We start from the raw sequence: 62,177 nt of genomic DNA on the forward strand, positions 1-62,177 counted from the left end.
TCCAAAGTTTTATGTCATGAAATAGTAATAAAGGCCTTGACTGGCTGGAAATCACAGATTTCTCTGGGCTGAGTGAGGATTCTAATTTTCCCCTTTGCTCTAATTATTTTCCAATCAGCTTATTGTGAACATTTTTAAACAAAGGAAAAAGTTGAAAGAGTACATAAGTCCATCTTATGTACATTGTTCCTGAAAATAGAAACATGCACTCCTATTTTATGAGATTGACATAACCTCAACACCAAAACCAGACAAGGGCAGTTCATAAAAGGAAAAGCCACTTTTTATCAGGATAACCAGCAGAGCATCAAAAATGTCTTTATTCTACACCCATCCTTAATCACATTTGGTTGAATATAGAATTCTATGCTGAAAACCACTTTTCCCTCATAAATTTAAAGGCATTTCTCTATTGTCTTTTAATGTCCAGTGTCACAATTAAAAAGTCTAAATCCATTCTTGCTCTTGATTTTTTTTTTTTAAAGGAAATCTGTAGAAATCCTCTCTGGAAATTCACAGGATCTTCCCCTGTTCCCACTGCTCTGAAATTTCATATTAAATGCTTTTTTATCAAGATGTTGACTTTCCTTGTGCTGAGCAAGTTCTGGAAACGTTTACTAAATTATTTCTTTGATTATTTCCTCCTCTCCAATTTCTCTATTCTCTTTCTGGAATTCCTATTATTTGGATGTTGTATCTCCTGAACTGATAATCTAATTTTCTTATTATTTCTCTCCTAATTTCCTTTCTGTTTGTCTTTTTGCTTTATTTGGGGGAAGTGTTCTCACCTCTACCTTCCAAGATTTCTATAGAGTTGGTTTTTTAAATGTCTGCTATTACATTTTTAATTGCCTTTTAAATTAAAAGGAAATTTAATTAAAAATTTTTGTTCTTTGAATAGTCTTTTTTATATCATTCTCTTCTTGTTTCAGAAAGTATCTTTTAAAAAATATTTCTGAGTATATTAATGTCAGTTCTTTTGAAGACTTTTCATTATGATATTATTTCTAATAACAAAAAATGGAAAGTTATAAATCTTAATTCACAAGAGAATGGTTTAACAACTTGGAGCATAGTTATACAATTAGGCAATTAAAATAAATAAACTAGACCTACATGTTTGAATGTGGATAAATCTCAAAGACATAATGCTGGTGGGGGGTAGTAAGCTATAGAAATATTTTAACTCCATTTAAAATATATGTACATTTTAACAATATGCATAAACAATATTACACATTGTTTATGGGTCCATACATATGTAGCAAATGTTTAAAAACTATGCAAGGGAATAATAAACTCCAAATTCAGGAGAGTAGTTATATATGAGGAGGCAGGGAAACAGAATTAGGGTACACAGGAGACCTCAGCTGTTATTTTTTAATATTTTCTTTCTTAAGCTGAGTAGTGGATGAACAGATATTCTTTTTTTAGTTTTGATATTTTTAAAAAATTCATAATGTGTTTTATTTATATAAAAATAGTGAGGGGATTAGTTCAAAAACTAAACTTAAAGTTTATAGAAAGATCAAATTTTATTTAAAATAGAAATAGGGAACCTGGAAAGTGAGGTCTCTGCTTAGAAATGTTAGAAAAAAAAAAAAAAAAAAAAAAAACAAGGACAGCAGAGAATATATCAACAAAACCCTAGCTGTCATTTACAAGATGTAAGTATAATAAATAACCTAGTTTTGCTTAATTTCAACGAAAAAGGAACTTTTGGTTCAGTGCCCTGAACATGATTTTAGGAAAAATAATCAAGAAAGAATTGCAAGAGAGGGGAAATTGTGCAAGCAGAGGGAATATTTCTTAGTACACTAAAATGATTTCCCTTATTATAATCCCTAAAGAGTGGATATATGAACCTAATTTAGAATTGATATGTGCAGTACTTTTCATCTGCCTTGGGGATGGTTCAGGTGACCCCCAGGAAGGATGGGTAGGGAAAGAAGGAGACAGAGAGGGGGAGTTTGGGATTGCATAGAAACGTGAGTGTTCTCCCAACCACGTGCCCTAGAATGTCCTGGTTACGTGCAACATCTGGTACTTCTTCCCACCAACAGATACTGTCAGGGTAAAATGAGCCAGTGTAGTCTGATCAGCATGGCCTTACTCGCTTCTCCCATCAGCATCCCCACATGGAAGTGCCCCCAGAATGAAAGATGACAGAATCCACTCTCCTAGTGACGTTTCTAATCTCGCTATTCATGATCATCACTGTGGTCATCACTGCGGCCCCCTGTTCTCTCTGCTGCTCTCCCCGCCCCTTTGTACCACACTACACAGGGTGGAGATGGTCCCAAGAAGGAACTAGAGCAAGATAGTCAACAGCACTAAGCAGATTATTTTAACAACAAATGAATTACCCTACCTCTTCCCATTCCCCAGAGGCACATACTTGCAACAGTACTACTAGCACTTGCTTCCAGTATTTATCACCACATTTCTAAATAAAATAATTAAACTGCTATTTCGTAACTTGCCAATTTTAGAAACTATTTATTGACTTCCTATAATCAAAGGTAAGTATTCAGCCCTCTTGCACAAATCCTACCATGTTGCAACCACCCATTTCTCCTTTACTTCACCATGTCTTCTCAATATAGCATAGCAACATTTTGGTTAAATCGGTATTTAAATTATTAGGACAACGAAATGCTTCCAAACAAGCTAAGAAAAATACTGAGGACAAGGTGAAAATGGGATGAACAACTTGGATTTCTGGTTAAATATGGTGACTTGAACACAGGTATTTAATTCTGTGCCCTCCTCAACTCCTCTTAAAATGATAGAACTACAATACAGAAATGGTATGAACCACAAGTACAAATAGGAGCAGAGAAAAGAAAGCAAAGCAATGTTGAATGATGGAGGAATAGCTGATTTGGCAGAGAGGAAAATGCAAAAACAAAGATGCTTCTTGTGGGATACTGATGAGAGCATACGTTCATTCACTCATTCATTCATTTAATAAGTGCTGAGTGCCTAATACGTCCTAAGCAATGTTCTAGTCACTGGAGAGAGAGTAGTGAACAAAAAAGACAAAAATGCCTTCCTTTATAGAACTATACTTCAGTTGAAAAAGAGATATATAAAAAAACACATCAAATATATAGGGTGATTGGGGGGGAAACAAAGAATGAAAGTAAAATATGAAATGTCACGGAATGGAGCAGAAATGTTTTATGGGGTGGTCTGGAAAGGTCTTACTGAGATGTGTCTTTTAAGGAAAAACCTGAAAGAAGTGAAGGAGCTGATTCCTGGCCTAAGAGACTTCTAGGCTTCCATTAGTGAACAGCTAATACAAATGCCCACCTGCAGTGGAGGTATGCATGGTTTTAGTTCATTGAACAGTAAAGAGGCCAGTGTGACTGGAATGGAGTGAGCGAGTCTGATAGGACTGGGATATGAATAAGAAAGACAACACTTGTGGACACCTCAAGATGGAAGCAGAGGAATTTCCACTTCCAATGTGGCCAAGTAATCTCCTATAGGACTGACATTCCTATATATAATAACTGTAAATTCTGGGGAAAATAAATTTCTTTTTTTCTTGGAAAAACAGCTACCTGAAGGCACAGAAGAGAAAAAACAAAACAAAAACAAAAAACAAAAGAGAAAAAGACAAAAACAAAAACAAAAAACAGCACTACCCGACACTTGGAAAAAGCCTAACATTAGTTAACACTTGGGGGAAGAGAAATGGGTGAGTTTCTGTTTTCACAGCTTTTAGTCTAAAGGCAGGCCGCCTAAAGCTTAATAGAAAATCCTCCTTCTTTCTGGCCAGAGAACAACCACCAGTTGGAAAGTGATGGGTAAATCTCAGAAACAAAAGAGTGTCATAAAGAGGGAGCCTTAAATTCTGCATATAAACTCCTCCCAAATCCCTGGATGATCCCTGAATTGCACATACAAGAGGCAGATTTAAACAACCTGGCTATAGATGAAAAGCTAAACTGAGCTTTGAGATTCAGTCTGCATTTGCACCCAATAAGTTAATTGCCTGCTTAAAAATAACTCGATACTTTTTCAGAGGACTATAACAGAATCCAGAATCTCTACAACATAATATTCACCATGTTCAAGATTCAATCCCACATTGTTTGACAAACACAAAAACAGATAAATGGGACCCATTCTCAAAAAGAAAAAAAAGAAAAAATACAATCAACACAGCCCAACTCTAAGATGACTTATAGGTTGTAATTAGTAGAAAAAAAATCTCAAAATTTATTGTAACCATGCTTGATGACATAAAAAATTGTTTGTAATAATAAACAGATAGGTAATCTCAGCAGATAATTAAAAACTATAAAAATAAATCAAGTAGAAGTTCTAAAATTGAAAAATACAATATCTGAAATTAAATATTAACAACACATAGATGACAAAGAGACAGTGAACTTGAAACTAGATGAATAGAAACTATCCAATCTGAAGGACACAGAACAAGATGAAAAAAAGAGAACCGAACCTCAGGGACTTGTAGGGAAATATCAAAATGTCTAACATACATTTAATCCGGGCTATAGAAAATGAGACGAATAATGGGGCAGAAAAATATTTGCCAAAAATGACTGAAATTTCCCAAAATCTGGCAAAAGTCATAAACTTAAAAATACAGAAAGCCCAGCAAACCCCAAGCAGGATAAAAATGAAGAAAACTATACCTAGCTAAATCATTATCAAATTGCTGAACACCAAAGATAAAGAGAAAATCTTCACAGCAACCCAAGAAAAATGACAGATTACATACAGGGGATTCTCAATTCAAATGACCAGGGACTTCTCATCAGATACTATGGAGGGCAGGAAACATTTTCAATATTCTGAAAGAAAAAAAAAAATCAATATCTGTCAACCCAGAATTCTATATGCAATGAAAAGAGTCTTCAAAAATTGAGACAAAATAAAGTCCCTTTTAGATAAAAGAAAACAAAGAATTCATTGCCAAAAGACCTACGCTACAAAATAGTATATAAAGTGCTTTGGGTTGAAGGGAAATGATAGCAGATGGAAACATGGATCTGCAATTAAAAACTCTAGACACTGAGGCTCAGGTACAGTTTCTGGTTGACGATATATCTATGTGCTGGAAAGATGGCACATCCCTGAGGACATGGACGCTTCACATTTGGGAGCCGGCCAGACCTCACCCTGTGCCTCTCCACTTGGCTGGGCCTGGTTTGTATCCTTTATGATAAACTATAATCATAAGTATAGCCCTTTCCTGAGTTTTGTGAGTTATTCCAGTGAGTTATTATACCTGAAGGGGTCGTGGAAACCCCCAAATGTGTGGCCAGTTCATCAGAAGTGAGCATAACCTGAGGACCCCCAAGCTTGTGGCTGGTGTTTTCAGAGGGTAGTGGTGATCCCAGAATTTGTAGCCAGTCAGAAGTGTGGGTGATTTGGGAATCCCTAAAGCTGCAGCTGGTGATTAAAGTGAGGTCTGTCTTGTGGGGGATTGTCCCTTTATCATGTGAAATTTGATTGAACTCCAGTGGTTAGTGTCAGAATTGTATTGTATACGGGTACATGATTTCTTTAGAATTCATCCAGCTATTTAAAGCAAAATTTATAACATTGTCAGGTGGGGCTATGGATAGCACCTAAGGTGACCATACCATGATTGAGATCTAAAAAAACACCTGGGAGAGAGACGAGGCCCTTGAACACCATCCCTGAAATACCCCTTTGGGGCACCAGGGAAATGTCCACTTGGGGACAAAGAGGGGAGCTGTGATTGCTGATTGGATGGGAATGGGAGGGGGGAGTGAGGGAGGTGGGGCTTTAACCAGGAAAAGGCACTGAGAATGAGGGGAAACAGACCTTTGACAGAAGAAAGGGAAGGGAAAAGTACTCGGGACCACAAATGCAGACGAAAGGCCGTGGAGCTGCTGCTTCTTGCCCATGAGTTTAATGACAAGCTTCCTCCCCTTTGCATGCCAACTAAGCAGGGCATCCCCTGACTTCGCTGTCCAGCCAGGCCTGGAGTCTGCCCCAAACACAATCACACATATTCCCAGGCTTGAATTCCATCCAGAGACTAGTCATTTGGTGCAATTGCATGTGGTCTGAAAAACAAACTCCCACCCACACATGTCATACTTGGGGAGACTGCAATCTCTATGATCACGTCTCCAAGGATTAAGGCCCATTCTGACCACAGGATTCCTTCTAAAGGCACGACCGACCCACAGAAGTGGGCACAATTCCACCATGTAATTTTCGTCTGGGAAGTGAAATACCTCTGTCATTACATCATTGTCCTTAGCACAGCGATCCCTTGAAACAATAAAGCCTAACCAAGATCCCTTTTCAAAGCCAATTATTGAAATAACCTTCTTTTAATATTCTCTCCCATCTCCCATGACCTTGCACAGCTTGCACACTATTTCTTGTTATATCCTCAAAACAACGCATTGAGGTGTATATTATTATTCCTGCTTCCTGCTCCAGCCCAAACTTTCTGCTTTTCCTTTTCCTCTTATAGTGAAAGATTAACATTGGGCAGCCCAGCCAAATTAGTCTGAGTGATTGGTTCCCGGTGACAACCCTTACCCTCCTCCCCTGACCCACAGGCCTGACACAAAGAGACTGTCGGAAACTCCTGACAGCTGCCAAGTGGGTAGCAACAGTGTCCTGGAGAGGAATTTTAAGCTCACAACAGAGCATTTCTCATCTCGTCTTTTATGGGATTGGGGTTGGGGAGGGGTTGGTGACCAGCCAAAGACGGCGGCAGAATGATGAACTCATGCAAGCCCACAGCACTAATTGACATGGTGGTGGAAATGGGGACACGCTTTGGTGCCAATCAGAATGTGCCTGGTTCCACATTCCAGTTAAAAATAGTGATGGCTTAGGAGCAGGCACGGTGGTCAAAAAGAAATTTTACTTTATCTGTAATATTCTAATTTTTGGAAGAAAGCAGAACCATGCATTCATTATAAAATTATTTTATCTTTAAAATTCAGAAGAAAATGGCCATTGCTGCTACTCTGAGAGCACTCGGGTTCCGAGGTGGGATGGGGAGGGGTGGGGGGAAGATTTCTAACTTCTGCTGTAATTACCTCAGAGACACATCCTTCACGTCCATTCAGATCAGCCAACATTTTGATCTCCCACTACTGCGAAGCATAGGGCTTCACTGCCTGCTAGGTACTAGGCATGTGGGACCCTCTGGCAGAAGGTGATGAGTCTCAAATCACCTACACCCGTGACTGGCTGGCGCGAGTTGGGGCAACAGACAGACAAGCAACTAACCGTAAGCAGAGACAGAGGGGGCAGGTCCTAGGTCGGTGATAACATCAGAGTTGGCCCTGAAGAACTGGTGGGATTTTGATATGTAAGGGAAGGGGCGGTGCAGGGGTGGGAGAGTCTGGAAAGAGGGAACATCTTGAAAGAAAATTAGGATTAGATGAAAAAACTCAGGGTCATTTCCAATTCCACCCCTAAGGCCCCCCCATCACTGATTCCTGTCTTCGGGAATGTCTCACCTTTGCACCCCTCTTTACATCTCTACCACCACCACCCCTCCATTCTGGGGGTATCTCAGCAGGACACGTGCGTGAAAGCTCAGTTCTTTTCACTAATGTTGATAGTCACAAAACTGCCTGGATGTCAGAGGGATTAAGGAATTTGCCCGATGATAAGGGAACCAGGTTGCTAACCTGGGTCTCCCCCGAACACCAGCTGTAAAATAAAATGAATGGTGTCTTGCTCAGGTACATACACCCCTGACTCAGATCAACCTGGTTTGAATCCTAGCTCTGACATTCACTGTGTGACCTTGAGCAAGGCACTTAACCTCTCTGTGCCTCCATTTCTATAGGTTCAAAATGGGACTAATAATTCTTACACCAAAGCTGTTGGGCAGATTAAAAAAGATAATGCCTGTAAAATGCTTAGTATAAGGCCTGGAACATAGAAAGTGTTTACATGTTTATTTGCTATTACCTCCTATCATTTTTATCATTATTATTACTGCATACTGTTTCTCATTCAATACCTGAATTTTAGAGTCTGGCTGAAGGCTTCAGGCCATGTCTGAGCCTTTTCTTTAATCCCGTTATCCTCCTCAGAAAAGCTGCTCTGACCCCATTTGCTGACTTCACAAGAATTCTCGGCTTGCTTGTGCCTTCGTTCGATACATGGTTTGGAATTCTTCTGTTAGCACAGCTGTTTCTGGAGTCTGGGAAAGTTCTGAGGACCCCAGGGGGGATACACATTAGAGGGGTCCAGCGTAGGGATATGTAAGCAGCCTCCATATCCTGTTCCCACATCCCCAAAGCACCCCATCCAGCAAACCACCATCCCTTCTCCTCCTGTGTGCTACCCTGGGCTGGTCCAGATGAGGAGCTTGTCTGAACCTCGGCTTGGGTGGGCTTTCTTTTGAGCTCACCTACAGCGGGACATGAAAGGTGGGTGCTCACCGAATCCTAGACCCTCCCAGCCTTACTCCTGAGGCCGGATCCCCTCCATCCCTGACCTGTTCAGGGACACAGTAGTGACCAAGACGAAGCTCAGGGTATCCTGGGACTTCCACCCACTGACCCCAGCTCTCCCCTCTGCAGGAACCCAGCCCCAGTCTTTCTTCCACGAAATCACGCGTCTTTCCCCACACTGCACATCTCCATTTCCAGAATCTTCAATGAAGCTCATCTGCCCCCATCCTCTTATTCTTCAGATGGGAAAGCCAAGAACCAAGGCTGGAGTCACACTGCTGGCCCTAGAACTCAGAACCAGCCTTTTCTCCTACACCAGTGGCTCCCAACTTCTCTGCACACTGGAATCACATAGGACCTTTCAAAAATTCCAAAGTCCCAGCTACATGCCAGACCAATAAAATCATACTCTCTGGGGTTGGGCAGGCATCAGTGGTTTTCTGGAAGTTCCCCCAAGCCATTCCAATGGGTAGCCAAGTTTGGAAGCTACTGCCCTCCCACCCCGGGGACTGGGGTCTGGGAAAGTTCTGAGGACTCCAGAGGGGATACATCACTAGAGTGGGTCTATTGCGCAGGCAGAGTAGGGAGCCCCAGCAATGGCCAGGCCCCATGCTAAGTGCTTTAAGTATTAACGATTCTTGCCTCAGTGATCCCTTTTTGATTTCTGATGTTCTGGACGTTAGGAGGAACGTCTTCATATCTTAGTGAAAAGCCGTTATGTATTTATCAGCTATTATAAAGTTATGTATACAGTGTGCTCACTAAAGTTGAAATAAAAGGCTCAGACAAATGTGCAAAACCACAATCAAAATTCTCTAACTACACACTAATATCTTAATTATGTTTATAAACAATAAAGGTGAATGTTGAAGCTAATTAAAGATGGGCTTGATTTTTTTTTTAATAAATAAAATTCCAGGAACTAGAAATACACGTTAAATCCCCTTTAAATTTTTCAATATATAATATCCAAATGTTTCTAATGGAGTTGAAATTTGCAAATTTTTCAATCCCCATTGAACAATCAGGTACACACTGTTTTACCATTTTTATTTATCTAACTAGTTGCGCCCTAATTCTCCCTGTGAAAAGAACCCAAGCAGTCAAACAAATGTTCTACATTCACTTGATTCAATGATGCATATGTAATTTTGGATATGTGTTGCTTTTAACAGAACTGGATGTCTTTGACTCGCAAATCTTTGAGTCAATGAGTCCAGTCATTTTAACTGTCCGGGTCGTAGACTTCTTTTGAGTGTTCGCTAAAAACATCGGCTCTTCCCCAGGAACAAGCACATACTCACATGAAAGCAATTTTGCACACAATTTCTTGGAGCACCTGGACTCCTAAAGCCCCCTGGACTCCTAGAGTCCAAAAAACGAGGAAACAAAAGCACAAAAGGCTAAGGTGACCTCAGCTGTCAGTTAATTACATTCTCAAAGTCCAGTCTCCCAACCCTATGGCCATTCAAGGAGAGACAAGCCGAGGGCTGCTTTGCCTGGTGCAAAGCCTGATTCTGCTGCCTATTGGCTGTGCAGTGTGCAAGTTATATATCACGCCATGGTTTCTTTATCTGAAGACGGGGACGATGAAAAGAGAAACATTTTCACTGGCCTCTGTAGGGACAGTTTCCAGGCTCTCGACAGAGGGCAGTTTCCAGGCTCTCGACATCACATGGGAAGGTGCTGGCTCGGGTAGATGGCCATCAACTCTGATCAGATGGCCATCAGCTATGATCAGATGGCCGTCAGCTGTAACTAGTTGGCCATTAGCCACCAATATAACGCCGTAGCTACACTAGCAACTGTGGATTGCGGCTAGCAAGTGGAATTAACAAGCGGATCGTGGATTGCGGGTCGTGTTGATCCTACTTCTTGTGTCTCACCCGGCCGCCAGCGAGACTGGGGAGCAGGGAGACCCCTCATTGGGGTACTGGCAGATGTTTGCTTTTGTGTCTCAAGCAGCCACCATCGGAATATAGTGGTATGACTCCCCTATCTATGGCTCCCTTGTTGCCCCTTTTTGGCCTCACCGTATTCCGTGTCCACCCCTGAGAGCGGGACCAGAGACCCTGCATTACAGCCTATCACCTTGTTAGTGTTACAGACGTGTTTGCTCTAATTATTTACAAGAAAGAGACACTCAGGGAGACAGGAAGCTGTCCTCTGTCACCAAGCCGCTAAGTGACGTGGCCCAAAGCCTGCAGTCTCAGGACACACCACCCTGCATCCCCACTTCCTCCCAGACTCTGTTTTCAAAGCCGTCACCAACCATGACTAGAGTAAGGGGCAGGAAGTCCAGGAGCTGCTCTCAGGCAGCAGCCTTCAAGTTTAACACTGCAAGCTCTCTCTTTCCTGTAGAGGAAGGACAAGCCACAAGAGCAGGAGAGAGAGCAAGGTCAGTGTTTTGGGGAAGGGCATGGAGAGACCCAGGTACAGTGAAGCCGACCTGGGAGAGGGGAGGGGCTGCTGCCCACCTGGCCTCTGCCTCCCCACCTTGGGTCATAGAAACAGCTGGGACAGCCACAGGGATGACAGCACAGGCCGCGGGAGGCAGCAGGGGCAGGCTGGGCTGACCACACTGCAGGGGGGCTTCCTGGGAGTGTCCAGGCACAGGAACCTTGGAGCAGCCCTGGGCTGAGAATTCTGGCAAGCCCCTCCCTCCCTGGAGCTGTGGGCTGGGCTGCTGTAACACTTTCAGTTTTGTTTCTGCAAGAACAGAAACTCAACAGGAAGACTCTGGAGACCAGAGCATGGAGGGAGCGTTGGAAGTGTGCAGGAACTGGTAAGGGATTGCTTCTCTGGCAGCTACCTGCCTAGGGAGAGGGGCAGACAGGATGTGGCTCTTTCTGACATGAGGAAGGGTCCTGGCATAAATATGACCGGGAGGGACAGTGTGGGTACTGTGGGGCCATAGGGAAGAAAGGCTTAAACTCAGGAGATCTCTGAGATGAGGAGATGAGAAGTGGGCAGCGTTACTGAACCCCGCTCTCCCATCCTCCCCCTCAGAGAGTCTAGACTTTCGAGGACAGTCCTGAAACCTAATAGCCAAGTTAATTGTGCATGGGCTACCCATATTTGTCAGACTTCAGGTCCTAATTTGGGGTTCTGATCAAATGGTCTTCACACCAATCTGGGACCATTCCCCACTCACCTTAAGAAGGAGACGTGGGGCGGGGTAAGGGGGACCGAGCCGGAGTCCAGGCCCACACCCCTAACTCAGGGGGACGTGGCTCATTTGAAGGGCCTCACTGTCGAAGCTCCCTACCTGTAGCAGGAACCAGGGGGCTTCCTTCCCAGAGAGCTTTGCTCCAGCCAGGTCCTCCTGGCTCTTGGGTGTATGGACCAGCCCAGGAGGAACAGCTGAGAGGACAAGGCAAAGAGAGGGGCAACAATAGAGGAAGGGAGAGCGGAGCAGCCTTGATGCCACCTGGCTCTCATTATCATTGGGGCCTTGAGGGCTACAAGCTCTGAGTTTCCTTTCTCCCAAGCTGCCACAAGCAAGAGCTGATTGAAATGAAAGGAGGCATTTCTTGGTGATAAGGAGTGTTAAGAAGCACGCTGCCCAGAAACTGAGAGGTTTAGAAGCTTGTGTTCTCTGGGGTCTCCAAGAAGGGACTCGGGGCCTCTCTGTGGGTTGCACAGGTGAGCCTGGAGGCAGGGAGTAGGCAGATGGACTCTCACTCCCCGAAATGTGGAGATTCTGAAAGTGGGCATTGCCCTTGCAGGAAGTGTGGGCGTGCCAGGGCTTGAGTCCCCACAGGCTGTGGGCCAAGCAGGGGAACACTTGAAAACAAGACAAAATATTGGAGAGAATTTGATATTTGCTATTCCATGTTTTAAACAGCTTTACCGAGGTATAATTGACATAAGTTGCATTTATGGTACATTTTTAAAGAGCACCATTTTTAAAGAGCACCATTTGACATATGTATATACCCATGAAACCATCACCACAATCAAGATCATGAAACTATCCAGCACCCCCAAAAGTTTCCTAATGCCCCTTTGTAATCACTCCCTCCTGCTCCTTCTCGCCCACCCCGACTAGCCCGGGCAATATGATAACTTTCTAGAGCATGCTTACACTTATTTTATGATTTTGCATTTCTGACTTGAGACCAACATGGGGAAGGAAGACAGGTGGCGTCAACATCATATTTTCAGGGCTTGAGGCCTGAAAGATCTTAACCCAGCTGCCCTGGGTGTGAAATATGGCTCCATGTTTTATACCATGAAATAAACCTGTTTTTCTCCCCCCTTGATCCTGCAGCAAAAGAAGTGTGGCCACTGCCCATTTGAACCTCCATGAAGCCCACTGCGTGCTGTTCCTGGCGCTCTGTCCAGAGTGCAAGGAACCCGTCTCACAGGCGCAGATGGACGAGCACCGCAAGAACGGGCACCAGCAGGTGAGGAGGCCGAAGGAAGGACAGAAGTGGGAGCCCTGGGCGTCAAGGCAGAGTCCGGTCCTTGCTGCAGCAGCGGCTTGGCTGCCGTGGGCAAGTCATTTAGCCCTGGCATGCGTCGGCCCGCCTCTATGAAGTGGGCATAGTAATTCTGCCTTTCTCACACTAAACTGAGTCTACCCTCGGTTTTCCCATTCCCAACCCTTTCCCTACAGGCTCATGGGTTTGGCAGAGGCAAGGGGTCCCGGTTGCAGGGAAGGCTGAATGTTCTTTTGAGATTTGTAAAGAGGGAAAGCGGGAAATGAAAGCTCTAGAAGGCAGTCACAGCCAAGGTCAGTCCAAGTCTGACTTTTCTCACCTGCTCTTTCATGTCAGTCCCTCCTGGGACCGCTTGTCTATCTTTCTGGAGATCGTCAAACTCAGACATCCGTTTCAACTCAGCGGGTACCACAAACACTTTTTGAACACGGGGCTGGTGCCACAGGGAGACTGAGGTAACCGTCCCTGGCCCCTAGGAGCTCACAAACCCAATCCTGCAACACCTGAGCCAAGGCAGACGTGGAGGAAGGCTGCACGTGCTGGGTGGGACCCGCGTTTCTCTCTCTGTGTTTAGGTCGGGTGTGCGATGTGCCAACAGAGCATGCAGAAGCACTTGCTGGAGTTTCATGAGGTGAGAGTCAAGTGTGATTCACCCTTTACGGCCAAGCAGCCAACCTGGGAGGAGCGGGAGGGGAAAGAGCAGCCAATAATAAAGACTTGCACCTGACCTCTCTCCTCACCCAAGTAGGCTTGGCGAGCAATGGAGAACTAGCTGGCCATAGGGACACACAGCCTCCTATCCTCCAGGTGCTGGTCAGAAGTGCTTGCCGTGGGCCATGGGCCCACGACAGTCCCTATTCTGGCCCTTCCCATCTGCTTTCTTATTGGCTTTAATCCCCCAAGAAAATAAGCTCGTATCCCCAACCCGGCCGCAGTGGCTGCAGGCCCGAGACCATGCCCACCCTGCCTGCCTCCCTGCAGACCAAGGAATGCCAGGAGCGCCCTGTTGAGTGTAAGTTCTGTGAGGCAGCCGTGCGTCTCAGCAAGCTGGAGATCCACGAGCACCACTGTGGCAACCGGACAGAGCCCTGCCCGGACTGTGGCCAGCTCATCGTGTGCCAACTGCGGGCCCAGCACAGAGATGAGTGTCAGAGTGAGCAGGCCCAGCTCGGGAGAGGTGAGCAGTGCAGGCTGGGAGGGAAAGGGAAGCTTCCAGGAAAGGGAGCCTCTCTGGATGGGATGCAGGGAATGTAGGCAGGTGCTCTACAGGACATGGCATGTGTATATGACAGGTACAGAGGTCTCTAATTCACCCGGTTATTGTGGTTCTAGACTGCGTACTCGATTGGCCTTCTTGTGTGTCTGCCGTGAGCTTCAAAGGACTGGCCCAGGGAGACTGAGAGGCAGGGGGTGGGGTCCTGAAAGCCACGCAGATGGGTGCAGAGGCAATGGGGGCCCTGCCAAATAGGAGGCTTCCTTGGAACTCCTCCAGCATGATCCTAGCCTGGCAGAGATCCACCTGCATCCTCTTACACACGAGAAACCCATATACAACATGGAGCAGGGGCTTGCGAGAGGCAGAAATAAAGCTGGACACCCGAGTTTCCCAACACCAAATCTGGAGCTTTTTCCACCAGCAGCAGTGGACCAAAGAAAATGAGCTGTAGCTCCTGATCTTTGGGCCTACGTGGTGGCTCCCTGATACCATTTCGTGTTCTCTGGACCCAGCTACGTCTTTATGAGGTGCTTTAACAGAAGACAAGCCATCAACGTGACAGATCTTCTGTTGACTTCACTGGTGGTTTTAGTAACGTGGTAACACATGGAGAGCCTAAAACCTCTTGGACAGTGAATCTCTCCTGGTAAACAATCCACCCAAGGTCAACACTGGCAAAGGAAAACCTGGAATGCTTGACGTTTGTGTACATTTCCTTCATTCCAGCATGGCTGGGCTTTAACACAACCCACACAGCTTCACCAATAGAACACAACTTCAACAAGACAACACAGCACAACACAATCAACAACGATATGTACAACAACACCTAATTTGATCCCGGAGCTCAGAAATTGTTCAAGTGAAAGAACAGTCAGGTGGGACTGGATTGGCATCCGTGGTAATGGTTCCCTTCGTCTCCTTGGAAACCAGTCCTGTTCCAGGAAAATATGTCTTCATTCGGGTCATGTGCTTCCCTGTGTGAAACTCTGTGGCCATAAAGGAAGTGATGTGGGTGATTCGGCCAAGGGTAGCCTGTGTGGCTGAGGACAGTGGCAGTACAGGACACTCATGGCCAAGCCAGCCCAGGACAGTTCATAGTTATGACTACAGGCCATGTACACAGTTGTGGGACAGCTAGGCTAACTTGTCAAGGCCAATCATTTGTGGTGGTGTTTCTGTGTTTATTCAGGGAAGAAAATTTCAGCTCCTGAGAGCAGTACCTACTGTCATTATTGCCACCAAATGATCCCAGGAAATAAGTATTTACACCATAGGGTGAGTAGCAATTCGTCATTTTCTAATGGTGCACATAGCTTGTTCGTATGACAAAAAGCATGGTAGGCAAGGTAGATTCTGGGTCCGATTTTACATCACATGGGTATTAGAGGGTCTCTTATTTATTTTTGCTTTGCTCAAAATGGGATGCTGTGAATTGCTTTAGGCTAATTTATCATACATAATTGGTCTCCAACCTGTGCCAGCCCTTCAAGGAGCCTCGCTGACCAACCAGTCCAGCTGTCCCTGGTCACCTCTAAACATCTTCAGCGTTCAGGGCCTGCACATTGCCATTTGGTCCTCAATAGGACCTGCCTTATAATTTTCTGTCCCCTGTGGGAGTCTTGTCCATTAGACTGTGAGCTCCTTTGCAAAAGTGAAAGACTTTCTCCATCTTCCCACAGTGAAGCTGACCTCGGGGGTGGGTACCAAAGGGGGCTCTGTAGAGGTGTAATGATGTGATTGATTGATTGATTTTGCCTGGGAACACTCACAGACTCTTCCCTCCATCCCTCTAAGCACCTTTTGGTGCATGAGCTGTGCCAAGTCACTCCTCTTCTTTGCAGGATGAAGCACTTTCTCTCGGGAGAAACTTACCAAGGCTTCTCTCCAAGGAGCTCATCTCCTTCGCCTTGAGCAGAGAGCTGTTCACCCTTTCTTAACCCTTCAATTCAGAGAGCTGGGACTCTCCGCACTAAAGAAACCCTAGGATGATCTAGATCTTTTTTGTTTATTGTGGTAAAATACACATAACAATATATCATTAGGCACATGTAGTACATTCACAATGTTGTACGCCATCCCTTCTATCTAGTTCTAGAACATTTTCACCAGGTACCATTAAGCAATCACTCCTTACTCCTCACTCTCTGCCGTCCCTAGCAACCATTAATCTTTCTGTCTCTGTGGATTTGCCTATTCTGGACATTTCACATAAAGGGGATTATATGATATGTGGTCTTATGTGATTGGCTTCTTGCTCGTAGCATAAAGTTTTCAAAGTGCCTCCATGTTGCAGCATGTGTCACAGCTTCATCCTTTTATGGTCTTTATGGTCACACTACCCTTTGTCTATTTGTCTAGGGATAGACCTTTGGGTCATTTCCACCTTTCAGCTCCTTGCTTTTTGAGATGCGGTCTGTGGACCAGCAGCATCAGTGTCACCTGGGAGCTTGTTAGAAATTAAGAATCTCAGGCCCTCCCCCCTAGATATGCTAAATCAGAGTATGCAGTTTCCCAGCATCCCTAGTGTTTCAAGTTTGAGATGCACGGAACCCAGCACAGTGATTCGCAGCCTTAGCTGCACATTGAAAGCTGTGCATGCGTTTTGCTTAATACGGATGCTTGTTCTGTTATATAAGTGGTCCATGTCTTTCCTTTGAATCAGACGATACTTGGTGAGCATTAAAACAAGAGTGGAGTTGACTACTCGCCTTCAGACTGTCCAGACTGGACACCTACACACTGACTTGCGTCTCTAACAAACATGGAACTGGATTTGTGGTCAGACACCCTGAATTTTAGTTCTGCTCTGTCACTTATCGGCTGTGTAGTTTCCCTGAGCCTCTTTCTTCTTTCGAGGAAAATGGGGATGATGTGTTTACCCCTTCATGAGAAGAGACATCCATGACCCCTCACCACCACATGCGTCTGTGTAACAGCATCCACACACACTCTGCCTGCCCTCCCGTTAACCATAGAGGAGCTTTCTATGTTCCTCATGCTGGCTGGTCACTACATCCCCTCTTCCTGGCCTACACAAGGCCATTGCTCCAGCAACTCGCCCTCTCTCTCCTACAACAGGGAGAGGTGGAATGAACTGCACATGTCGGCAGCAATAGAGTATCAAACTGTTCACTCCAGTATGTTCTAACATTTGTTATGATACCAAGTTTTTAAAGTGTACTATTAACAAATACTTATAGTGCAATCCTTGGCCCTGCATGGAAAGCATTCTCTCTCTCTCTCTCTCTCTCTCTCTCTCTCTCTCTCTCTCTCTCTCTAAATTTGCAAAGTAAAGACTGAAATTATTTTACACTGGGTGGTTTTATGGTTCCCACTCTTTCACTTTATATTAACATGACCCAAAAACAGGAGAACAAAAAATACTTCTCTTGATCTCATTTCCTGCCAGCTGCCAACTTCTTTCTTTGTTCCCTTTTGTAGTAAAATGTTTGAACAAGTTGTCTGTAGTCACTGTCTCCATTTCTTCTCCACCCATTCTTACACGCACTCCAATCTGGCTTTTGTGCCTGCCCCCCACCGACCCCCCCACCCCAAAACTGCTCTGGTCAAAATCGTTAATGACCTTCACATTGCTAAATCCAATGGTTCTCAGTCCCCAATTTATGAGAACACTGTTCATCATACTCTCTTCTTCAATTCACTGTTCAATTCACTTCTTTAATTTACCTCTTTCTTGGTTTCCAGAATGTCATACTTTCCTGGTTTTCAATTACCTCGCTAGTCTCTCCTCCTCTTGCTCCCAAACCTTTTAATTGGGGGGAGCGGGGAAAGGAGGACAAAGACTTCAGTCTCTGTATTCTTCTTCACCTGTACTCACTGCCTCAATAATTTCATCAGATCTCATGATTTTTAAAAATGCCTTATGTAGGCAGACACTCCCAAATCTATGTCCCATTCCAGACTTTCTCCCACACTGCAGAATTATGTATCACTGCCTACTCCCCATCTTCACTTGAATGTTTTATAAGCCACCTATTTAAAATTGTAACCCCCTTCCCATCCCCCTTTACCTTTCTCTGCTGTTTTTGTTTCCATATCATTTATCAACTTCTAATATATTATCTAATTTACTTCTTTATTATAGTCCTCGTTAATTGTCTCCTACCACCCCAGTTAAAATACAAGCTCCACCGCTCCCCTTCTTGCTAATTGCTCCCAAGTCACAAATACTCTACTTTCTAACTCTTTTAGCTATTTCTTCTGGTATTTAGTTCCATAGTTCTCATACTGCTATTCCTTTTTTTCAGTTTTAGATATTATCTATTCATAAGGATTTAAGGATATAGATTGCACTTTATTACACCATCTAGCCTACACATATCTCCAAGTTTCTTCTCTCCATCCTCCCAATTTATGGATATCACCCATTCTGGTTAAATTAATAATCAATTTTATATTATTATGAACATATAAATATTATAAATGGCTATGCCACACTATAATTGATTACATTTGCTTTCTTCTACAACTTTTTGTTTTCCCTGGAGTTAATAATTGCTTTGATTTTTCATTTGCTTCACTTTCTAGGTACCTGTCACTAAGTCATCCCTAAAAACTTTCTACCACATCTGAAAATTTCCCCCTCAATACAATCGAACACATCAGGTATTCTACTGAATTCATTTTGGGGGCATGTGGCTCCCCGGTCCTGATGAGTAGCTGTCATTCTGAGAATTTCTTCCACTCTCTCCAGTGTAGGAGTTGTTCGCCAAATTTTAGGTTCAGGTCTTTTTCTTTCTTGGTTTACTTCTTTGGTAGAGTATATCCTTGAATAGTTTGAGAACTAAAGCATGGGAGGCCAACTTTTTTAGGCCTTACTTATATGTCTGAAAATGATAGCTTGGATGGCTATAGACTCTACCATTTTAATTATTTAAATGGTATTACAAAAATTTTCAAACAAATGCAAATGTAGGGAACAAATATAATAAACCCCTATGCAGTCATCACCCAGATATATCAATAATCAAAAGTTTTCAACATTTGCTTCATCTATCCTTTTTTTCTTTTCTTTTTTGTTTTTTTCTACGTATTTTAAAGCAGATCCAATATATCCTGTCATTTCGTCCATCATTCTTTAGTATACATCTTAAAAATACAGTCGTTTCCTTACTTAACTACAATGCCAGTATTATGCTCAACAATATTGATGATAATTCTTTTCTACTATCTTTTGTGGGCCTTCCATTTACCATGCTTGTTCATTGCCACTGCTGCTGCTGCTGCTTTCTCTTCTTGCCTTCTATTGGATTGAACAAATTTTCTTCATTTTCTTTCTTCTTTTCTCCTGATTTGAGATTTTGCATTCTATTTCTCTCATTTTTGCAGTTACCCTTAACATTTTAATAGGAATACTTGACTTCATAAAGTCTAAAATTAATCATATTCTCTACCCTTCTTACAAACAATATATGGATTTGAGAACATGTTAACTCTGATCCTCTACTCCCACCTTATATGTAAATGCTGCCAGAATCATTTAATTCCACCTTATTTTCATACTACCCTTCTTTAGTCATTTTTATTGTTGTTGTTTTAGATAATTTATGCCTGTTTGGATATAATCTCATGTTTACCTTTTTGTTTGCTCACATTCTTTCTTGAATCCCAAGCTTTCCTTCTAGGGGAGATTTCTCTCTTTCTGCAATACATTTCTTAGTTCCTCTGCAAGAATCTATGCATAGTAAATCGTTAGTTGACCAAACATGTAGTTCTTTTTTCTTCATTCTTGAATGGTAGTTTAGTTGGATATCAAATTCTAGGTTAACAGTTACTTTCGCTTAGTATTTTGAACATTATTCTACCCTCTTCTCACCTCCATGTAATTGTCTGCTTTCTGTGCAACTGTCATTTCTTTGTAGATAATCTTTTTCTTTGTGTGATTTCAACATCCTCTTTGCCTTTTATCTTCTGTGGTTTCACCACAATGTATCTAAGGGTTTGTTTTCACTCATACTGCTCAGAATGATGTGCTCAAATGTGTTTACTTTTTTCTCTCTTCCTCAGGATTTCTCCTACCTGAATCTAAAGATTTATGTTCTTAATCAGTTGAGAAGGTCTCAGCTCTAAGCTATGTGGATCCTCAGTATTACCTCACCCTTCCATGTTCTTCCAACTCTTTCTGTGGAACATAACAGACATATATTAGGCCTTCTCATTCATGTCTTCTTTCATATTTTCTATTTCTCTCTCCCATATTCTGGATAATTTCCTTAAATCTATCTTCAAGTTCATTCTTTCTCAGCCACATTTAATCTGCTGTGTTTAGCACATCCATTGAGGTTCAATGTCTGTATTTTTCATTTCTAGTTCTATTTAATCTCATTCCAATTTGCCTACTCTTTTTCTCATAGGATCTTATTTTCTCGTTTTATTCATTTTTAATTAATTTACTTTACAGTCCTTATCCTATAGTTCTATTATCTGAACTTCTTGGAGACTAATCCTGCTATTGGTTGTGTCTATTACTCTGAAAGTACAGTGCTTCTTTGTGTATTTGTAAGTTGGAATTGTGAGTTTCTATTTTGTGGGATACTACCCGTGAAAATCCTGTATGACCTAATTTGAAGCTATATACCTTGCAGAGGGATTTTGTAATTGCTCTGCCATATTTTCCAATGTTTACGTTAATTCTTCTGCTTGGGTATTCCCAGGCCATGAGGCTAATGTAAATCTAAGTCCAAACACAACAATGGTCATGGGCCTATGATTTTGAGTTTCCAGGAGCGCCAGTTTTTCTTCCCCACACTCCCTTACCACTTTTCTTTTCCAGTTAGCTGATTCTTTTCTGTTAGACACCATAGTTTAGCCTTCAAGATTGCTCATGGAAAGAGGAGTCTTACTTCCAATTCCCCACCTTATGTGGATGGGATTTTTCTCTCATCCAAGCCCTTAATTGCAAGACTGACCTCCACATCTCCTCCCAAAGTGTCAGCTCATGTGCTTACCAGGTCAGGTCTTCACTCCTGGAACACAGAGCTTTCTTTCTTTCTTACAAAGTCAGCTATCAACTTAAATGAATTTTTGTCATATTTTATCCAGCATATCTAAATATCTGTAGTGGAACGGTTTCAGGTTATCTAATCTATTGTACTGTCCAACCATTAAAGTCAAAGTCTTTTTTAAAATTTGATATATTACTCACAATTGCAGGATAAATGTCGTGCAAACTCAGAATCTGCAAAATATTTTCCAATTGGAAAGCCGGGAGTTTCTTCTCCATCCCCTCCAAGTCAGGCTGCTGAAGCTCAAACTTCCACAGCAGAAAAAGATGTCCGCCCAAAGATGAAAAATATAAACAGATTGCCTCTTCTTTCTGAAAATTCAACAAAGCAAGCACCAAGTGGCACAAATGAAACCAAGCATCTACCTTGGAAGTCTGAGCACGCGCGCTGGTTCACCTCGCCTCCAGAAGACGAGGCCGCCTATGACGTTCTGAGGAGATGTTCTCAGTGTGGTATTCTACTTCCCCTGCCGACCCTGAACCAACATCAGGTACCCAGCCTCTGTTCTCTCCTTACCTGGCTGTGAACCATCTGGATAGAGTTTAGAGAAATCCAAGCCCTGCAGGATGTTCACAGACACTGCCATCGGAAAGGCCTTTCTCTATCTCCCCCGTCTCTGTGTGCCCACATTCACTCTCTCATAGCATTTACCACCTGGTTTATTTGCATAATCTCCCAGACCCTGGGCCACCTTTGAAGGTAGGGCCAGATCTTTCATCTCTATGCCTCCAGTTCCTGGCCCAGGGGCTAACCACCGCAAGTGCTCCAAAACTGTTGAGTTAAATGAAGGAAACAGAGAGTGTCCAGCCTAGCTCTCTCATGTTGGAGATAAGGCAACTGAGGACAGACATCAGAGCCTCGGTCAAGATCCTAAGTCGGTTGGTGTCTTGCCTCCAGCCAGGTCAACATTTACTTCCAGTGGATCAGGATTTGTAGCCTCACTAGCCTGATTTTTATAGCCTAGATTATTTTCTAGTAATAATAAGAATTAGCAGTAGAGGTAGTTAACCATTATATGCTAGTTACAATGCAAAGCTCTTTACAAATTGTTAATCTTCATTATAAACAACAGGCAGGTATTGTATCCCTATTTCACAGATAAAATATAGTCAGAAAGGTGGAGTAGCTCCCCCAGGATTATACAATTACAGAGGAGCAGAATCCAGGCTGGCATCCACGTGTATATAGTGCCAAAGTATATAGTTTATGCTCTTAAGCTCCAGACTGAATGCCTCACTAAAAACATTAAAAGCTTTCATTAGTTGTTGTTCAAAATACAAAAGTACTAGCTTTTGTTGTAACCAGTTGACATAATACCATACAAAGAAATACAAAGACCATGCTAATCCTCTCCATTCTCATCCCAACTCCTCCCCAGTCCCATCCCTGAGATTCCACAACCTGGTGGGTGTCCTTTCAAAGCTTTACCTTTGCTCACAAAAACCGGAACAAGCCTACACAGGGTTTGAATTCTTTCTTTTCCCCGTATAGTATCTTCCTGTACTCATCACTCTACCATTTGCCTTTTTTACTTAATACATTACGCATTCTCCTTACAAAAAAGTGGACCTAAATCTTCTCTAACTTCTTTATGCACCTATGTATGCACGTAAGCATACAATTTTACAAAAATGGGTGGATTTCATACTTGCTGGGGGTGTTATTAGTGCTATATTCTGTTGCCTCCCACAAATTGTTGTTTCTTTCCATACTTTCCTCTGTCCCTATATAATAGGGTTGCCAGATGTAGCAAATAAAAATACATTACTTGGGACAAAAATAACTATAAAGTAACTTCATGGGACATACTTATACTAAAAAAAAATTCTTTGTTTCTCTGAAATTAACATTTAACGACATCCTGTATTTTATCTGGCAACCCTATTACACAACCACATACAAACATACACATTTGGAGTCCAATTATATTCATTTCTTTACATCCTAATGTCATTTTCTTTCCAGGCCCCTAACTTTTTTTTCTCAATTACAATTGACATTCAGTATTATTTTACATTAGTTTCAGGTATACAGCATGACACCTGGTTAGACATTTATATAATTTGCATCTTAATGATTCAGTGATACCCAAGGACATCCCTCCAAGTCAGATGATGTGGCTCTTTCTTTCTTTAATGGCTGCATAAGAGTCCCTGGTGTGAGTTTTCTCTAATCTATCCATCCACTCCCCTGATGACAACAGGCCTCTAGTAAACACTGTCCCAAGCTCCCCCCTGGCCCCTCTTGGCTCACTGGGCTCCATGCCTTTTCCCTGACATTTGTAGCTCAGGGTTTATGCTCTGAGAACTGGGGATAGCAATATCCAGAGATCTCCCTGGAACCAGCACTTCCCACTTTAAACTCATCAAACTATTTTTATATCCATTTCTTTAGGAGAAATGTTGGTGGTTAGCTTCATTGAAAGAAAAAACAAGTGAGAAACTCCAGCTAGAAAAGAAAAGGTACTATAGGTTTAGAAAATTGCCTTTTGGCATTGGCTTTTCTGCTCACTTTTTGTGGTTGTCTTTGCTTGTGAAAGATGGGTTATATTCCTTGGGTTTCTTTTCTGTGGAAGAAAAGATTTTGATTTTAACTGTTTCCCTCCTTTTGAACAGCAATGTTCGTTTACCCAAGAGCTACAGATAAGCCAAGAAAAAGAAAAGCCTCCAGCTCTTCTGTCTGAGAATTCTGATGAGGCATCTGGACCCCTCAGCCTGGACACCTGGGGGACCCCAGCTTTGTCCATTTTACATTCCCACCAGCAATGTATGGAAGATAGAGGTTTCCCACATTTCCTGGCCAGCATTTGGTGTTGTCATAATTTTTTCTAATTTCAGCTATTCTACTAGGTACGTGGTCATATGTTGCTGTGGTTTCAAATTGCCTTTCCCTAATGTCTAATGATGTTGAACATCTTTTCATTTTCTTATTTGCCATCTGAAATGTCTGTTCATGTCTTCTGCCCATTTTCTAAATGGACTGTGTGTTTCTTTTACTGTGGAGTTTTGAGATATACACATAATCCCTGGAGAATAAAAACAGGCTCCCTGAAAGCGTCTCCTTCACCTTTCTTTAGATTCCTCACTGGTTTTCCAGGGGAGGGATGGCAGCAGCTAGGACAGCAGGGTGAGGCAGTGCTCAAGGAACGGGGAGGACAAAAAGGAGGGAGGGGAAGGAGGGGGACAGAAGTGAGGCTGGGTGGTGGGCAAAGGCTGCATACATGTCCTGGCGTGGGTGCTCTCTAATTTATCCTTCCACACCCCTGATCACAGGCCTCTCTAAACATTGTTCCAAACCTCCCACAGGCCTCTCTTGGCTCACTAGTGAAGCCCAAAGGGGTGCCTTTGAAGGCTGTTGGGAGAGAGAGCTATGGGGAGAAGCCTAGACATGCAACCCACAGACAGTACGTGCCTGCCCCTGCCTTTCTACCTGGCCTTTGGGGAGACCCGTTAGGACACCAGACCCTGCCTGGGACGGCAGGGCCGAGGAAAGTGGGTGGGTTCAGTGCTCCCCATCGTCCCCAAACTAAAAAGGTGGGGCGGTTCTCAAGCTTTGTCACCTTGGGTGGGTCACGCTTGCTTAAGGCTTTCCTCTGCGGGCCCTGAGCAGGGCAAGTGGAAGCCACGGCAGAGCACGTGGTGATGGATTCCAAAGGCGAGGCGCCCAAGCTGAGCCTCCCTGGACGTGATAGGACGCGGGGCTGGGTCAGGACAGGAAAGGCGGCGGACTGAGTGGGCCTGAACCCCAAGTTCGTGGCAGAATTTCTTCCTTGAACAAAGAGCCAAGGGCGGGGGGGATGCCCATCCTCAACGCCGCGAGGACCGAGCCTCCTGCCTCGCAGCCCCCGGCCTGGCACTTCCCTGGACCGTCTGAGCGCGGACCGGTCTTGCCCTCTACACTTACCCTCTACTGACCTGGCAACCCCAGGTTTGCGTCCCTGAGCCCAGTGGGGATGAGCAGCGCCCCACAGGTGGCGGCGCGTCACAAAGGCGGCCCGAGGCTTATCATTTAGCTTCCTGGGGGGCAGGGCACGCCCCGGGAGATCGCAGAGTTGGCGTCCACAGAGGCAGCGCGGGCGGAGCAGGCAGGCGCACTCGCGGTCCCTACAGACCTAGCGCCCCGCACCTGCAGTGGGGCGGGGCTTGCAGGTAACAGGCAGGCGTGAGCACGAGGCTGGCACGGGCAGGGTGACCGGGGATGCTCCGAGGCCTGCGCGAGGAGGAGTGGGCTGTCCTGTCACCAGCCTCCTCCTGGAAACTTCCCGGTCACCTCCCTCGCCCTGGGCGATAGGACATCCTTAAGTTTCCTTCCCTGGTGCGCAGCTCTGTGGTAAGGTGGACCAAGCCTAAGTTTGAGAGTCCTTAAGATGGTTTGCATCCCACCTCCTCATTTACTGCTTGATCTCACGGGGAGGCTTTCTTGACCTTCCAACACCTGTTTCCCCACTTGTAAAAGGGAGTATTCACACATTCCATACAGGAATGTTGTAGACGGACCTTGCCACCAACTTACTGAAGGCAGCAAGCACTTGTATAGCATTTACTATGTGCCACGCACTGACCTGGTGCTTTCCATAGATCAGCTCATTTAATCCTCCCAACACTAGGAAAAAGGTACTGTTATTGCCTCTGTTTACATATGTGGAGACTGAGGCACAGAGAAATTAGTTACCCTAAGGTCACACATAGCAGTTGACAGAACCAGGACCCAACCCACTAAGGATCCGGCCCCACTGCCTCTCACTGGTGAGGAGGTCTGTGAGGGAGTGGAAAACCTTCTCAGTAATGACACGTGACGTTTGGACCACTCGCAACAGCTTTCCCAGCCCACCACGTATGTTCTCCTAAACCCACCCTAACACATCTGATACTTCTTCTGACTGGTGACTTTGTGAGGGCAAAGGGTTTCCTTTCGCTTTCTAATTGGTGTAGCTTCTCTTGAGCACCTTTGAGGCGCCTCACTAAGTGCTGTGGAGGCACCTGGACCATCTATGTGTGATTAAAGAGATAACCCTGTTCCTTCATTTGTTAAACGGTGAAGAATGAGGCTCAAAAAAAGAATGAGGCTGTCCCTAGTCTCAAGGAGTGTGTGGATCCCATGGGAAAGAAAGGCTTGGATGCCGACCCCAGTAAGGGATGGACATTGGCAGGAGAGTAAAGAGAGAGGCAGGCTTAATACAGAGGCAGCAACTGGAACCCCCTGGAGTCCCGTGTCCTGGGTGGGGGCAGACGGCTGCCAGATCCCATGTGGAAGTGTGTCTGGACCTGGAGATGGGAGGGCCAGCGGGAGGCAAGAGCCCAACTGTGGGGTGGTGAGGACGAAGGCACCAGACAAGATCCCAGACAAAGGTTTCCACGGGAGCTCGCTTGACAACACTCACTGCCACGTGGTGTTGGTAGGAGCTGGAGAAGGCCTGCGGCCATCACAGGAAGAGTGGACAGGAGACAGGCGGAGACACCCACCTCAGGGATCTGTTCAGATGATGGATGCAGTGGGTGAGATGTACGCAGAGTGACATGAACGATGCTTGCAAACATTATATACACAATTGGCAAGCACACACACAAATAAAAACATACCAAACACGCTGGGATCATTGCCTATGGTGGGGTGGGGGGCAATGGAGTGAGACATAAGAGTTAAAAGGGAATACGTGAATAAATAAAACCAGAGAGGTCTTGCACAGACAAATGTCTGTCCTGAATTGAAAAATATGATGAACTTGTCCTTCAGCATGTGAGGCCTACCAACCTGTGGAGATAGGAAAAAGGTACAGGAGAAAGAGTCAGAAAGCCAGGTTCTCCTCTGGACCCTGTTACAAACTTGCTGTGTGACCTCAGGCAAGTCCCTTCACCTCTCTGGGTCTGTTTCCATCTGTAAAGAAATAAATTATCAGATGTTTTCTGGCTCTGAGTTTTTATGAGCCGTAGCAAGAATCTTGGGCCCCTTGGTAAAGTAGACAATACAAGCTTTATGGATTGATAGGGCTTGAACCTTGAAGAAGGGGGGGTTTGGGAAAGGAAAGAAAATAAGGGGAGTTTTCAGGCAGGAGAGACACTGAAAGCAAAAGTCATAAGGACTTCAGCATACGGCTATAAAAAATCCTGGGCTCCGTGTATCAGGTGGGCCTTAGCCCATCTCTCCCTTGGGACTCCCTACCACCTGCAATCCAACAGCCGAGTCAGAGACTTCCGGTTCTCCCCAGTTCTGCATTCCCCAGTCATGTCCTCCAAAGAACTCATAACCCACCCCATGCCCGCTATGGTGCCACCCTAGTCCCAGGTTTGAGCCTGGACGCTGCTCTGGTCCATCCTTCCTTCACTCCCCAGTGTCCTTCCTATACTTCAACACTGACAAATCACTTCCACACATGTGACCCTTCAAACTGCCCTGTGACCTCAGCTGAGCTTCTCCACTCTTGTTCTCTACGGCTATGCCTTTTGAATGTCAACAGAGCTATCAGCAATGTAGCTCAACCCAGACAGTGATTCTCATCTAGAGAAAGTGGCCGGTCATGTCAGGATTCCAAAATCTTGGGGAGAGAGGAGAGTGGGGATCTCTGACATCTGGGACATAACCTTTATCACATCATTCAGGGACCCTTAATCCAGCACTTCCCCCTGCTCCAGCTCCAGCTCCAGCACTTCCTGCCCCTTACAAATCAAGCTCCAAACAGTTTGCAGTTCTTGCACCATGCAGTCCACACCTGTGACTCCTTGCAGGTGTGGAGTGTATGGAGCATTTATTATTGCACCACCAGTATCAGCACAGTGCCTACCACACATGGGCCTACAGTGCAAATTCGTTCAATTGGGTTTAATTTCTGTTTGGCAGGTAATGGCTCTTCCTTTTTACTCCTCACAGAACACGAGTGACTGCTTTCCTTTCGTCATTTTTGGAAGCCCTGCTTATCACACAGCTGCACTGGACATCCCAGTTCCTTAATGGATGAAGAAAGCCAACTGACTGAGCCCCAAGACCAGAGCTGCTGGGCCACTCTGCCGGATGTGTGCCTGCGTCGTGTTTTCTGGTGGCTGGGAGACAGGGACAGGTCCAGGGCAGCCCTCGTCTGCAGAAAGTGGAACCAGATAATGTATTCGGCTGAACTCTGGCGATATAGGACCATCACATTCAGTGGGAGACCTTTCAGGGTACACGCGTCCGAATTCGAGTCAGCTCTTTGGTACGTTAAGAAATTTGGTCGTTACCTGGAGTACCTGGAGATCAAATTCCTGAATCCTTACAACGCTGTCTTGACCAGGAAGTTCCAGGTCACCATGCGAGGCCTTCTCTCGTGTTTGGGCAAGAGCAACAACCGTCTGAAATCTCTTTCCATCCAGCACCTGGAGCTGGACCGCCTGGTCTGGAGAAACAGCATCAGGACCTCGTTCATCAAAAGCTTGACCTTCTTCTTAAAGAAAATTGGTAAACACCTGGATTATCTCAACCTGAAAGGGGCCAGGATGACCGTGGAGCAGGGCTGCCAAGTTCTCAGCTCCCTGAGTTACCTGAAGAATGAGAGTTTGGCCTCGGAGCTCAACCTTGAGGATTTCTTCAGCCATTACCTCGCTGTCTACAGCAGCGCCCAGTTCAACAAGACCATGGCCATGTTCCGCAGCCTGGTGTTCCTGACCCTGAACTACAGCTGCATCTCTGACGAGCTGCTCGAGAACTTGTGTGAGAACAATGCCAGTACCCTCCGGACCATGAACATCAAATGCCACATCCACGACCCCCACGGGCAGGTCATCTGGGGCATGTCCTGGGCCAAGCTGGCCAGGCATGCCCCCAGCTTGAAAGTGAACTTCTTCTTTGAGCGGGTCATGAAGTACGAGCGCTTGGTCCGGATCCTCTTGCAGGAGATCCCGGTCAGGAGCATCAGTCTGAGAAGCTGCTACTTCAGTGACCCGGACTGGTCCATGCGGCCCACTCTGCTGGATCTCCTGCCCACCTTCCGGCACACTCTGCAGGTAGGTATGACCTGAGGGTGGGGAGGCCTTCCAGGAGTGAACCCCAACCGGGTTCTGGCTTCCCCAGAGGAAAGGCCACTGTCACCTGCTCTTGGCTGGGCTCGCACACACTCAGTCTCCAATTGAGATTCTGGGAAATGTGACCAAAGTAAGTCTCCACGGGTCCCCAAGACCACAGTGGACAACAAAAGCTGCTGCTCACTTCCAACACATGGAACACAAGGAATTTTCTGGTTGGCAGTCAACCAAGGAAAACCTCGATAGCCCTGGCTCAGAGCTGTGAGGGCTGAGCAGGAAGGTGCCTCTACGGGTGAGTAGCAGGTCTGCAGCCCCTTCCTACCCTTCCACTAAGTTGAAGGAGGCAGGACACAGGGTGACTTCAAACCAAACAAAAAGCCAAATTTGACCCAAGTCACTGAAGGGCCCCGAGGTGTGGGCTGTTCTGTAATCTGGCAGCATTGTTAGCCTTCCGAGCTCCGGAACTCGAGGTTTGGTGGCCTGCCCACCGTCACCGAGCCAGTCCACCGCTGGGCTGGGACCAGCACCTTGGTCTCTGGGCTCCACATACGTTGCCTCCAAACCCCAAATTTTGCAAATTGGTATGAGAGCACCTTCATTCCCAAATCTCGCCCTCTGTGACCAATGGTCACATGTCACTCATCTAGAGCCCTCAGACCACCAAAGCCAGGGCATGGACATATTACAGAATGATCCTGCCCGTCCCAGCCTCTCTGCCCACAGACATCTTCCCCTTTGGTGCTTTTTCCAGAAGCTAACTTTCGAGTTCAACAACAACCATGAGTCCCTCGATGAGGAGCTACACCTCCTCATCTTATCCTGCCGGAAGTTGTTTTACTTCAAAATCTGGGCTTTCCTGGATGTGCACTTTGTGGAGCGAATCCTGAAGAGTCAGAAAGAAGGGCAGTGTGCCCTGCGCACACTCAAGGTAAGAGCCCCCCCGGGGCGGTTGCACAGGGGTAGACCGGGCATCCAGGCCCCAGCGCTCAGGCAACCAGCCGTGGTGCCTCCGCTCTGGGACAAAAGGCAGAGGTGGGGCAGCGATTGCCCAAGTGGGGGCAGTTGTCTCACCTGAGTCTGTTGACTGGAGATCAACAGTTTCACAGAAGGGAACCTGGAGTTTCTGCCTTAGTAGCTGTTTTGGGGCTTTTCCTGATTCTGCAAACAGTTATACGTGTATATCATTCAGATTGTTTTCATTGCCTGAACGATGCCATCACAGTGTGTGTGCATGGGTATGTTTCTCTACTGGCACAGGTGAGAATTTATACAAACAGATATGAGACAAATGAAGAGGACAGGACACTGAGGGAAATTTACCGGAAGTACAGAAGGCTGATCGATTCAGAGCTTAACTATTTTGTCATCGCCTACTCCATGATGTAATGAGCGCTCTCCAGACGAAGAAAGCTAGGAGCACTTTGAAGTTGAAAATGTGATTCTCATACAAGAACACTTGGGATGTCCCCTGCCCCACCTCTTTTTCTTCTCTCTCTCCTTTCTGCCAGCGGCACACACCAACATGGACACCCCAGCAAAGGTTGGGGCTGCTGCTGATGTGAAGGCCCCAGGTGACTTTAAAGTGCTATCTTTACCAACTCTCCAGAGGTGATTTCTCATTTTGTCATTTGGTTTTCATTGTTGACACCCTCATTCAGGCACAGAGCTAAAAGCTCAAAGCCACTCAGTGCAGTTTTTTACTCTGACTCCTGCTAAGCTTGGCACCTGAAAAGGTGTAACTAACCAGAGCAAATAGAACCGCGTTTTTTACTCACTGACATTATCAATTCAGAAATGCTTTCTATCCTGGCTGGGCTTCGTGTCACGGCCTCCTGACACTGACATTCGCTGGGTCTGGTCACAGGTGAATGGAAATCTACCAGCATGTCCTCCAGCAAAACAGGGAAATTCCCACTTTTAGAAGGAGTCTGCTTAGAGCCAAAACTCCTTCCTACAGAAGGAACTCAGCCCCAAATGTATTGGTGTTGTGGACTCAGATCTCCAGCATTTGCTTTTCTTGTGTCTCCTTCATTCTCCCGTCCAGGCAGCATGGTGTCCCATCCTCAGGTATGAGACAGAACCAAAAGTGGCTGTTATACTCATATTCACGAAGAATTTGTAATGTCATGGGGAAATGTTCCCAATGCAATGTTCATTACAAAACTGTATATTTCGAGTGAAGTCCGTCATGTAAAACACATAAGGGTTTTTGTTTTTTGAAAGCATAGAAGAGATACACCAAAAATGTTAACAGTTATCTCTGGGTGGTGGAATTATGGTTTTACTTGTCCTTTTTAATGTTTTCCCATAGTTCTCAAATTTTCTACAATGACTATATGTTCTTTTTATAATCATGGGAAAATCTAGTGTGTTTTACATAGGGAGTAATTATAAATTCCTGAGCCCGTGCCCTAGACATGTATTGTTTCCGGTCTTTTGAGATTTTTGTGCATATAGTTACATATCGAGTTTTTTTCTTTCAATAGATATAAATTAATGAAATCTCAGAATACTTTTGACAAGTGTCTCATTTCAGATTTTGTCTCATCTTGTGTATGCTGTGTCCCTATTTATGCTCAGCTTTTCGGCCTTTGTTAAAGTTCATATGTATCTAGTGTGGATACATTTCAACTTTCACAGCATTTCCACATTGGCTGTCTCATCTGAACATACCTGCAGTGCTCTGGGTAGACGTAGTTCCTGTGTCACTGACACTCAGAAAAGATGGACACAGGTGACAAGAATTGGGCCCCCACCTGGGGGGAGCTCTCAGGTCTGATGGGAGAAGACACTGTAAAGTGTCATAGCATAAAGCTGAAACCAGAAGGGCCCTCGGGAACCATCTACTGTGGTTCCCCAAGAATAAGACCTAGCCGGACTATCAGCTATAATGCGTATTTTGGAGCAAAAATTAATATAAGACCTGGTCATAATATAATATAATATAATTAATATAATTAATATAATTAACATAAATAATATAAGACCAGGTCTTATATTAATTTTTGCTTCAAAAGATGCATTAGAGCTGATGGTCCAGCTAGGTCTTATTTTTGGGGAAACACGGTAGTTCCATGTGGACCAGAGAGGAGATGGTTTGCTTGATGGGAGAGGGGAGCCTCAGCTGGAATCCAGACCACCTGGGAGATTGATGGGTTGATGGATGGATGGATGGATGGATGGATTGATTGATTGATTGATTGATTGGTATGATGATTTATTCATAGTGTGGAGGAGTTCTGGTTAGTTTCCTTTCATCCTCAAGCACAGAATCTCAGTGTACAGAGGATCTTTTATGGAAAACATGTTATTTATGTTCTACAGTTTGGGAAATCTCTTTTATGTCTGGTTTAATAGTAGACAGCTGGGCTGTCATCGCTGCTTCTGCAGTCTGTGGCAGCGTCACAGACCAAGTAGCCTCAGGGAAACTCCAGAGAGAATGCGAGCAGAAAAAGGCACATAACATCTGGGTAGTAGCATTAATACCCTCAGCGATTGCCCGACCACACAGAGAACTACTGTACAGACATCCCAGTTTCCCAAGAAATTAAAACAGGATCGAGACCTGGAGAGCGCTCGTGGGAAAATGCAGGGCACGTGAGGTTTCCAAACCCACAGAATCTAAAACAAGTATCCATTTTCTAATTACCGCATTCACTGGCCCCGTGGTCGACGGAGACAACCCACAGATTTGTGGCCTGTGTGAAAGTTGCTGATCCACGCCTGTCTTCCTCCAGCACAGAGCAGGAGAGGACGGCTCTCTCCCACACGCCCGCTGAGGGTCCTCAAAGAGCACATAGTTGTTGGGTGAGGTGCAGCATGGGAGAACTGAAGCACGTCCCCATCTGTACTTATGAGTGGGAAACACATTCTGACTCCCAGGTGCCTCCTCTCAGCTGGTGACTGAGCTGATGAAGCCCTGGTGACAAAGGGAAGGGGTGGTGGTGCCAGCAACTCTGAATTTCTAAGCGTATAAGGAAAGCAGGGCTGTGATCAAACTAACGTGTAAGCCATTACCCACAGGCAAGCCTACAATGAAAAGGCAGCGCTTTTGATGCTCCTTTGATTTTGAAAAGACTTTCAAGGATGGATCTTTGACTCTCTGGGCTGGAAGGGTCCTAAGACCTGGTTTCTCACTCCACTCGGGCCACTAATTTGTGTGACCCTGTGTCGTGCAGGGTGTCATGTGGGGTCTCTGCTCCTGCTCCCTGCACAAGAACGCAGGATGTGGCTAGGCCCAAAAGGAACACCCACGGAGCCATAGGTAGGGAAGTCATACCACTGTGGTCTCACCGGAGGCTGGGTTCACACGACGGGCGACCTGCTGTCCGCTTTTCTGCCAACCGACCGACGACTCTCCTCCACTCTCCTCAACTTTACTCCTCTTCCCTTTGTCGCCACAGCAGTTATATTAGTGGCCAATGGCTCGATGGTTACAGCCGACGGCCAACCAGCCACAGCCAACGGCCATCCACCACCCGAGCCAGCACCCCTCCATATGAGGCCGACAGCCTGGAAACTGCTCTCTGGGGCTCTGTCCCCACACCCTGAATGAGGGCTTTATCCTGTGTCAGCCCTTGTTTCTGCTATTTGTAAAATGGGAAAAGCTGAACAACACATCACGCAGGTCCCTGAGACACAAATATGCTGGGATGAGGTGCTAGGGCTGTTGTGAGGATGAAATGACAGTGAACCAACATGGCAGCGGCCACATTTCCCAGCCCCAACACATTTGGGCTTCCGAGCCAGCTGCCTGGGTTTAAGTCCTGCTGCTTACTTGCTCCATGCCTGTGGGTACTTAACCTCCTGAGTGTTAGCTCCTCTGTGTAAACGGAGAAATAATAGCACTTCCCAAGGGCAGAGAGGACATGCGAGGGCTACTATCTGCTCAGCACGTGGGAGGTGATGCTCGGTACCTGAGGGGCAGGTCATGGCACAGATCGGCATGCAGCTGATGCTCTTGGCCTTAAAGAGGGTTTCTCCAACCCAGGTGAGGAAAACCCTTGCTGACAGCAAAGAATCTCTGGACCAAGGAACACTTTGACTGTAAACGGCTTGGGAGCCAGGCCCAAATCCTGCACTGTCTTTGTACCTTTGTGCATCGAGATACCACACAGTGAACGTCAGAGATAGGAAGGGCTCTGGGCCATGTAGGCCAATTCTCTCACTTTACCTTAAGAGGGGGAGGGACTTTCCTGGCATCGTCAGAACTAGAATCCAGGCCTCCTGACCCCAAGCCACCAGTGGTCTGCCCAAGCCCCATTGGAAGTGCAATAAGCATTAGGAAACCAAATGTTGGTGCAGAGCGTGCAAGCAGCTCTGTATCTGGAAGGCACTGAGATGGTGAGCCCCGTACTTGGAAGATGCTCCTTCAACGTTAGCAGAATGAATGAATGAATGAATGAGCAGTTTCCCACAGCAAAGGTCTTTCTTTGACAGTCACTAGATGTATTCTTGAGCTGTTATGCCTCAGCAGAAGGCAACCAGCTACAAGCAGAGCTCACTTTGGAAAAAAAAGAAAAGTGGGCATATGGAAATAGTCTTGGTGAAAACTTTTAAAGAGATATGTAACCATTAAAGTAATTATAAAGATGATATAGCAACATGGAAAGCTACTTGCAGTGTATGACTAAGGAAGAAAACAATTATATGAAACTGAGCCTATGCCATGAGTACCACCGTGTATAAATCATGCGGGTATGGGTGTGGGGACTATTAAAAATGGCTTGTATTTACTGAACACTTGCTTCCACCTCTAACCTTCCCAGAGTTAGAGCTCCTCCTGGCAGAGCTGCCCACCCTACCGCTGACATGCAGTTCCCCTGGTTCCCTTTGGCCTTCCTCCAGCTTGTGAAGCAGTGATGTCCTCCCTCTGGCCCCCATGACTCCAGACAACAGCAACCTGGCCCACCTACCCCTCAAGCCCCACCAGTAGACTGACTTTCTAAGAGCTGGCGGGCTGTTTGGCCCTATCCTGTCTTCATTGTTTCTCCCAGAGGAAAGCCTCTTCAAGGCCGAGAGAGACACCTACAGGTGTTGGGGAAGGCGGAAGAGGCCTCCTGACCAGCGGCTGCTCCCCTCTCACCTATGCTCTGGAAGACTTGAAGAGGCTTCCTATGGGCCAGTCTGGATTTAAGTCAGCAGTCACAATGTTTTCAGGGGAAAAGGAATCCGGAGAAGCAAGAGAAATGTGTGCATCCCCCTCTTGTGGAATCAGGGGTCCAGCCCAACTACTGAACTCAAATGAATCTGAACTAAAATGTCTTGGACGCCTCCCCCAAAGCCCCAAGTCCTGCAATATTATGGGAATGGCCTGTGCTAATACATGGAATGTCACTGTCAAAACACCACCCCAGCAGCAGCACCAGCAGCACAGAGGCTTGCACGCAAACCTCAGCTCCTGAGCAGGTTGGAAACCTGGCCAAGAGGTTGTGGCGGGCTGACTAGAAGTGCCACCGTCCTGCAATGAGAGTTCTTCTGTACTACTTACTGTTTTATGACACTGTTTAATGAGAATCTGAATGATCCCCACTTTTAGCAGATGGCGTCGGGGCGGAGACCCCCAGCCCACTGCCCATGCTCATCCCCTTCCCGCAGCAGGATGGACTTCCTCATGTTCATACACAACACCTCATCGATGTAGATGGTGTTCTCTTTGACCTGGATCTCCTCCTGCAGCGCCAGTTGTCTGCGATTCAGCCCTTTCAGCTCCACCTGAGCTTGGGCCAATGTCTCCTTCAATCTAGGAGAAGAGGAAGAACATAAGGGAATCATTTATCACTCTGCATCGCTTGTTTGGGGGGGGGGGGGAAGTATTCATGTGCTCAGTACCGAAGCCAAATTGATATGTACTTCTCCCTCGCTTCTCCTTAAGACAGAGATTTCAAATTGGTGGCCACGGGCCAGATTCACAAGACAACATGAACTGCCAACATTTAAAACTACATTTTACCTAAACATCTGGACTTGGACTTCTTTAGAAACATTTAAACACTGGGCTCTATTTCCTGCACGGCAGCAATTGGCTGGTGTTAGAAAGGAAATCCTTGACCATTCTCTACGCGTAGAAAGGAACCCCTCAAACATTACAGATGCAAATATGCTCCTGCCCAGGCTTCACCCACCATGGCACTGCCTCGGCCTGTTCACAGTCCAGGTTTAAATGGACCCCCAGGGGCGCTCCACCGACCGGCTGCCAGCCTACCTTGCAACGTTGTGGGTGATCTCATGAACCTCCTTGATCAGCCGATACTGTGGCACATCACGACACAGCTCCACGTTAGGCCGACATGTCCTGGTCTCCAGGCGTGTATGAGCCACCTTGGCAGGACCTTCTTGGTCAAGGATGGCTTTTTCAAGAACTGCAACATTTTTCTCCTGGGAAGCAATCTCTTCCATGACCTTACAAACAGGATTAGAGTAGGTGAGACCAGGTTGGGCTCCTCAAAACTCAACAGCAGACACTCTGCAGAGGTCTTTTGTGATGGTGTAAGTTAGGAAGAGGGGACCTCAGACTTCTCCCCAAGCAGGGCCCCACAATGAGTCTGACCTCTCTTCCCTAGGGCAGTGATTGCTGGTGCGCAAGGCAACCCAACCTCCAAACCTCACAGATGGAATGGACATGACTGGTCATTGTTGCCTCATCTCCTTCCTAAATAATGTGAATCCCCTGGAGCGTGCCCTCAGCGAAGGCTGGAGGCTGTCCATTTACCTTTGTATCATGAGCAGAAAGCTGCCTATGTCCTTATCAATCTACCTACTAGCACCAGTTCTGTCCCTTAGAAACCTGGAAAAAGTGTGAACAGTTCAATCTAAGTTTCATTGGTTTCTTTGAAGATGGCTTTGTGCACAGAAAAGATTACTTAACAGTCACTAGGGGACCAGACGAGTGGCTCAGGTGGTTGGGGCGTGTTACTCCTAACGTGGAGATTGCAGGTTCAATTCCCACATGGGCAGTGAGCTGCGCCCTCTACAGCTAAGATTGTGAACAATAGCTCTCCCTGGAGCTGGGCTGCCATGAGCTGCCCCAGGCTGCTGTGTGCTGCCGTGGTCTACCATGTACCACCATGTGCCATTGTGAGCTGCCAGTGGCCAGCGAGAGCTGCCCTGAGCAGCTGACCGATGACTGACAATGGACTGCCTCAGCCAGGGGGAGCGCAAGGCTCATCATACCAGCATGGGCCAGGGAGCTGTGTCCTACACAACTAGACTGAGAAACAACAGCTTCAACTGGAGTGGGGGAAGTGGGCGGAAGAAGGGGGGAAAAAGTTACTTGGGTTTTTAGATTAATATTTAACTAGTTTAAAATTTTATTTCTTCCTTAAGCTTTAAAAAAACAACAACTACATCATGGAAAATTCCAAACATACACAAAACTAGCTAGTAATGAACCTCAAGTACCCATCATCAATTTAAGCAATGATCGATACATGGACAATCTTATTTCATCTATAACCCCCTCTCTCCACCCCTCCCCATAAGCTTAATTATTTTAAAGCAAATCCCGGATATTATATCACTTCAGTCTTAAATACTTGAGTATATATTTCTAAGATATGAGGACTCTTATTGTCTTTTAATCTAACTGCAATACCTTTGTGTGTGTGTCTGTCTCTCTCACACACACATCCACAAAGGAATGATTCTTTAATATTATCTAATATCTAGTGTTCAGATTCCCCTGATTGTCATATATTTTTTTGTAAGAGTTGATTTGTCAAATAGAATCCAAATGAGGTCCACCCATTGCATTTGGTTTTCCTAAGCCTTTTCTTAACATTTCTTAAGCTTTCCTTAAGTTCAGTTCACAGATATTATACTATTTTTAAATTTAGCCAATGTTAACAATAACTTTAAATTGATTTTGATTGATAGTTGCTCCCATTTCAAGCTTAATTAAAATCCTTTAAATAAAATCCTTTATTTAAAGCAGGATTTATAAATTTGACATATAACAAATATGTAGCATTTATAAATTTGATATAATACTTTGTAAAAACACTTGAGTTGTCTTAAGAAACAAGGCCTTCTGAAGTTCTTAAAAGATCTCATCAATCTAGTAAACTAGTAAAAAATGACTAATCTTAAATTCTCTTAAATATTTTAACATATTATAACCATGTCTTCAAACTTAAAATTTCAACTAAAATCATAAGACTAAACTATTTAATTACATATTGTGTTATAATTTTTAAAACAACAGGCCAAATCCTCTTAAATTCTACAAATACTTAAAATATCCAAAATACACAGATTCCTTAAAACAAAACTACTAGTACTACGGGCTAGATCAAAAATCAACAAACTATGGCCTATGGGCCAAATCCAGTCTGCCACCTGTTTTTGTACAAACTGAAATAAGAATGTTTTTTAAATTAATAGACTTTATTTTTTAAAGCAGTTTTAAATTTACAGCAAAACTGAGCGGGAAGTATGCCTATTTTTTCATTGGGCTGTTTGTTTTCTTATGATTGAGTTTTAAGAGTTCTTTGTGTATTTTGGATAGCAATCTTTTATCAGATATGTGTTTTTGAACTATTTTCCCCCAGTCTGTGGCTTGTCTTTCTATTCTCTTTTTATATTTTTAAGTAGTTGAAAAAAATCAAAAGAAGAAGACTATTTCGTGTCATGTAAAAATTACATAAAATTCAAATTTTAGTGTCCATAAATAAAGTTTTATTGGAACACAGCCATGCTTGTTCATTTATATATGGCTACTTTTAACTCTACAGCAGCAGAGTTAAGAAGTTGCAACAGTCTGTGTATGCTATACTCTCATTGCTTTGTGTTGCTGTCCAGAGTATTACAAATCCCAATGACACAGTTATAACTTGACAGCTTTCCAACTGCTACGTGTATCACCATACAGTGACAGCTTACTTTATTTTTTTATGACCAGTACATATTCATCATGCTGAAACAAAAAAAGCGAGCTTCGTGTATGGCACTTTTAAGGTGGAGTAAAGTGTAGATTTTGTTAATTAGATGGCAAAGCATTGTGTTTATTATGCAATGACCGTACAGCTGTGCTGGAAGAATACAGCATACGTCATTACCAGATGTCAACCATACATCACAATATTCCCAACTCACAGGAGAACAATGATCAGAACAACTGTAAATGGAAAACAGAATATCTCATCACTGCAGATTTTCTTCACAAAAATGAAAATAAGGCTATTATCAAAGTAAGGTTCCAAGTGTCTCATTTGTTATCCAAGCAAGGAAAGCCAATGGTGAGTTAATTAAATCATGTTTGATTGCAGCAGCTGAGGAAGTGTGTCCAGAGAATATAAATTTGTTTAAGACTATTAGTCTTTCTGCAAGAATAGTTGCTTGATGAATTAAGGACATTGGGAACAGCATCAATAGTCAGTTAAAAAAACAAGGCACACGATTTTGGATGCTTTTCTCTTGCTCTTCATGATTTGGCAGGTGTTCTGATGCTGCTCAGTTGTTTACTCAATGAGTCAGTGCTGCATTTGAAGTGACTAAAGCATCAGCCTCTATGAATGGTTCCATGAAATAACTACAGGTGAGGATATTTTCAAAAAGTTGAGAAAACACTAATTCAATACAACCTGAAGTGGAATCTGCTAAGTGTTATAGCTGATGATGGTATAAATATATGTGGAGCAGAAAAGGCTTGGTTGAACATATTTACAGAGCTTGTGGAAATGTAAGCTATTTAAAGCCTCTGGTTATTCATAGTATTTTTCATCAGAAACTACTTTGCAGAAAATATTTGGATCATGTGTTATTGAATCAATAGCATCAACAGTGAACTTCATTAGCTCTCGTGGATTTGACAATCGTCAATTCTGTGAATTTTTGTCAGAAATAGAAGATGAATATCCTGACTTGCCTAGTACTCAGCAATTCAATGGTTTAGCAGTGGCAACACTTTCTTGTGACTTATTTTTAGCTCATAGCCAAGACCAAAATTTTTCTGAACAAGAACTACTACCCTCAACCACTATTATCAAACACCGAACGGCTTTGGAAGTTAACTTCTGCTGCAGAGTGAATACTATTTCTTAATGAATCCAACCTAAATTCACAAGGTAAGACAGCACTTAAAAGCAAAGCAGTCAAGTCATTTCAACAACTAACGTAGTTTGAATTACAAATAATATCAAGCTGCTTTATTCGCTTCCTGTGCTGTCAAAAGTTAAAACAAGAAGTAAGACCTCCATTCCCACACAGATTTGTAGTAGCAGATATATTTCCCAAATTCCAGCAGTGGGTGTTTGTTTGTTTGTTTGTTTGTTTTTTGATATCAAAGCAAGTGCAAAGGAAATTTTCATATTTCAAAATCCACTTAAGTGCACAATTGAAGAGCTTCTACATATGCTGCAACTGGAAGTGATTAATCTGAAATGCAACGACATGTTGAAAGGCCAATATCAGGAGAAGAATCTAATAGAATTCTATAAATGCCTTCCAAGCGATAAATATGTTCAATTATCATATATAGTAGATTGCTATCAGTTCTTGGCAGTACCTATCTCAATTAAAACACATTTTCAAAGATGAAACATATAAAATCTCATTACAGATCAGCATTCACAGATCAAAATTTGCAATCGATTTTGACGGGAAATACTATCCCACAATGACCTTTGATTACATTCTAGCTTGTCCTGCTCTTTGCATAAATAAATCTGGTCCGACAACTAGACGCTGAGTTTCATGCAGCAGGAGGGCCAGGCTTTGGGAGTCGAGCAGGCCTGGGCTCTAGTCCCAGGCTGACAGCGATGCACCTTGTCACCCACGTCTCACTTTCACCATCAGTAAAATGCAAAGGTTGGGTTACTGTTCCCATGTTACAGGTGAGACACGAGGCTCAGAGAGCTTGAGGGATCTGCGTGAGGCACTCAGCTTGTCTGTCACTAGCCCGGATTGGGGTCCACATTATCTTCAGTCCAAATCCCACACTTGTTCTACTAGACTCGACTTCTCAGTGTCGCTGAGTTTCGCCTGTGGCATGGTCATATACACTCTGGATCCGGGGGTCTCTGCAGGGGAGGGAAGTGTACTGCAGCAGGCTCGTGTGGGCTCTCGTAGTTAAATATTCAGGAACTTTGCCAGACCATTGTTAAATGGGTAGTTTGACATCAACCATGGTGGGAGTATTTACATGTGTACCCTGAAAATCTGCAAGTTCTACAAAACAGGGCCTTTTTTTCGTGAGAGCCAGTTTACAGGCACACCACTGGTAAACAGGAGAGACTACCAGCCAGCATCCCGAAGTCACAGCTGGGTTTAGAGAAACTGGTTGCATTCAACTCATGGAACTTCGGAATCATAAATAAGATCTGAGACCATATAGTAAGTACATCTCCATATTTCACAGGAGACACTGAGGCCCAGAGCGAGGAGATGGCTTGCGCTTTGCAACAATGAGTGACCACGGAGGCCCAGAGTGGGACCAAGTCCCACTCTAGGCCCCCAAAACCCAAAGCCTGCTGCTAAGATGGGGAGATGTCAATGACCCTTACTCCCAAGACCACAAGTGCAGAAGAGCAGCGGCCTGGCCCTGAGGACGTTCCAGGTTTCCATGGTGAAACCTGAGTTTGTGCTTCCATGGGCCCTGCAGGGAGCTCACCTTGGACAGATGAAGGGCCAGCTTGTCCCTGGCATCCTTGGTCTCCTTCAGCCCATTCTCGAATGCTGTGTCCACCACGTGGCATTGCCTGCGCAGGTCGTTGGACGTCTGGGACAGGACTCGGTCTACCAGGGCCTTCAGCATCAGGGAGTTGTTCCTCTGCTTGTCAGCCTTCTCCACGTTGGTGTTGGAGAAGTCTAACCAGTCTTCCAGACTCACAGAGCTGAAACAGAACCCATGCTTTCGTTCACAGCATATTTGGTCCGGGGAGGGGGTGTGGGGAGGGGACTAGCTCCTGGAAGTCCACTGGAACCTAAGCCTACCTCCACCACCAGAAGCTCCTAGAACGTTTCCCCACTTCCAGGCAGAGCGAACAGTGGTCTGTCAGTGGCAACAGCTGTCACTTTGGGGAAACCTGCTTTGTGCCAGGCACTCGACTAACACTATACAGATGTTATCTCATTTAATCCACACAATGGCCTAACAAGCTAACTTTTATAACCCCCATTTTACAGATGAGGAAAGCTGAGGCTCAGAAAGATGGAGTAACTTATTCAAGATCACACAGATAAGGACAATTTGAGCATCAAAATAAGTAATAGTAGTAACAGATTATAACACAATGAATAAGATGGGAAACACTGAGTCCATATTGATATAAACCAGTAAGTGAATAAATTGCTAGTTTAACAAGGAACTGTTTTATGTAACAACACTGATCAATCTCAATGTTGATTGGAAAAACACTGATACATGCACAAATAGATAGTATATGATGCTACTTAACAAGCATAAAAGCAGGCAAAACAAACCTATTAGAAGTCAGGAATGTGGTTACCTTTGGAAAGGAAAGGCAGAAAATTGATCAAGAGAGAACAGGGTGGGGGTTTCTGTGGTGGTGGAAATGTTTCATTTCTTGACCAGGTTGGTGGTTCCATAAGGACTGGTCACTGTGATTAGTGTCACCTAATTAGATGGCCCTCAATGACCCCTGCCTCCTGATATTCACACATTTGTGTAAGCCTCCCCCTTGAGTCGTAGGATGAACTCATGGACCCATTTCTCACTAATAAAAGTGATGAGATGTCATGTCTGTGATTAGTTTAAAAGGAGATTGTAGCCTTAGTTTTGGAAGCACTGCCCCTCCTGCTTCCTCTTGGCTCACTCACTGTGGGGGAGGCCAGCTGCCATGTCCTGAGACAGCCCCAGGGAAAGTCTCACATGGCAGGGCCTGCCATAACTCCATGGATCTGGAAGTGGATCACCACCCCTACCCAGTCGAGCCTTCAGATAAGATCACAGCCCAGGAGACAGCTTGACTACGGCCTCCTGAGACGTGAGCCGGGGGCACTAGTTAAGCAGTGCCTGGGTTTCTGACCCACAGAAACTATGAGACAATACATGTTTATCATTTGAAGCTAAGTTTGGGGATAATTTGTTATACAGCAAAAGATAACTAATACAATGATAATTCATTAAACTGTAAGCTTATTACTATTTGTGTATTTTTCTATATGTATGTTTTACCTCAAAAAAGAAGGCTTAAAAGTTAGAATGAGTTAGGTCTGTGATGTAATGTTAATTGAAAATATAAGTTAGATATTGCAGAAAAGCTACATAGTATAACCCCATTTTTGTCAACAAAACAAAATTTGTGTGTGTGTGTGAGTGTATACCTACGTTTGTATGAACATACAAATAACACTGGCTATTTCAAGGGGTAATAATGTAAAGGGGTAGATAGAGGGAAATTATTAACTTGTCCTTTATACATTTTTAGATTCTTTTCCTTATTAAGAACACAAATAGGTAAAAGAATACATTTTAAATGTTTAAAGATTTTTATATCAGACATTCTTAAAGTGGGGCCTAACCTGGAACCTCTGGCCCTTTCTCAGAGTGGTCACCACTCAGCACCTGCCACTGTCCCAAGCCTGCCTCCTCCTAGCTCCAGCCTGCTGTCCGGATGACATGCTAGGTCCTGCCTGCCTGGCTGAGAAGCACTGTGACATTACACAGCAGGGAGGACAGCATGGCCAGGCCACCACTCACTTTGGTTCAACCCTCACGACGTTCTCAGAATATCTGATGTTTGGTGAGTTGTTATTGAGTGAGACACAGATGTCATCAATGGTCAGGGCCACAAACTTGTCCTTCAGGTCCTTTTCAAGATTGTACTTTGCAGAGCGGTTCAGCCTGAAGGGAGAAGGGAAAGGTGTCTCCCTCTGGAATGCCCAGGCGGCACCCACAGCCTCTCCGGAGACCCTGGAAAAGGAAGCTAAAGCTAGGTCCAGTACAGGACGGCGGCACTCCCTCCCCACCTCCCATCACCATCTCCTACCTCCCCCTGGTATATATACACCATTAGATGCTTGGTGACAAACTAAAGTAACCAAGCCTGGACTTCAATGTCCTTCCTCCAACTGTGACATTTTCTGATGTCACCACTGTGGCATACTCTATGAGATCAGCCCTGGCAAAAAAAAAACCCACTCCCGCGCCCTCCGGTTTATAATCACGGGTGGGATCCGGACATCGCCACCCACCACCAGAGGGCGACTGTCTGTATGGGAGGCTGTCCAGGCCTCAGGCTGAGTGTTCCCAGGCCACCTCCGGGCGTGGAAAGCACTCGTAGGAGTATTAAACCCCATTCTTTCCGTGCCATGGAGCCCAGTCTTTGCAGGCTCTGCCTTTTCTAGATATGCTCAGTGGAGACGCGGAGGGTGGGCCCGCACAGCAAGACCTGATCTGCTCGGTCGTCTCCTCCAGGCTGCGGGTCAGCAGGGCCATCACCCCCCGGATGATCTCAGCCTCCTTGATCAGCTCCTGCTCCACTTCATCATGCACCAGGTCAATGCCTACTCGCTTCTCCCTGACCAGAGAGAGGCAGCAGGTCAATCCAACGGGCAGAGGGAGGCAACTCAATATTTGCTAACATCTGAACATTTGAAGCCATCTGGACAACTAGTTTGAGTAGCACCCAATCCGTCTGGATGACGTGGCCGGGACTGTACGCTAATTGGTGTCTTTGAGCCTGAAAGAATCCAAAACGCAATAAAGAAAAATGGATCGGTGACTGGTCACTTGGTCTGAAATGAAAAATGCCAGGTAGATATTTCCCCCTTAATTTGGCCATCAGTTCTGAGGCCTTTTCCTTCTTACCTATTTACTGGAAACATTTCTTTAGGCTTAAAATTTCAAAGACATAGGTTTCCTTCCTTGATCCTAGTTCCATTTTTTTTTTGACAAGGATTTGAATCCAGAAAGATGCTTTATAATAATGATACTAATCTTAATGCCAACATTAATATCACCCCCACTACTGAGCTCTTACGCGGTGACGGGCATTGTACTGAGCTTTTCATACGAAGGCTCTCACTTCATTAGCCCTTTACAAGTACAGGTGAGGAAACTGAGTTTCAGAGAAGTTTAGCCCAATGTCACAGAACTGGGTATCCCACATGCTTTTAACCACTGTGCTGTTACTCCCCAAATTGACCAGTCACTGCCTGATATTTTGTTCTTTTCTACTCTGCGTGACAATGCCTGGGAGGAAGGCTCCACCACTCACCAGCTGTGTGGCCTTAGGCACATTGTATAATTTTTCTGTGCCTTGCTTTCCTTTTCTGTGAAATAGGGATAATAATTAGTATTTCATAGGGCCGTGGCAAGGAACTGATGAGATATAAAAGCAGGCAGCACCAAAGCTGGCACATAGCAGCATGTCCTCGATCGATTTAGCAACATCTACATTCGAACCATCCTTAGGTGTAGTAGACTTCAGCTAATTGGATGTTGGGCTCTTGGATCACCTCTATTTCCCTTTGCTCCCCACACTCTCGAAATCTGGCTGCCTGGGAGATTGATGCCTGGTTGCTGCAGAGGGTCCTGGCTAAGCACATTGAAGGAACAGGACTTTGCAGGAAGAGGGAACAGTGTGGCCAGAGCCATGGTGGATTTGGGGAAATGTAAGGAGCTCAGCACACCTAAGCACCTCCCACTGTTGGTGATGAGGTACGGGCCCGGAGAGGTCACTGGGGCTCCCATCGTGATGAGCCTTGTTTACCAGGCTAAGAAGTCTGAACTGCATCTTGAAGGCGTTGGGGTATGGGTTTGTAATTTAAATGAGTTTTAAAAATGTGCATTGGGAAAAGTTCACTCAACAGCCAGTGTGGATGATGGACTGGATTGGAGGGGCTACGCTGGTAGCAAGAAGACCTGTTAGGGCACACCAGTGAGGACTGCAACAGGGAACAGGTCTGGAAATCATCAGCATGACCCCAGAGAAGAGAGAATCATCCTACTCCAAGGAATTCGAGGAAAGAAATTATAATAAAGTGTATGTTTGCACAGTGCAATTGGACAAAGTGCTCCGTATGCCTCTGTGTATTGGAGCAGACTTCTCGTCCTCTAGTAACTGTAGTATCTGCTCTGCCCGCCCAAAATAAAGGTTACCATTTATTTCCCAGGTTTCTATTGGTGTGGCCATGTGACTAAGTTCTGGTCAATAGGATACAAGTAGAAATGGGGAATGCCAAACCCTTATTATTCCTGTTTGCTGGAACGTAGACATAATGGCTGGAGCTCTAGCTGCCATCTTGAATCACAAGGTGACCTTGTGGAGCAACAAGATAGAAAAGGCCTGCGACCCTGACACTGTGGCACGCCATGCCAACCTTGAACTAGCTCCAGATTCCTTAAATGTGAGAGAGGAAGAAACTGTCTTATTTAAGTGCAGTGTTATTTTGCGGTTTTCTGATGACCCACAGCCAAACCTAGTCCTAACTTGTATTTAAGTTAATTAGTCAAGAGCAGAGTTTAGACATAAACCCAGTCCTGTGCTCCTTGCACTGCCCAGCAGCACCCTCATGCCGAGATAATTTCAGGCTCTAAAGGAGCACATGCTCATTTGCCCCATCTAGCCAACCACCGAGCACAGGCAGCTTCTACCACCCAGCATTTCATTTCTCACAACAGATGATTCATTGGAGGAAACTTCCCTCCTACCTATATTCCAGACACGTCTGCGTGATGTGCAAGGGCTCTTTCAAGCTCTCCATGGCTTTCTCCAATCTGGTCTGATATGTGAGTAGATCTTCAGTCACATACACGAGCTGCTCAAGTTTGTCATCTAACTCCTTCTTCCAGAACCTGACTTCCTCAAGTCTCTGTTCTGAAGCACAGAGAGAAGATACACCAGGGTTAATCTACTCCCACTTCAGCCAACTTTTGGATTAGAAACCTGAAGACTGTTGCTAAATACCTGAGATATGTTCTTCGTTTCTTAGAGCTGTGCCACTTGGCCATCTTTTCATCTTTATAAACATTTATTAACAAGAAGGGAGGGAGGAAGGTATAGTTCTTCTTACATTCAACACCAAATTAATCCAAAGATCATTCTACACTTGTTGTCTTCAATGCCTGAACCATGCAGTATACTATGATAAATTTCTTGTACAACTTTTTGTTTTTGGAGGGATTAATAATTGTATTTTTGCTTTACTTTCTACATATTACTAATTTTTCTTCATACTTTCTGATAGAACTGCAGTAGTGCTCCTTTATCAGCAGTTTCACTTTCCACAGTTTCAGTTACCCGCAGTCAACTGCAGTCCGAAAATATTAAATGGAAAATTCCAGAAATAAACAACTCATAGGTTTTAAATTACGCACAGTTCTGAGTAGCATGATGGAATCTTGTACTATCCTGCTGCATCCCACCTGGGACATGAGTCATTCCTTTGTACAGCATATCCATACTATATACACTACCTGATGGTTAGTCACTGAGAAGCCATCTTGGTTATCACTTAGTAGCCGTCTGGGTTCTCAGATCCAATGTCATGGTATACTAGTACTTGTGTTCAAGTAATCCTTATTTTACTTAACAATGGCAATAATGGACCTAAAAGTAGTGGTGCTGGCCATTCAGATACGCCAAAGAGAAGCCATATATGCTTTCTTTAAGTGAAAAGGTATGCATGTTTAGGAAAAAACATAGTATGTTTTTGCATAGGGTTTGGTACTATCCACAGTTTCAGGCATCTACTGGTTTTCTTAGAATGTATCTCCCACATATAAATGGGGCTAGTGTATAAATATCCTCTCAATATATTCAAACCCATCAAGTAGTCTATTGATTCTGTTTCCTGGATTTCCTTTCCTCCTCTTTCTCGGTTTACTCCTTCAATGTGCTGAAGCACATCCTTCAGGAACCTCCTAAGAGATGGATGCATGTGAGATAAAATGCCTTGCAAGTCTGTAAATGCCTTTATTCTGCCCTCATCATTCAGTTATATTTGACTGTGTATAGATTTATAGGTTATAAATAATTTTCATTTAGAACTTTGATGGCATTGTTTCATTTCCTTCTTGTTCCCAGCATTTCTGTTGAGAGGACTGATGCCATTCTGATTCCCGATTCTTTGTATAATCTGTGACCTAAAAAGCTTTTAGGAATTTCTTCCCTATTTTCCTAGTATCCTAAAATTTCATACTGGCATCAATATTATTTAATTTTTATGCCAGACACTAGGCATGCCCTTTTAATCTGAAAACCTAGATCCTTTCCTTCTAGGCAATTTTCTTGTATTCTCTCATGGATGATTTCCTCTCCTCCATTTTCTCTGTGCTCTTTCTGGAACTCCTGTTAGATATGCAGCCTCCCAAATGGATCCTCTAATTTTCTTACCATTTCTCTCCTGTTACCTCTCTCTCTCTCTCTCTCTCTCTCTCTCTCTCTCTCTCTCTCTCTCTCAATTCCTAGAGATTCTTCAACTTTATCTTTCAACTCTTCTTCTGATTTTTAAAAAATGTTCTGCTCTCATATTTTTAATTTCCAAGAACACTTTCTTGTTCTCTGAATGTTCTTTTTTAAAACTCCTCCTCTTGTTCCATGGATATATCTTCTCCGAGGATCTTATAATGTATTTTTCTCTTTTGCTCTGTGCACTGGCTGTTTCTTGAGTTTCTGTGTGTGTGTGTTTGTTTCTTTGTTTTGGTATCTTTCCTGTAACAGGCTTTCCTCAAATGTTCGGTGATTTCATCTGAGTACATTTAAGAATAAAATGTTATGATGCTAACTGGAAGCTCTGTCTGCTGGGACAGGGATTGTCAACCAGAATGCTTTACTGTCTAGAGAGATCAGGCAGGGCCCAGGCATTTCATTGGAGAATCCCCAAATGTTATTATCTATAGATCGTTCCTTTCAACGAGTTACTTTCTCCATAGAGAAATCTTCCAATTTCCTTTCTGAGGGTATAAGCCTGGTGACCAGCATCCTGGGAACCTGGAACTTGAAGAGTTACTGTTCAGTGAGTAGACTTTCATTGAATTCTTTAGCCTTTAGCCTTCTCTTGGGGGAGGGAGAGACAGATTGGGGTTAGTGGCTCTTTATAAAGACTTTCAACCTATCTTGTTTCCAGCTCTATCCTGAACCTCCAAGCTTCCGAGGTGATAGGATGCTTCCAATTTTAAGCAATTCAAGGTTTCTGCAGCATGAATTTGCAACGTGAATTGTCTAGCTTCTTACTGTCCTCTACCTACGCAGGCTTTTTGCAGTCCGTAAGTGTGTTACCCCTTGACCTTTTGCTTTCTAGTTTCCAAAATCTTGTCTTTGTCATTTGTCTAATATTGCTACCCCTTCTTGCTCTCTCTCCCTGTCTCTCTGTCTCTCTCTCTCACATCCTTGAGGTATACTTTCATTAATGCTTTACTATTACTTTGTTGGAATTTTGAAAGGAATGGAAGATAAATACACGTGTTCCATCCACTGTGTAAACTGAAGTCTCCCCGCTCACACTTTGTAATTGACTTCCACCCTCACCTTGCATCCTCCACTACCCTACTGGACCTGCTATGTAAAACGTCACCGATAATCTGCAATTCGCCAGTTCAAATGTGTTTTTATTCAGCTCTCAACCTCCTTGAGATTTGTCCAACCACTATTGTTGATGAGCACACGGATAGTTTCTAGTTTGGTGCTATTACAAAAAGAACTGCTTTGCAGCATATATCTTTGGTAAACAAATGTAAGAATCTTATTGGGTATATACCTAAAAGTGGAACATTTAGGTCAAACTGTACGCATATGTTCAGCTTCAGTAGATACTGCCAAAGCTTTCCAGAATGGTTACACTTCCAATGTTCACAGCATAAATTTTCCAATTTACATTTCCTCCAGTAGGATACGAGAGTTCTGGTTGCTCCACATCTTCTCTGATACTTGTTATTTTTCTTTTTCTTTATTTTCTCCCCCTCTTATTTAAAGACTCCTCCCCCTCTCCCTCCTCCTTCTCCTCCTTCTTTTTCATTTTAGCTATTCTGGTGAGTGTGTAATGGCATCTGAACTGTGATTTTAATTTGTATATCCCTGCTGACTAATGAAATTAAAGTACCTCTTCATATGCTCATTAACTGTTTAGATTTCCTCACTTGTAAGGCGTCTGTTAAGTTTATTGCCCATTTTTCTATTGAGTTGTCTGCCTTTTTTGTCCCTATTTTTAAAAGTTCTTACATATGATCTGGATATAAATCCTTTGTCCGTTATGTATATTATGAATATTTTGTATACATATAATAGGAATATATATAATATGAATATACTCTGTGGGTTGCCTTTTCAGTCTCTTAATGAAGTCTTTTGATAAACAAGATTCTTCATTTTAATATAGTCTAATTTATTATTTTTTTCTTTTATGATTGGTTACTTTGTGTCCTGCTTAAGAATAAGTAATCTTTGCCTTCTTCAAGTCATGAAGATGTTATTCATCAAAAGTTTTATTGTTTCACCTTTCCCATTTAGATATGCACTCCATGTAGGTTTAATTTTATATATATATGCCTGGGGTGCCAAAAAATGTATACACATGACTGTATTCATCTTTTGTTATTGGTATATATTGAGCATTACAATTTTAATACAGTTTTTTCCTGTCTTAAAATATGTATACATTTTTTTGGCACCCTCTGTGTGTGTGTGTGTGTGTGTGTGTGTGTATAAAATATACAGAATGAAGTAGGGGTTAGGGGTCAGAATATAATTTTTTCCAATTGACCAATTTATTGGAAAGGCTACCCTTTTTCTGCTATACTGCAGTACTATTTTTGTCATAAATCAAATGATTGTACATGTGTGGGTTTGTTTCTGGACTACCTATTATGTTCCATTGGTCAATCTGTTTATCCTTGCCTAAACCTCACTGTCTTAATTATTACAGCTTTATAATGGGTCTTAGAATCTACAGTAAAATATTTTGTCTTCCAGCTTTGTTCTTCTTCAAGATCTCCATGTCCATTCTTGACCCTTTGCATTTCCATATGAATTTTAGAAGCACTTTGCCAATTTTATAAAAAAAAAAAAAAAAAAAAAAAAAAAAAAAAAAAAAAAAAAAAAACCTGCTGAGATTTTCATTGGTATTGATTTGAATCTACAGACTAATTTAAGAATTGTCATCTTTAAAATATTGAGTCTTCCAATCCATAAACTGATATATCTCTGCACTTATTTAGATTTTCTTTAACTTCTTTGAGTAATGGTTTGTAGTTTTCAGTGTAGACCTCTTGCACATCTTTTGTTAGATTAATTCCTAGATATCTGATGTTTTATGATGCCACGTTAAATGGCTGATATTTTTAATCAGTTAATGAATCAATGAAGTTAAGTTTCAGACCTTGAAACCTTTGTTCTCATGCCTATTGAAACACAATCATTGTAAAAAATGCATCCTTATTCTAACACCTACCTATGTGCACAATTATTTAGAACAGGCCTGCCTATAGGCTGATATCAGGGGTAAAGTTCAACCCATCAAGATATGCCTAATATCTAAGTAACATTACTGATCTGAAGAAGCTTTGGTTTATTGGAGGTTGAAAAACTAGCCACACTTAGACAAGTTTTACACTCATGTGTTTTTGTTTATCCTGACCAATGTTATAAATACATTAAATCAGTTGCCAACATTTTAAAAATGTATAAAATTTCAGCTTTCCAGATTCCCTTTTTAAAAAATCAGACAATCGGCAACATCAGGCCCATAGTCTTTCTTGGAAAAAACAGGTTGAAATTGAGCAGCCGCTACCTCCTTAGATGGAGCACATCCTCCAGGTTGCCACCCTCCCCACAATTCCCTATTATATTAGGGGGTCTTATTCAACCCCCTATGTTATCTGCCCAACCGTTATAGACACTTGAGTTTGTGACCTTGGGTTTATCACTTTTTGGCATTTTGGGAGTTTTGTTTGTTTCATTTTATGTTTATTTCTGTTTTGTTTATTTAAGGGCACTGCCCTTTAAGTGCTGTTTTTAAGAATGGAATTGTCAAGAGAAAATTACTCTTCCTTTAAGAATCAGCCCAAGGAAGTCTTTCCCAATTCTACTTTTGCACCTATCTGATTATATTCTAATTATTAATGTTTGTATTTTTTTCCTCCTCAAGCCAGGAGCCCCTAAAAAGTACAGATTCTGATCATTCCTTGTGACATCCCCCGTACTCAGTCTATAGATGCTCTTAGATGTTCAATAAATGTGTATCAAATCAATAAATGAATGAATCATAGATGATAAGCTGGCTGAAAGTCAGACTGAGTTACTATGTCTCTATCTTAGCACAGTGAACTTAATTAAACAGAACCTAGAGAATACACATTTTCTCTAATATTTAAAGACCATACATTGCTACTTCTGAATATGAAGTGCAAATGACAGCCTAGCTAAACCTGAACAGTTTCATCCAGACATGGTCACAAGTACACCAAGGGTCTTATCTTACCTAGTTTCTTGTTCACATCACTTTGAGACTTTCTTGTGGTCTTTTCAATTTCATCCACAAGCCTCTGGCTTTCTGCCACCAGGCGTTCAGACCGGGATCTTTCGGCCTCCGCTCTGTGGTACTGGTTCTTATTAGCGATGTGCCACTCCAAAGGCAGGAACTTCGGTGGAGCTTGTAGTAGTTTGGCCATTTGAGGTTTCCAAAGTCCTGATCAAAGGCAGACTTCTTTTAGATTAACTGAAAGCAATTTGTCCTCTTTTAAATGTCAATTTTTTTCCATGATATACATTCCAAAAAGTGCATATATCATAACCTGTACACAGAATGAACATATCCGTGCAGCCAGCATGCAGATCAAGAAATAAGCATTACCAGCACCTCATGCCTCTTTCCAGTCACTATTCTCCACACCCCTCCCCACAGGGTCACCACTATCCTAACTTTTAACACTATCGTTCTGCTGGTTTTGAACTTAATTTAAACGGAATCGTACAGTATGTACTCTTTTGTATCTGACTTCTTTCACTCAACATATGTTGCTAAGATTCATCCGTATTGTTGATATAGTTGTAGTTTGTTCATTCTCGTTGCTGTGTAGTATAGCGTTGTATAAATATCCCAAATTTTCTCTCTTTTTTTATTGTTTATGGATATTTGGGTTGTTTCCAGTTTGGAGTTATCATGAGAATGCTATGAAGATTCCCATACGTGTCTTTTAGTGAACACATACATGCCTTTTTATAACTCATTAGAATTGCTGTGCTATAGGGTAGTGTTCAATTTTAGTAGACATTGCCAAAGAGATGAATCCAGACATGTTTTCATAAAAAATGAGAAAGTATGATATCTGTACACTGCGAACCGAGTATTGAGCCTATTCAGCAGATAAAAGAATCTAAAAAATTCCCAGGGCAAAGCAAAGGAGAGAACAGGAAGGGGAACACATGAGAAGGCAGCAGGCAGAGGCCTGCAGCAACAGAAAGACTAAAATTTCTGTTTTATGAGGTGTGCACCTCATCTGTACACCTCTGATTTCATTTTGAAAACTGCCTTTCTCAAGCCTCAAATCTGCCCCACACAGACATCTGAGCGCCTGCCCTTAGGGGCGTTTGGATCTCTGAAGCCCTTCAAACATACAAGAATGGAACCTAGTCAGATCTTGGCTGAGCACCCCAGGCCACCCAGCCTCCTCAGGCAACATGGAGTCTCCGGATTTCTTCTTAGTCCAGTCTCTCCTATAGCCTCTACCAAGTTTGGCTCAGGGTGGGGGCTCAAAATTTAACCAAAACTCTGGATAAGACTCTGGAGTAGCCTCCAGAGAAATCAAAATTAGGGCTAAATTAGGTCGAAATTAGACGTAATCCCAACGGGCATAAGGCTTTGAGTAGGGCTGAGGGCTACAGTTAAGGATTAATGGGGTGGGGCCAAGGGTGTACTTACCTCAGCGCCTCGAAGAACAACTACACCAGCTTGGGATGGGAGCCTCCTAACCCCAACTAGAACTCCGGACTCTTTTAGAAGAGGGAGGTAAACTGCGCAGTCTCCATGGCAACCGGTGACGCGTCACCTAGGCAAAGGGGGCGGGGTCGGTCGCGAAGCAGCCGCTGGAAGGCTCTGCGCAGGCGCGAATTCTGCGGTCCCCAAAGCGTGACACAGGGGTGTGGCCTGGGAGAGGTTGCCCAGATGCTCAGCCAGCTCATCTATCACAAAGACGCGGACACCAATCAAGAGACAGCAGCCAAAAGCCCAAGCTGGGACTCAGGAGACCTGCGTCTAGCCCTGGCCGGGCCGCTGGCTGGGTTTCCTCGGGTCAAGCTGCTCCCTCCCACTGGGTCTCGGACTCTCCAGGTATACAGTGGGACTGGGCTGGACGAAGCCTTCAGGCCCTCGCAGCCGCAGGCTGGCCCGGACTACTAAACCACAGACCCGGAGCTGCAGGGAGGAGATGCGAGAGATTCCTGAGATTGTCGCGCGGGGAAGGAGAAAGGAGGAAGAAGTGAGAGGAGTCACCTAGACCCAGGGCCCAAGCCTGGCTCCTAGGCGTTCAGCCTTCTCCAACCCGGAGGGGTGGCCTGACCCAGAGCTAGGAGTCAGAAGTAGTTTCTCCATTGATAAAATGAGCGGATTGTAGCTCCCAAACTAAGAGTACAGTGCTCAGGTTATATTCTTTATGTTTGTAGTACTGGTAAAGCATTAATGTGTAGGAAATAAAGAAAATATACAGTGGAGGGAAATGCGATTGGATACACTGACCTGGATCCCTGTCCACACAGAAAGTGGGTATTCAACTCTCCCGCATATAAGGTTATGCACTTCACCGCACTTACACCAGCCAATCGAAGGCAACCTCTCTCTCTGATGTCTACCAATCAGAGGAGGATGTGACTCGCGAAGCCCGCCCCCTACGTATCACGAACCGTTGGGAACCTCCTGGAGACACGCAAAGCCTCATGAATATTAAACACGCCGCCTGTCCAATAGCGTGAAGAGAAGCTCGTGTTGCATATTCATATCTCCTGCCCCTCAGGCGAGCAGCTCCTTAAGGAGCGCGGTTTGGCTCGCTTCCATCGTGCCCCTCGCCGGAGAGGACCTAGACCTGGTTTCTAGGTCGGTGTTCAGTTTGTGGTGCCCTAGTTTCCCACTTTGGGAAGGCGAGCGGGCGGGAACGGGCCTGCGTCCCCCCAACAGCACTGATTTAGCGCCCACACCTAAAAAAGGTGGTCCGGCTCAGGCGTGTGCGGGCAGGTGGGCGCGCGCTCAGTGTTCGGAGCGCAGCGAGCAGCCCTCAGGGGAGGTGCCCGCTGCGGGGTGAGTCCTCACCCACTTGGGAGAAGGGGTGGAGAGCTGATGGTGCAAGCCAACCCTGGATGACATCTGCGGTTTCCTCGCCTTGGAGGCCAGACCCTGGGATCGCCCCCTAATTTACAGAAGGGGAAATGTTTTGGAACTGTTGGAAACATGATAGAATTGGCAAAAAATACATGAAATTAGCTATATGAGTTATAATCATAGATGACCATTGTATTTTGCGTAGGGATGCAAATTTAATCCTCCCCTTATCCCCACAGGGTGACGGTGGGGGGTGGAAAAACCTTGCGATCGTCCACGGAAGAACTAAGGTTATAGTTGAGTCAAACCATCTTTCAACTGAAAGCTCTAAAATTGGATGGTGTTGAATCTCTTGAATCTCTTGATATACTTAAAAAAAAAACCCTCCATCTATTTATTCTGGAGTTTAAGTGTAATTATAAGTATTTGACCAGAAAAAAAAATTTATTTTGCACGTGCGCATGCGCACTCCAGCCCGGGCGTGCGTTCAATAGAGGAAATGTGGAAAAACTTTATCAGTAAGTTGTGAATGGAATGTAAAGCTGGTAACCATCACAGACCTTATAATTTGCTCCGTAGTACAACCAAAGCTTATATTCAAAGTAGAAATACTCAAGCAAGGTGCACCGAAGTTTCTAAAGTGATTTTGAGATTTTTGTTGGTTGAATAAAACTATATTTCCAAAACTTCAGTCATTCTTGTACCAATTTCTTAATTTTTGACATATCCATGTACCACCTGTAAAATTATTTTGGTGTTTTTCTTCAAGTACTCTCATTTTTACAAGTAAGCATAATTATTTTAAAAGACTTTACATCACTACCATAAATGGAAAACTAGCATGATGGAGAGTAACCATAAAAATAAAACGAAACAAAACAATATCATAAAATTTAATATTGATTAAAAACAGTGAGATAAAAGTAATGATAAATCTAACCTATTGTTTTAAAAAATCACATTTGAAAGCAAACTCCTCAATAAAAAGAAGGAACCTATAGATATTTGGCTTGATTTGTTAGTTTAAGGCTATGCACTTTTTTAGTTTTGGTGTTTATCAGACTAGGAATCTCAACTCACTAAGTAAACATATTTAGAAAGGTTCAAAGATGCATTTACTCCTCAAAATTGGTGCCTTTTGTCCACCAGGGAGCTAGGAAATAGTTTCCTCCTGTGGGCCCAGGAAGGAAAGGAGAAGCAGATATGGTGAGCCCCTTAAGTCTCTAGCACAAAGTCCTTTCATTATCTGGCCTCACCTCTTGATACTTTCTCCCTGGAATTGAAGGATTTTTATCAGGAAACCAAGCTGATTTTAAATAGGTACAATGATTTTCCTCCAGAGTTGGTGTCATGCAGGGAGTCAGGCGGGGTCTCTGGTCCTGCTCTCCACATAAGAACGCAGGATATGGTGAGGCCAAAAAGGAACACCCACGGAGCCATAGATAGGGGAGTCATACCACCATAGCCTCGCTGGTGGCTGGGTTGGAGACACAGGAAACAGGAGCCACACCATCCGCAACCCTTATTTCTCTGCTTGCTAGCTCAGCCACCATCTTCTTGCTAGGCCCCATTTTCTGCTAGTGTAGCCACGGCAGTTACATTAGTGGCCAATGGCTCACTGGTTAAAGCTGACGGCCAACTAGCCATTTAATCACAGTTGGTGGCCATTTACTACCTGAGCCAGCACCTTTCCATGTGAGGCCGAGAGCCTGGAAACTGCACTCCTGGCTCTGTCCCCACAGTTGGTATAGGTCTTTTTCCATAATTGGCCTATTCCTCCTGTGTGGGAGGCCTGATTAGGCAACTCTGAGTGCAAGTATGGGGAGGAGACCTTCAGGCAAACACCCCAAGTCACTGTGTGTCCACTGGGAGATGGAAAATACCAGAGAAAAAAATAAAAGAGGATCAATCCAGGAGATTTAATATTTGTTAAGTGGAACTTCCAGAAAGTAGAAAATATGAGAATGGCAAACAAAGATGGAGAGAAAATGTTCTAGAACTGAAGACTCAAGTCTTTAGTTGAAACACCCACTTGAAATAACAATATGTATATCAAGTCTGGGGAAACTTCTTAATTCAAAGAATAAGGAGGAAAGGAATGAGTACGTGTCATCTTTTCATTTATAACACAGGTTGCTAGAATAAGGTCTTTAAAATTCTAGAGAAAATGATTTCAAATCTGGAATTCTATAACTAGTAAAACTATGTCATGTATGTATGAGAGCACAGGAAAGATATTTTTGGATGTGCTAGTACTCTAAAAGTTTAGCATATACTCTTTTGGGGAAAATATTACTAGGGCAAAAGTGAAAAATCCAGAAAGAGGAGACACTGACTATAAGAAACAGTGGAACCAACCCAGCTGTATGATGAAAAGAAACCTCAGTATAATAGCTGTACAACTGGAACACAATCAGTTCAGATTATAACTGAAAGTCAAAAGAGTTCTTGAAGAATAGCTTTAAGAATCAAAGAAACTGCATGATTCATAACCCAGAAGTATAACCACATACTCCTGGTGAGTTGAAATTATATCTCTTCTGATCAATAAAAAGAAAGACAAATAGAAATTCTGAGAAAATTAAAAAGCTGTACAAGAAGAAAGTTGTAACTGAAGAAACTTAAAATTTGATGTGATTTTTTTCAGAGTAATGTATGAAACATAAGAGATGGTGCCAAGTGTCACCACCCCTTTCATGAAAGCATCACTGATCACCCCAGCTGAATTCACTCACTCTGAATCATTTGTTGGTTCATTCAACAGACTTGTTGACCACGCTCTGGACAAATTCATTAATTTGTCCAAATATTTATTGAACATCTACTAAGTACTGTGACCTGTGCTTGTCACTGGGGATGGAAAAATGACAAGAAGACACAGCCCCTTCCTTTGTATGGAATTTATAACATAGCTCTGTTTTACTCTGACTCAAACAACACCTTGTAAATTAGTTATTTTTACATCTTATATTTTCTTGGATAGAAGAGTTGAAGTCTTATTTATCTGTATTAACCTAAAAGTAACCTGCACAAAACTTTTACAGTGAGAGAGAGCTCCCTAAGTAGTTTATTATTATATTATTATTAATAACTGTTATAGCTATCAAAGTTATAAATGCATATACTTACTATTTGACATGGCAATTCAATTCCACATCTAGTTATGTATCCAACAGATACATCTGCACCTGTGCAGAATAATGTTTATAAAAGGTTATACAAAGCAAAATTGTTTGTAATAGAAAAAAAAATTTTTTTAAACCTAACTGTCCACTAAGAGAAGACTGATTAAATACAGGATGAAACAGTCATAGAAAGAGATACTTTTTCCCCCTTCTTCCATCACCCCCACTACAGTTCAAGCGGTTATTCTCAGTCTAGATGTGTAGGACACAGCTCCCTGGCCCATGCTGGTATTATGAGCCTTGCGCTTCCCCCAGCTGAGGCAGTCGGGTCACTGTTGGCTGCTCACAGCAGCTCACAGCAGCTCACAGCAGCTCACAGCAGCTCACAGCAGCTCACAGCAGCTCACAGCAGCTCACAGCAGCACACAGAAGCCTGCGGCAGCACTTGGCAGCCCAGCTCCAGGGAGAGCTGTTGTTCACAATCTTAGCTGTGGAGGGCGCAGCTCACTGGCACATGTGGGAATCCACCCGGGGATCTAGGCTTTAGGAGCACCACGCTCCAACCACCTGAACCACTGGGCCGCCCCCGGCCCTAGAACGAGATACTTTTCAGCTGTACAATATATAATTAGGACTCTTTCTTGCATTTTGATACAGAATAACCACCAAGATACATTAAATGAAAAAAGTAAGGTTCAGAAGAGTATATATAGTATTCTATCATTATATGATGGAAAAAAGTAAAATGTAATTGTGTACACAGAATTTCTCTAGAAAGATACATAAAAAACTGGTAACCCTGCTTTTTATGGCTGGGGATCTGGAGGGGAAAGATTTCATGGAATACTTTTCTACTATTTGAGGGGTGTACAATATACGCATATTATCTCTTTTTAAAGATATAAAAGCTCTTTATAATAATAAAATAAGTAAATGGGTGGCACACATAGGGCAGCCGAGAGAAGAGCAGGTGTGGAAAGAGGTGGGGCAGAGATAAACTGTTGTTTTGAAGCTAAAAGAATTCTGAAGGAAGCTAATGGAGGCAACTGGTATAATGGAAAACGCACTCAGCCAGAGGCCTGACACCTGGCTTGCAGCCTGGATCTTACCACTTACAGCCTTAATTTTCTTACCCATATTAATACCTGTCCCACCCAGCTTACAACAGTGATAGGAGAGTATTTTGTGGGCGCAAAAATGCTACCAAAACATCAGATATCATTAATTTATTGTTTAACTCATACAGTGCAACCATGACGACCTCTGTTTCGGTAGCATTGCCAATGGTATTGAGGTCGATATCAGCTTCCCTACCCAACTGCACCTGGATAAGGAAAAAAAAAATCTTCCTCCATATAAGGGTATTAGTAAGATGTGAATTGTTTTCTAGCTTAGGTTTCACTGTATAACAGTGAGTTCGTTGATAAGAAACCATCAACATTTATTCTCTACATTCTTTATGTTAAGTCTCAATATCATAGGCCATTGTGTAAAGCTGACTATTCAAGAACCCGGTGTCCTGGGTCTGTACCAGGAATTTCCTTGTCTCTGCTGTGTAGCTCTACTCAGAAAAAAATAGCACTTAAGAAACATGATAACTTAAGAGCTTTTCATTGGAATTTTAAACTTCCACTAACTTACCATGTAAGAGTTGTGTGCTTGTAAGAGGTCCTTAGAAAATAGAGTGCAAAGCACATGTTTCTCTTTTGAAATAGCATATTTCCACTGCCAGTAAGCGCTAAGAAATGCTCTCAGCCATCTTTCTTTCATGTGGTCACAGCAAATCCACAAGTCCAGGAGTATTTTCTCAGTGTCTACTATGCATTGTGAACTCCACGAGTTCTCCTTACTATTCATAGCATGTGTCTGTAAGATGGCTGGCCGTGAAGCGAACTGGACTTCACAGGGATTGAACCCAGGGCCTGGCACATTGTCTTCACTAAAGCGTGAATTCTTTGAGGGCTAGGACTAAATCTTATGCCCACAGTGCCTCCTCTCACTACAATTCCGTGTGCTGATAAATGTGTTCTAATCAGTTGAGGTCTCTCCCTTAATGACAGTGAGCAGCACGGATTTACAAACCCAGTTCTCCTAAGTAGCAGGAAGATGCCTGACAAAGTTCTATTGCTTAAATTAGTGTTAATATCAGGAAACAAGCTACTCAGTAAAACAAATCAATGTGCTAGCTCTTTCTGAGTTGTTACCCAATCACTGTTTACTTTTTGTTAAGTACCATTTTATTCCATGCAGAAAAGGCTATGGGAAAAAAATTCTTTTTATTTATTTATTTTTTTTAATTTTTATTTATTTATTTTTTTAACAGGGGAACAGTGTTGTCTTTCCAGGGCCCATCAGCTCCAAGTCAAGTCATTGTCCTTCATTCTAGTTGTGGAGAGCGCAGCTCACTGGCCCATGTGGGAATCGAACCAACAACCCTGTTGTTAAGAGCTGATGCTCTAACCAACTGAGCCATCCGGCCACCCCAAACAAATTCTCTTTTTAAGTTTGATTTTGTTCTCCTATCAAGAATCAATTTAATTATGAAGGTTTTTTTAAGATTATTATATACTCATGAATTTTAATTATCAAAAAGCTAAAACACTTCAAGATCTTAGAAAGCACACAATTTGAGTGTAATTTGTTGTTGTTGTTGTTGTTGTTCTTGGGATTGTGAAAAATCAGAAAGGATGGTATTGCATTGTTCTTTCATCCTAAAACTCCTTTTATTTAGATGTACATTTCTGGCAGCTTAGGTACATCTTATAGTTCTATTCCTTAAAACTTTTAAGCATTTGGTGTATGTGGTACTAGAGTTTCTACTCATCTTTATTTCATTTTGCATGAAAGAACTTTGGAAAGCAATTTTGGTAGTTTTTAAATGTATACTTCCTTTTGAATTTTTGAGATACCTTTTTGGAGAATCTGATTCTTGGAATTGTAAGAAACTGGTCCAATCTAATGTTGAAATGCCCTCTCTAGTATTCCTGCCAAATAGTTGTCCAGTGTTTGAACACACCTAGTGATGGGGTACTCATCACCTCTTCAGGAAGTCTTTTGGGCTGCTGTGCTGAAAAGACCTTCCTGTAATTTCTATCCATGGCACTAGTTTACATCTTGGGCCATCTGTGGGGCAACCTTGAGATATTTTAAAACAACTGCCCTTTCTCCTCTAAGAATTCTCTTCTCTAGGCTAAATATTGAAGTTCTTTCAACACTTCTTCATATGATATTTGTAGAACCAAACAAAAATGGAATCACTTACGTCAGGGACAAAATGGAGACAGTCATTGCAGGTGCATAAAGGAAACAACCTCACTGTACAGGAACTTACAGCTTTTATTAGCAGAGGACACCAGCCAATCCCCAAAAGCCAGGTCTATTCATCTCTGGACTTCCTTGTTCCCCTGACTCAGCTACCCTGATCCAAATAAGAAAGAAGACCTCTAGGCAACCAATCGGCTGAAAAAGCCAAATAACTTCGTATTTGTCCTATAAAAACCCTTTAGCGTGTGAACAACTTGGAACTCATTGCCCCTATTAGCCTTAAGTTTCCCAGATTGCTGGTCAAAAGCCTTGCAAACATAAACTCATCTTTCTGCTTTGTTTTATTCAGTATGCAGAGTTTGGTTTTTGACATAGTATTTCTAGCCTTCCATGGTATCCTATCTCCTCTTCATTTGTTTCAGTTTACCTCTAGTCCAAAATTGTATGTAATACTCCCAT

The 62,177-nt window shown here is 43.6% G+C and overlaps 3 protein-coding genes across 10 annotated transcripts; 2 read left to right on the forward strand and 1 right to left on the reverse strand.

Annotated features, from left to right (window-relative positions):
- Positions 1-10,694: 10,694 nt before the first annotated feature.
- XAF1 (XIAP associated factor 1) lies at positions 10,695-24,186 on the forward strand. 6 transcript variants are annotated; one of them, XM_088801993.1, is made up of 9 exons: positions 10,707-10,842; positions 11,166-11,229; positions 12,718-12,853; positions 13,464-13,520; positions 13,871-14,066; positions 15,298-15,383; positions 21,282-21,623; positions 23,528-23,595; positions 23,749-24,186. In XM_088801993.1, the coding sequence occupies exons 2-9, from the start codon at positions 11,198-11,200 to the stop codon at positions 23,777-23,779; spliced, it is 948 nt and encodes a 315-aa protein (XP_088658119.1). In that variant the 5' UTR covers positions 10,707-10,842; positions 11,166-11,197; the 3' UTR covers positions 23,780-24,186. The 6 variants fall into 6 exon arrangements, with proteins under 6 accessions (XP_074175901.2, XP_088658117.1, XP_088658119.1 ...); XM_088801992.1 differs by having other exon boundaries at positions 13,464-13,519; positions 13,867-14,066; XM_074319800.2 differs by lacking the exon at positions 11,166-11,229 and having other exon boundaries at positions 10,695-10,842; positions 13,464-13,519; positions 13,867-14,066.
- A 3,231-nt stretch (positions 24,187-27,417) lies between these two features.
- FBXO39 (F-box protein 39) lies at positions 27,418-31,939 on the forward strand. Of its 2 annotated transcripts, XM_019743788.3 has the most exons (3): positions 27,418-29,103; positions 29,873-30,049; positions 30,379-31,939. In XM_019743788.3, the coding sequence occupies exons 1-3, from the start codon at positions 28,078-28,080 to the stop codon at positions 30,505-30,507; spliced, it is 1,332 nt and encodes a 443-aa protein (XP_019599347.2). In that variant the 5' UTR covers positions 27,418-28,077; the 3' UTR covers positions 30,508-31,939. The 2 variants fall into 2 exon arrangements, with proteins under 2 accessions (XP_019599347.2, XP_074176307.2); XM_074320206.2 differs by lacking the exon at positions 30,379-31,939 and having other exon boundaries at positions 29,873-30,286.
- Positions 31,940-35,611: 3,672 nt separating this feature from the next.
- TEKT1 (tektin 1) lies at positions 35,612-54,077 on the reverse strand. Of its 2 annotated transcripts, none has more exons than XM_019743786.3 (8): positions 53,941-54,077; positions 52,501-52,707; positions 46,736-46,901; positions 44,472-44,600; positions 43,781-43,924; positions 41,729-41,951; positions 36,326-36,522; positions 35,612-35,863 (listed from the first exon to the last, which is right to left on the reverse strand). In XM_019743786.3, exons 2-8 carry the CDS (start codon positions 52,688-52,690, stop codon positions 35,656-35,658), a joined length of 1,257 nt encoding a protein of 418 aa, XP_019599345.3. In that variant the 5' UTR covers positions 52,691-52,707; positions 53,941-54,077; the 3' UTR covers positions 35,612-35,655. The 2 variants fall into 2 exon arrangements, with proteins under 2 accessions (XP_019599345.3, XP_074176163.2); XM_074320062.2 differs by having other exon boundaries at positions 43,781-43,993.
- Between the last annotated feature and the right edge of the window lie 8,100 nt (positions 54,078-62,177).

The sequence above is a fragment of the Rhinolophus sinicus genome, chromosome 12, assembly GCF_057876585.1.
Source record: "Rhinolophus sinicus isolate RSI-liver-muscle chromosome 12, RSI-T2T, whole genome shotgun sequence".
NCBI classification, from domain to species: domain Eukaryota; kingdom Metazoa; phylum Chordata; class Mammalia; order Chiroptera; family Rhinolophidae; genus Rhinolophus; species Rhinolophus sinicus.

What these genes read in the sequence shown, in the direction of transcription:
- XAF1 (XM_074319800.2), top strand. Translation starts at nt 10,718, where the DNA reads ATGACTAGAGTAAGGGGCAGGAAGTCCAGGAGCTGCTCTCAGGCAGCA. An exon ending in AGAGCAGGAGAGAGAGCAAG is followed by an intron (nt 10,843 to 12,717) that starts GTCAGTGTTTTG and finishes TTGATCCTGCAG; the next exon opens with CAAAAGAAGTGTGGCCACTG. An exon ending in GCAAGAACGGGCACCAGCAG is followed by an intron (nt 12,854 to 13,463) that starts GTGAGGAGGCCG and finishes CTCTGTGTTTAG; the next exon opens with GTCGGGTGTGCGATGTGCCA.
- FBXO39 (XM_074320206.2), top strand. Translation starts at nt 28,078, where the DNA reads ATGGATGAAGAAAGCCAACTGACTGAGCCCCAAGACCAGAGCTGCTGG. An exon ending in CCTTCCGGCACACTCTGCAG is followed by an intron (nt 29,104 to 29,872) that starts GTAGGTATGACC and finishes TGCTTTTTCCAG; the next exon opens with AAGCTAACTTTCGAGTTCAA.
- TEKT1 (XM_074320062.2), bottom strand. Translation starts at nt 52,690, where the DNA reads ATGGCCAAACTACTACAAGCTCCACCGAAGTTCCTGCCTTTGGAGTGG. An exon ending in TGATGTGAACAAGAAACTAG is followed by an intron (nt 46,902 to 52,500) that starts GTAAGATAAGAC and finishes TCTGTGCTTCAG; the next exon opens with AACAGAGACTTGAGGAAGTC. An exon ending in GTCGTGAGGGTTGAACCAAA is followed by an intron (nt 41,952 to 43,780) that starts GTGAGTGGTGGC and finishes GTTCTGTTTCAG; the next exon opens with CTCTGTGAGTCTGGAAGACT.